The sequence below is a fragment of the Schistocerca piceifrons genome, chromosome 2 (assembly GCF_021461385.2).
Source record: "Schistocerca piceifrons isolate TAMUIC-IGC-003096 chromosome 2, iqSchPice1.1, whole genome shotgun sequence".
Lineage (NCBI taxonomy): Eukaryota > Metazoa > Arthropoda > Insecta > Orthoptera > Acrididae > Schistocerca > Schistocerca piceifrons.
Genome location: NC_060139.1, coordinates 29,075,890 through 29,147,978, shown reverse-complemented (window position 1 = coordinate 29,147,978; position 72,089 = coordinate 29,075,890). Strand labels below are relative to the sequence as shown.

Here is a 72,089-nt window from a genome sequence, read left to right as displayed (position 1 = left end):
TTCTAGAAATAACGGCTAAATTCACGTATGCCACAGACAGAGAAGCTACAAACTACAAGACAGACTTAGAGCACAAGTCTTACCGTACTTCAGTACATCAAAATAACCAGGAATAATATTAGTTAGAACTCTAATTTACAAGCAGCATCTTTCAAATGTAGCTGATAAAGTCAAAACGAGGAACAACATTCTTGAAAAACTTGGTAGTACCTAATGAGGAGCTAATGCTCATGTTTTAAGATCCACAGACTTAGCCCTACCATACTCTCTTGCTGGATTAATAGTGCTCATACGAGGAGGATTGACATGCAACTCAGTCAGGTAATGCTAATATGGCTCTGAGCACTATGGAACTTAACATCTAAGGTCATCAGTCCCCTAGAACTCAGAACAATTTAAACCTAACTAACCTAAGGACATCACACACATCCATGCCAGAGGCAGGATTCGAACCTGCGACCATAGCGGTCGCGCGGTTCCAAACTGAAGCGCCTAGAACCGCTCGGCCACACCGGCCGGCTAATGCTAATAACTACCGGATGTATTCTGAGCACAAATACCTTATGGCGTCCTGTTCACAACAGTATCCCGTCTCCATCACTTAGATCAGCTCTCCTAAAAATCTGGACCAACATTCGGAAGAATCCTCAGCTACCCATTCATCGAGATATTGCACAAGCAGAATACCAATGCATGCAATCAAGAAAACTTTCGTGGTAAAATCCAATGGAAGTAGTCATCAGTAGTCAATAAACGTCCAATTGAGAATCCGATCAGTAGTGACCAAACATCTACTTGAGAACTCTACGATGCTGGTACAAGGACTCGATCTAGATGTGGTTATCTGCGGCAGAAGTGGGGATGTGTTGGGCTGGTTCTGCAAATTGTGGTTGTGGTGCCTCTTTACAGCCAATCGACCATGTTCTTACTAGCTGTCCTCTTCGAGCGTACAAAGGAACGATAATAGAGATTGAACACGCATGGGCTGAAGCGATCGAATGGGTCAGGGAACTAGATCTAGGGGTCTAAGATGGTACGAAGGTGGTTTAAGGTACCAAATTCGTGATAATGGCATGGTGAGAGATAAGGATTACTGGGATAAGTAAAATCCTGTTGCAGCAGAATCAGGTACAGACTCGAAAACGTAACATTTAGGACGAGGTCTAATTTTTCAACCTCAAATGGAAACCACAATGAAAATCAAAAACAGTTAGCTACACCATCCAGCTACTTCTCCACATAGTCGCCGCTCCGACGTAGACTTTTGAAGCCATAACTTGGCACAACCTTTCCAATACGCCCGTTATAGAAGACATCCACCTGTGGCTTCCACCTATTCCCTACGGTGGTCTGCAGCTCCTTGTCTGTACCAAGTGCCGTCGTCGTAGCCAGCGTGTGAACGAAGAGATGAAAACCAGATGCAGTCAAATCTGGCCTGTACGGTGGGCGATCAAACACATTCCATCTAAAACGATGCAGCAGCGCCTTTGTCGCACCTGCAGTGCATTGCAGTCCCGAATTGTCGTAAAGAAGGAAACACATGACAGTTGTGTTATGTGGGCTGCATGCAGTCAGGCGAAGCGTCTCAGCAGGACTTGGCACTTGACGGGAGACACTATTAAGTGCTCACTGTGCGCTCAGAATTGAGAAATACTACGTGAAGCGATAGAAAGTCATACTAGGTACACTGCGCGAAACATCTGCACAAAATTTCACCCAATTGTCATTGTGGTTTTAATTTCGCGACTGATCGGAGGCTGGGAAAAACTTGCACTCTTTCATACGTTTATATTGTCATGTACCCATCTTTCAAAGATAACTGCCGAAGAAGATGGTAGTTTGATACCTAAAAGAGTCTCAGAACGATTTTGGTTAAGGGAGTTGCTTGTTTAGGGGCGAAAACTCAGGATAAGATTTCAAAAGATGGAGGATGACATCAGACAATGCAAACACTAAAGACTTAAAACGTCTGATTCTATAGGTGTTATAATTTCGTAATGTAAGGAAACAAGAAATGAAAAGCTTGTATGGCAGTACTAGTGGAAGGCCTCTTCGTCCTTGGTTGTTCGGCCACGTTGTACCAGTCTTTCTACTGGTCACCACTTTGACTGCTAGTGAGTCTTTTTTTTGGTGAAAATGAGATGAAATGATGAAGACTACACAAACACCCACTCTCCAAAAGAAAAAATCTCCGACCCAGGCGGTTATGGAACCCAAGACCATGCGATCTGCCGGCCGGACTGGCCGAGCGGTTCTAGGCGCTTCAGTCTGGACCCACGTGACCGATACGGTCGCAGGTTCGAATCCTTCCTAGGGCATGAATGTGTGTGATGTCCTTAGGTTAGTTAGGTTTAAGTAGTTCTAAGTTCTAGGGGACTGATGACCTCAGTTGTTAAGTCCCATAGTGCTCAGAGCCATTTTTGAACCATGCGATCTAGAGGCAGCAACACTAAGCATTTTACCACGACTCGCGGACGAGGGAGAATCAGAGATAATACTGGGCTACAGAAAATGCCTTGAAGGAATAAGTTCAAGAACTTTAATGATTTGAAAGAAAAAAAGAGACTGTCCCAGTTTCGGAAGATATAGTCCAGTAATTCAAAACAATAATCAGAATAACACCGAGAAATCACTTTGTTCGTTGCGGTCAGGTACGGACAGAGTCGCGAAACAGGCAGAAATGATCTCCAGTAGTCATTATTGCTAGACATGCAATAATTTAAAGGGGAAAATTGCAGTTATGACAACTGAAAGAAAACAGAGTTCAATTTATTCGTTACACGAGTAGTTAATGATTTAATATATTTAACTTCTTGGAATGAACACAGAAACCGAAGTACAGTGTTTAATTACATCACGTACTACCTAAGGGCAGCGGCAAACGAAATGTAAATTCAAACAATGTAGAATATCTCTCGTCTGAAAACTCTGTATCTCTTAAAATTTTGAGCCTTATCATAGCCCGTCGACCACGAAAGTCTTAAACCACTCATAAGGGAGTCGGTAAGTTTCTTGCCTCCACGGTGGCACGTAGCGAAACAATGCATTGTTCTGCTATGACGCAAGCATGTGCCATTAATATGCAAAGCTTGGCCGGAAACAAGTTTCGGAAGGACATTGGCCGTGCGGAATGCACGGCCCGACGGACACACGGCAGCTATTGCAGATTCTTCACGCAGGGGCATTATTTGGATGCCTCAAGCTGCTTATTAAAGCGAAAGGAACGATCGAACAGCCATTCACCAGAAAGGAAGTTTCTATACGTCTGCAGCATAGCGAAGTGTTCCAGCTCCCATGCTGCACAATAGGCTTTCGCAATCGTTCACAGAACATGGTAGGCGTTGACGGATATCACCGGCAACCGGTGGTATGCAGCTATTTCCGCGGAAGGGCATAACAGTCATTGAGTTGACTGTCACTTTAAACTTCGGATTTTTCGTTGATATTGTAGTAGGTCCAGAATGGTATAATAGTAACTCATTAGCATTTTTCTCGAATACTTGCCCCAGAATTTGAGTTCTGAAAAGCACAGTCGACGCCGTATGTTACAGTGACTGGTACAATACTCTGTCACTGCTGCACTTTTCCGCAATATACATCTCACATAACGCAACTACCTGATTTCGGGAAACACCCACCATATTTGGTGTATTATGTGCTGGCTACATTTTTTTCGGCGTTTCTGGTCGTAGTACGAATCCGCCGCCCTCTCTTTGTATTGACACTTGCCTTGAAGAACTAATTTTCGTTTTCTTGTGCACACAGTAGTATGGCTAAAATTTAAATTTTGTACAAAATAGGTTCCTAAAAATACACTAAAAACGTTAGTGAATCACAAAGTCGTTCCACTTGCTCCAGTGTTTAGAGGGATTGTCTCCTTTATACACGCAGTGTATAACGACAGACTCATAGCACTTATGACGTAGCCGGCCGGAGTGGCCGTGCGGTTCTAGTCGCTACAGTCTGGAACCGCGTGACTGCTACTGTCGCAGGTTCGAATCCTGCCTTGGGCATGGATGTGTGTGATGTCCTTAGGTTAGTTAGGTTTAAGTAGTTCTAAGTTCTAGGGGACTGATGACCACAGCAGTTAACTCCTATAGTGCTCAGAGCCATTTGAACTTATGAAGTGAATAGCATAAAGACGTACATCTACGCTTCTTAGTACCTTGCATTTATACGCCGATTAATGTGACTGACGAATCATGACTTCGCTCAGAGAAGACAAAATATCAAGAATAGTTTCCCTTCCAAAAGACTTAAATTTTTTTAGGGAGGACTGCTTTCAGGCAACAGTTTACGTCATTCGTATATTAAAATTGTCGTCTTTTATAAATTAAAACTGTCACCGAAACATTCCCCAGACATTCTTCCAGAAAGTCGGATTATCTTTTGAAGTGTAAGTGGAGTCCATAACGTAAGGGAAACAGGAGGGATTTCGGAATGGTAAAGGTCAGGCGTGCTCCCACATGAACGGCATTTACCTGGCTTTAAGAGGAGTGCAGACGCCATTAGCGCGGCGACAGTATTTGCTTCTGTACAGCAACGTAATTAGCGAGATGTAGGTAATCTGCTAGCGTGTATCATCGGGATGGGTTTACACTGCCGTTTTGCCCTGTTTCCCCTAAGGATTATTTCCAGAATTTGCAACGAAATACCCGAGGTACCAAAATACTGTCGGTTGCTGTCACAGAAGGGGAAAATATATCACGGTAAACATCACATTCGATGCGTTGCCATAAGAATTACGAACAATTGTTTACGGAATATTTGAATAACTGTAATAAATTGTCGACTTAGATCGAATGCGTAAGGTTGTACCCTGAAACAGATACACAGACATATCCCCAGGTGCAAATGATTACCGAATTTAAACTACAGTGAACTCAGTTGCCTTTAGTTAATAAGGAAATCAGCATATATTCAGAGACGAAACGTCTGTTTCATGATTGCTGCACAAAATTGATTATAGTCTATGCCATGGTCATCAGGTCATCACTCTTTTACACTATGTTACAGCGATCTTCATTTAACACATTTAAAGAAAATAATAAATATTTACATTCCCACTGCATACAGTGAGACGCCCTTCTAAACCCGCAGGACGGGACAGGTAGTTTAAATTGTGGAAAAGGGGCAAAAATAAGAGGCTGTCAGTTACACTCGGACATACAACTTTATTTATCTGACCAAACATTACAAGAGCCAAGAAAATTTAAAAAAATACAGCATTAATTTTTGGAACTTAATAACCGTCTGAATACGCCATATAATCTCATGCCTTAAGGGCAAGACCACTTTAATTTATAATCGGCACTTAAGACTCAAATCAAAATCAGAATTTTTAAAATGCAAAAGACCTGATCTTAAAAGAGTTCTATAACTGGGCTGAAGCCCCGAACAATCTGACACATTAAGAGCAAAACAACTTTAATTTAAAAATCAGCTGAAGGCCCTTCACTTAAGACTCAATAAAATTAAATTTTAAAAGATCAAAGGACTTACTTAAAACAGTTCTTTAAATTAGGCTGAAGGCTCAAACAATTTTACGCCTTAAGGGCAAAACAACCTTAATCTAAAAATCGGCTAGAAGCCGTACAAATGCAAACAACAAGAAGAAATAAGAAAAGTCAGTACACCCAACGGCGCTCAGAAGTTTCCGAGGGTCGGCCTGGAGTTCAAACACTAACGCTCGCTTAGGTGAGGCAGGCAGTCGGCCCAGCCATTGTCGATCCGACGACAGTCCAACCGACAGACAGTCAACGGACCCACCAGCAAGATAACTTCCGCTCCACCCGACCAGCACACAATAGGGAGTTGAATGGAACAACGTAGAAAGTATTGGCACCCACAACCAATTATACATTGAGCTGTCAAACTACACACCGTACTGGACAGCGACAACAGGATGAGAAAAATACACTGCCTGAAATTACATCAACGGCCAGGGCATGTAACCGGAACGTTAACGGCCACAAGGCAGAATATTCCGCTGGTGCACTACAATTCAAAATAACCAAGTTCACTTAAACCCCACAGGAGGGTGGCTAAAATTTGCCAACTTGAAAACACACATTGTTGCTCACGGGAATGTCCCAACAGCTGACAACGAAATCCAAAGGACACATTGTGAACAGTCGTGACTTGCTGGTAGATTAAGTCAAAACTTAACTTTCGTGCCCAGGATCGGTGAGCCACGGACCTCGTAGCAATGGGAACAGCACCACACACTCCGACCGCCCGTAGACGCCGCCAGCGGCCCCGGTCAAACTATGTGCCGCGGAGATTTCCTCGTTGCTCCACGCCAACCGACCAACTGATCGCACACAGCACAACCGGAAACTATAAGCGCCAGCCCAAAGATAGTACAAGGTGCGAATATCGATACACACCGCTGCTGCCACTCGCGGATAGAGAGGATAACAGTATAATCGCGATAACCGCGGGAGACTAAACACAGAATAGCAACCAAGGCTTAATCCAACGCATAACATGAGCTAGCTACGCCTCATACAGAAAAAAATGAATTCTTCATACGGTTCCTTCACATGGAAATTTTGAAATATTTTTGACACGCAAGTCATACACTGAAGGGAAAAAATCGCAGCCCCAAGAAGGAATTGTGCTATATAAACGCAATCTGGTAGGCATGATTGTACATCTGAAAGACGATGAATATTCAAATTTCGCGCCAGCCGCATAAGACTGGCACTGGTTGGCGTCACGATGGGGATGCAAATCGGGTTTGCTTTAAACACACGCTGTAAAGGTCGTTTGCGTTAGTTAGCTTTGAGACTGGCCGTGGTGAGCTGATGTTAATCAAGAATGCCTATAAGGCGACAAACACGGCATAATCGACACGTCACTGAATTTGAACGGGGTCCTGTACTGGGCTACGAGAAGCTGGATGTCCATTCTGTGTGCGACACTGCAGAAATGTTAGGCAGGAACGTAGCTGGCAGCGGTGGTGACGAGAATGTACCGTGGCAAGAAGACCGGGTTCCCGACCGTCACGATCCACCACCAAGAGGCGAGATCAAAGTATTCGGGCTATGGCTCTGCCGCATCGCATTGCTCCCGTAGCAATAATCTGAGCAGCAGTTGGCACCACAGTGACAAAATGGCTCTGAGCACTACGGGACTTAACTTCTGAGGTTATCAGTCCCCTAGAACGTAGAACCACTTAAAACTAACTAATCTAAGGACATCAGACACATCCATGCCCGAGGCAGGATCTGAACCTGCGACCGTACCGGTCGCGCGGTTCCAGACTGTAGCGCCTAGAACCGCTCGGCCACTCCGGCCGGCACCACAGTGACACAACAAACTGTCAGAAATCGGTTTACTTCAGGCACAGCTCCGTGCCACACACCCTGTAGCGCGCATTCCACTGACCCCGAACCACTACCATTTGCGACTTCAGTAGTCTTAAGCGGGAGCTCACTGGAGGACAGGGTGGGGGTTTGTTGTGTTTTCTGATGAAAACTGGTTCTGCCTCGGTGCCAGTGATGGTCGTGTGTTGGCCAGAATGAGGCTAGTTGAGAAACTACAGCCAGCCTGCCCGTCTGCTAGGCACACAGAACCTACATCTGGAGTTATGGTCTGGGGTGCGATTTTGTATGACGTCATGAGCACTCTTGTGGTTGTCCCATACACCTTGACTCCAAAATTGTACGCCAGTCAGGTGATTCGACCAATTTGGCTGCCATTCATTGACAGGATTCGAGGAGGTATTAAACAACAGGATAGTGCTCACCCTCTTACCGCTGTTGTAACCCAACATGCTCTACGATGTGTCGATATGTTGCCTTGACCACTGCAGTGTCACCAGTAGTATTTTGTACTAGCTCAATCACCTAAAATTTGTACAAGGTGAATCACCTAAAATTAGCACCGCAGATTTTGCAGAAATGGAAAGTGCTATGGATGCATGGTTTTCACAGAGTGGATTGATAGTCATGCTTTCGTATTGTTAGCCAATAAACAGCTAATGTGGGTCGTCTACGAGATATCGTACTGTGAATAGCTTCCACAGCAACACTTGTGTGTGGCATTCAACCAGCATAGTTGCTAGATACGATGTTGTTACGTTTGCTTACAGTGTACTTGTGTGTTCAGTGAGTGCACTGCGACTTGCTGGTAAGTCAGTGTGTGTTGGAGTCCAAGCAGTAGGTCGTGAGCGGACGATGGGATTTAGCAATACAGAAAAAGCCGACATGCTCATGATGAATGGTAAGTGTAGGAAGAACGCAGCCGGCCGCTGTGACCGAGCGTTTCTAGGCGCTTCAGTCCGCAACCGCGCGACTGCTACGGTAGCAGGTTCGAATCCTACCTAGGGCATGGATGTGTGTGATGTTGTGGATTGGCAGGAGCCAACCCACGGGGTTTGGAGGAAGCCGAAAGGCACGCGTTTAAGCTCACGCAGGCTGGAGTGAGGTCTGGAACAGGACAAGGTAATTAGAACTTAGAAAAAAGGAGGTAACTGGTAGAATACTTAACTTTAATCCATTAATGTTGAACGTCGCTCTTGTTTGTACATTCTTTACAATATCAATAGCAACTGATAATGGCGCCTTGCTAGGTCGTAGCAACTGACGTAGCTGAAGGCTATGCTAAACTATCGTCTCGGCAAATGAGACCGTATTTTGTCAGTGAACCATCGCTAGCAAAGTCGGCTGTACAACTGGGACGAGTGCTAGGAAGTCTCTCTAGACCTGCCGTGTGGCGGCGCTCGGTCTTCAATCATTGATAGTGGCGACCCGTGGGTCCGACGTATACTAATGGACCGCGGCCGATTTAAAGGCTACCACCTAGCAAGTGTGGTGTCTGGCGGTGATACCACATGTGACGTCCTTAGGTTAGTTAGGTTTAAGTATTTCTAAGTTCTAGGGGACTGATGACCTCAGATGCTAACTCCCATAGTGCTCAGAGTCATTTTTGAAGAACGCAGTTCCTTCCTCTGCGGTGTATGCGGCAAGATATCCCAATAGGCGTTAACCGTCTCGGCAGTTATTTTTCAACCTCTTCAACCAGTTACATGAAAGTGGTAGTGTAGCACATAGACAGCATAACAGAAGAAAACAAGTGACGACAGAATAGGGGGAAAGTGATGTTTTTGCTGCTGTTGCAGTTGGTCCGCACCTTAGCTCCCGCGCAATCGCTCAAGGAAGTCAAGTGTCAGGCAAGTGTCTCACGAATCCTCCATCGAATTGGGTCCATCCTTATAACACCTGTCTCCATCAAGATGTGCATGAAAACGATTATGAGAATCGTGTTAACTCCTGTGCATAGGCATTAAGACAGGGTACTCCAGATGTATCACGTATCTTGTTTAGTGATGAAGCCACATTTACCAATCATGGATAGGCAAACCGCAGAAGCGTGCCCTGTTGTTCTGTTAACAATTCCCGTTGGCTTTGTCAGGTTGGGCGCCCACGCCCGTGGAGTGTAAACGTGTGGTTTGGGGTGGTGAACCATCAGGTCATAGGCCCGTGTTTCAAAGGCGGAGCGCTGAAAGCGCACAGGTATCGGAGCCTCCTAACAAATAGCTTCCCACGAATGCTAGAGGACGTTCCTCTGCAGACAAGGATGGCCTGTGGTACCAACACGATGGCTGCTCAGCCCTTAGTGCTCGAAGTACTACGGCACGTCTTCACGAATTGTTTTCAACTCATTGGTGTTCGCGCAAGGGGACCTGCACTCTAGCCGGCCGGTTCAGCAGGTTTGACGCCTTTATACGTTTTTCTGTGGGGAAACATGCGATATGCCTACCGAAATGCTAGCACGAGCGGAGCAGTCGTTCCACACCAGATTGAACGCAACTGTAACAGTCCGTTGTCTCGTTACTGATCAGAATTCACGTGACTGGAGTGTTTGCACTTGCGTTGTTCTTCAGCGTGTGCTACAACACGATTGTTCAAGTATCGGAGTGCGAACTTCACGAAATACGGTACCTCGTAAACGAATCGCACTAGAATCCTGCAACAAACACTGATGACATTCTAAGTTACCCTTCTTTTGGTTTGTTGATATCAGTAGGCATTGTTACATTTAAAAAAAGTGTATGTATACACAAAAAGTACGCTTTCGAAGTTTATTACAATATGTTTATTGACTAGCAGTACGAGCCCCTGATTAAAAATAGAATTTTGTGAAAACCGCGCCTCAATAAAACTTTCCACTCCCACAATATTTGTGGTGTAAGTTGTAGGTTCAAAAAAAAAAAAATGGCTCTGAGCACTATGGGACTTAACATCTGAGACCATCAGTCCTCCAGAACTTAGAACTACTTTAACCTAACTAACCTAAGTACACCACACTCATCCATGCCCGAGGCAGGATTCGAACCTGCGACCAGAGCGGTCGCGCGGTTCCAGACTGAAGCGCCTAGAAACGCTCGGCCACACCGGCCGGCCAAGTTGTATCTGGTTGACACTGTTTGTACATAGACGCGTTCACACAGCAGAATCACAGTACTCCGACAAACGGTATTGAAGTGACAATGTGATTTTAAATTTTCTTTTAAATTCAGATGACTAGGTTATTGTTAGCTACTCAGAAAATAGCACGCAGTTAGCAGCATATAGGCGAAAAACGCCGATTAATAGTTTACTCTGAATATATTTGTAATCAAATGAGAGGTAATGAGCCGTCCGAAGTGGCCGAGCGGTTCTAGGCGCTTCAGTCTGGAACCGCGCGACCGCTACGGTCGAAGGTTCGAATCCTGCCTCGGGCATGGATGTGTATGATGTCCTTAGGTTAGTTACGTTTAAGTAGTTCTAAGTTCTAGGGGACTGATGACCTCAGATGTTAAGTCCCATAGTGCTCAGAGCCATTTGAACCATTTAAAGGTAATGCGCTTCCAATGGAATAAATTTTGTGGACAAAAATATTTGTAACCGAAAAAAAGAACAAATACGCAATTTCAACTGGGTGTGTGAGAACAGTGATCAACAATAAAATAAACGAACGTTATAAAGGTATGTGGCATCCAATCAACAGGAAATTAAAGTTTATAAACTGACCGCACTCCCAGAGTTAACATGCGTCAGGGAACTAGACAATAAAGATACTTGCGTTATTGCAGTGTCTGTGGTATTCTGATTTACGATGTAAAAATTCCTTATGACTTGGAACTAGACAATGAAGATGCTTGGGATACTGCAGTGAATGTGTTACTCTGATTTACGATGCAAAAGTTCCTTATGACTTGCATGTATGTTTGGCTTCCCAGACCCACAGACCTCAACCCCTATGATAATTGGTTGTGGGGTTGCGTGAAATCGCTAGTTCACCGTGATCGGCCGAACTCACTAAGGATACCAGTAAAAGACACATACGACGTCAGTTTCTCACCATACCTACCGATGTGTTGTACAGTACTATTAACAACATTGGCCTTCAACAACCGGTATTGTTGATGAATAATGACCGATATACTCATTTCCTGTTAACTGGACGCCACATACATTCATGAACGCTTTTATTTTAGTGTTGATCTCTCTTCTCCTACAAATAGCTGAAAGTGCGTATTTGATCTATGGATGCATGTCCAAAGGAATAGGCACTGCGGCGACTACAGCCATAGAATAAAATGACGACAACGAAAATTTGTGCCGTACCGGGACTCCAACACGAATTACCCGCGTATCACGAGCGGTCGCCTTACCATTTGGCTCACGGCCGGAGTCAAATTTCCATATGGCGTCAACCATGTCGTCTACAACCTGTACTCGTACATCCATTACGTACACTCACGCTCGTAACTTAAGGATAATGCTGATACATGGTGAAACAATGCTTTGGTGGGCGGTTTGCGGGTTTAAATCACCTTGGGGTATGATCATGCGGTGCATTTGACCTGTGGTCGTCGCACGGTGGCGCTGACAGCAGTCCACATACGCAGAGGTGTGTTGATATATGTCAGAGTACGGTGCAGCGAGTAAGTGTGCAGACGTTTTCAGACGTGCTTATGGTAACTGTGTGTTGAAAATGGCTCAAAGAACACATATTGATGACGTTATGAGGGGTGGAATACTAGGGCGACTGGAGGCTGGTCAAACACTGCAGGTCGTAGAAAGTGTGATATCAAGATTATGGCAACGATTCCAGCAGACAGAAAACGTGTCCAGGCGCTACACTACGTGACGTCCACAGTAAAACACCACAAGAAGACCGATATCTCACCGTCAGTGCCCACAGATGGCCACGGAGTACTGCAGGTAGCCTTACTCAGGACCTTACCGCAGCCACTGGAACAGTTGTCTCCAGACACACAGTCTACAGACGACTGAACAGACACGGTATATTCGCCCCGAGACCTGCAAAGTGCATTCCACTGACCCTGGTCAAAGGAGAGCCCGTAAAGCCTGGTGTCAAGAACACAGTACATGGTCACTGGAACAGTGGTCCCAGGTTATGTTCACGGATGAGTCCAGGTATAGTCTGAACAGTGATTCTCGCCGGGTTTTCATCTGGCGTGAACCAAGAACTAGATACCAACCCCTTAATGTCCTTGAAAGGGACCTGTATGGAGGTCGTGGTCTGATGCTGTGATGGTGTGGGGTGGGGTTATCATTGGTGCACGTACACCCTTGCATGTCTCTGACAGAGGAACTGTAACACGTCACGTGTATCGGGACGTCATTTTCCACCAGTATTTCAGCCTTTTCAGGGGTGCAGCAAGTCCCAACTTCCTCCTGATGGATGATAGCGCAAGACCCCACCGAGCTGCCGTCGCGGAGGAGTACCTTGAAACAGAAATATCAGGCGAATGGAGTGGCCTGCCTGTTCTTCACACCTAAACTCCATCCAGCACTTATGGGATACTCTCGGTCAACATATCGCTGCGCGTCTTCAAGCTCCTAGGACACTAGCACTTATGAGATACTCTCGGTCAACATATCGCAGCGCGTCTTCAAGCTCCTAGGACACTTCAGGAGCTCCGACAGGCACTGGTGCATGAATGGGAGGCTATACCCTAACAACTGCTCGACCACCTTTTCGAGAGTATGGCAACCCGTTGGGCGGCCTGTGTACGTGTGCATGGTGATAATATCGCTTATTGATGTCGGGGTGCATGCACAGGAAAGAGTGTCGTTTTGTAGCACATGTGTTTCGGGACGGATTTCTCAACTTATCGCCAATACCGTGGAGTTACAGATCTGTCTTGTGTGTGTTCCCTATGTGCCTATGCTATTAGCGCCAGTTTTCTGTAGTACCACGTTGTGTAGCACCACATTCTGCAATTATCCTTAATTTATGAGCATGAATGTGTATTCCGATACAGGTGAGACATTTTGCTTGAAAGCCGCTTGCCCTGTGTCGGCGGATAAATACGATACTGTGGAGCCTGTGTTATTACTAATTTCGAAACTGTTCCTCCGGACATGCATGGATCTGGCTGTCTAATCAAAACATAATAATTAGTATTATTAGGCTACACAGTAATTAGAAATATCGATTTGGCACAAGCTGACAAAACGCTTCATTGGTAGACGTCTTTCATTACATCAAAATTTCCCGTCCCTCTCAGAATCTCTCAGAAAGACATTGGAGAAAGAACCCAGACCACAAGAGTAGCAGCAAAAATTCTGCCGTCTCTGTCTCGGTGGCATCTGCTGCGTGCGGCTGACTCCGGGTGTGTCGTTGCCGGCGGCCATCAGGAGCCGTGCGGGGGCGGATGGTGTAGGGGTGGGGGTGGGGGTGGGGGTGGCAGCAAACGGCGCGCGACGGCCGGCCCGGCTCGGGCCTTGCCCCGGCGGCCGTGGCATTGACCTTGCGTGCCGCGGGCTGCCACCCCGCCGTCTCGGACCGGCCACTGCCACTGTGCTGCTCCTCGAAGTATCATCTCCGGCCCAGATCATTAACTCGATACCGCCGGCAAGTGACGTTGCTACATCAGCTTCAATGCCTTTACTCTCAAATGACGTGGCGGCGTTCCTCGCCTAGTCCACCATCTGACAGAATACTAGAATACCACTAACGAACAATTTCTGTGGCTAGGCGAGGCGCAACTTGGAACGCAGGGAAGAACAGTGCAGTGGACCGCAGGAAAAGCTACGCGACATGCTGTGACTTCCTTACAGGGTGACACAAAAATCCGTGTCTCTTGCGCTTCTCGTTGGTGAGAATCGTGTTCTACGCCTCCACGTCCGTTATGCTTGGCCTCCCAGGTCCACAGACCTCAATCCGCATGACGATTGGTTGTGGGGTAACCCGAGACCACAAGTCTACAACGCTCGTCCGACCTCATTAACGATACTAAAAGACACATACGGCGGCAATTTCTCACTGTACCTACTGATATGTTGTACAGTGCTGTTCACAACATTGGCTCCCGACAACCGGTGTTGTTGACGAGTAACGACCGACATCATGAGCATTTGTTATAAGGGACATCGTCTTTGCTAAAAACCAGTTGTTACGCTAATTATTCCTTTTGCATCATATGAAGAGCCACCTGTTCGTCATTTGGTGCACCTACTTTGGTTCCAATAAAACACCATGTCATATGAAGCATGTGTGACAATATTTACCTATCTACCTACATTATTTCGCAAGAATTGAATTTTCAAATGTTAACTGACTTTTACGCATTATTTCTTGTGAAGTGGCTGAGTTCATTGGACTGACGATGGGAAGGCCTTAGAAAACGACCGAACGATTCAACTCGTATTCGGCAGGTCACTTGTGTACAAGGTAAAATGAATTAATATAAAATATTTAGGCTCAACAGCGCTCTGGTTTTGAGAATTTCATCCATAAATGACGCGCTGTCGACTCAAAATTGACAGGATCGATAGGTAACTGAAAATTGAGCATTTTTCGTTATCATATATCGTGTGCTCAAAAGCATATTTTCCTAGAAATCTAGGAAAGAAACTGTTACGACTGCCCCTTACGTACCATTAAGGTGCGCGCTGTTAAACGAAAGAGTAACTGGTGTGGAGACCTGGGCGTTTAGCCGGTGCACAGACAACTCTTTTTCGATTCCAAAACGATTTCTGCAGTTCTTATTTATCTTTATTTCTTTCGCATATCGAAAATTGGAAGAAAAGGAGGGTTAACGGGTGAAGTAAATGAATAAGAACACACAAGGTAGGGAAATAAATGTCTCAAGCGACTACGATCAGTAAAGAATTAAAATTTTAAGTCTAATTGCATTATTCGATAATAGTTTCGAATAAGCCTGCTGCGAATTAACCGGAAGGGCCACAGAAAGCCATCCGCGCAATGCTTGTTTGCAGGCATCAAAATGGCAATGTTTCTCTCGAAACCCAGTAGGAATTGCCCAAACGCGAGGATGCGCCGGTACCGATGTTCCAAGCGCTGTTACCGCATTTATGGTACGCAGCAAAATTAATTCACGAAAAACAAATATTTTAAATATAAAATTTCGCCGAATCTTCAGGAGGAACAATACACAGAGGTGACAAAAGTTCTAGGATACCTCCCAATATCGTGATGGATCTCCTATCGCTCGGCGGAGTGCAGCAGACGTGGCATGGACTCAACAAGTTGTTGGAATCACCTGGAAAAATATTCAGCCTTGTTGCCTGAACAGCCGTTCATAATTGCGAAAATGTTGGCAGTGCAGGATTTTGTCCAAGAACTGACCACTCGATTATGTCTCATAAGTGTTCGATGGAAATCATGTCGAGCGATCTGGATGGCCAAATAATTCGCTCGATCTGTCCAGAATCATCTTCAAATCAACAGCGCATTCTCATCGATAAAACTTCTATCCTTGTTCGGCTGCAAATGGTCTGCAAGTAAACGAGCATAACTATTTCCAATCAATGATCGATTCAGTTGGACCAGAGGATCCATTCCATACCACGTAAACACAGCACACACCATTATGGAGCCAGTGCCCTGTTGACAACTTGGGCCTATGGCTTCTTGAGGTCTACGCCACACTCGAACCCTACCATCAGCAGTTGCTAACTGGAATCTGGACTCATCTGACCAAGCCGTTGTCATCCAGTCGCCTAGGGTCCAACCGGTATGGTCACGAGCCCGGCAAAGGCGATGCAGGCCATTTCGCGCTGTTGGCAAAGGTACTCGCGTCGGTCGTCTGCTGCCACAGCCCATTAACGCCAAATTTCTCTGAACTTTCCAAACGGATACATTCGTCGTACGTCCCACACTGGTTTCGGCGATCAGTTCAACCAGTGTTACTTGTTTGTTAGCACTGACAACTCTACGTAAACGACGCTGCTCTCGATTGTTAAATGAAGGCCGTCGGCCACCGTTCTTCGTGGTGAGAGGTACTGCCTGAAATTTGTCCTCGGCACACTCTTGACACTGTGGATCTCGGAATACTGAATTCTCTAACAATTTACGAAATGGTATGTCCCATGTGTCTATCTCCAACTGCCATTCTGCGTTCAGAGTCTGTTAATTTCTGTCGTGCTGTGGATGGCGGGTGGAATTATGTTTGCTGTTATATAATTGTTTGGTTGTTGAAACACTGCATTTCCCGGCCGATGCACCATATGTGGGGCGGCGGGTGGAATATTTACTGTTCTATAAATGTGTTCCTATTATTTATGCTGTTGTTTTGCCGTTCTCAACACTGGCTCTCTAACTACAATATTGGCAACCAGAAAGTGATTAGCAAAACGTGAAGCCTGTAATTAGAATTCCTAGTGCCCACTTCATCTGAGAAACACACTTATAGCTGCAGCTTATAGCTGTGAGAAATTAGGAGATTGTCTGGGATTCATAATCAAAAACGATTTTCTAAAAATTCTCTGTATTCTGAAAGTCACAGATGAAAAGGAAAAGAAAAATCCACACAATCAGAGTCTAATGCGCTGATGCAACTATAACTGTCCGAATTAAATGTTTAAATGAATGCTCGCCATAATTTGATGATTAGGTTCATCAAACGCCACGCTAAATAATGGTAGAATGTCAGTCACGCGGCGGCACGTGAAAATACGACATACGCAAACTGAAGATAGATAATTAAAGTCCTCCCAGAATTAACACTTCACTCGAAAATGATTTAATGGTACGCGTATCCCGAGTAACTTAATACGGCATCCGAAGCTGTTTGTAGCAATGATACCGACGCGACGCGACTCCCGACACAGATGGCGTGCTATTAAGCGTCTGGAGAGAACTGGGGCCTTTCTTCCTCGCGCAGCGTTCTTATATATAAAGCCGCGGTGCGGACGACTAAGGGAACGCCTGATCAAATCGGCTCTCCCGACTAGCCGCTGGGCTAGTAATGCACCACATTAAGTTATTGAATAAATCATAGCTTCTTTTGCTGATGGCCGATGAAGCTCTCAATTTAAATGTGCATTCAACACACAGGTAAGTAATCATAATAAAAGTTTGACGTGGCTAAGTTAAATATTTTGGGCGAGAGAATTAATTTAATTACACTGCACGCAGCAGACGAGCTCTGAACTGGCCCTTTGGAGATACGCTATCGCTATAGTTTTATAGTTATTCAAATGAAACTTCTCACATCTTTATGGTTATAGCGGATCTCCATTCTACTTAAATATAAACATCCTAGCCTTATTTATTAGCCTACTTAATCTATCTTGCTTCCTTAATTTTTAATACAAAAACCAGAAAATCATGAATTTCAACTAAAATCTTAATTTGTGAGATCCAGAAGACTGTTTCTATTAAATATTTATGAAAATGGAATCTAAATATAAATTTTGAAGTCTCTAGCTCTTTTCTGTTGCGCCAATGATTTTTACAGAAAAACGTCCAAATTTCGAAAATGGCTAAAGTTATCGAACTGATATTCAACAAACATTAATTTAGTATTACTCCTGACATGCTAGAAATGTTTTAGGTTATTTACTTGATTTTTAAAGTATTGCACAACATTTATGACGTCAGAGCTAGTTACATCGGACTGGCTGGCACACAATGGAAAGACTGATGTGAATTTACTATGGCGTGAGTAGGCTGGTTCCCTACAGTGCGGCCACAATCACGTCGGGAATCTTTTCACATGAGTACACCCGAGCACAAGCAGCAGTTCCGTCAGTGCACTGCCCTTTTACACCTTCTGTGCACTATATTACCGGCGCCTGTAAAAGTGCATGTCGCTACCTTATAACTTCTGTCAACTCAGTGAATTCGTTATTGTTTTACTTACCTTATTACTCCTCCTAATTCCTACCAAATTTGGAGCAGAAACAAAAAACAGCAGAATTTATTCGGGAAGCGAACACTGGCTTCCGCTTTGGTCGTTATGCCAGCGGCGCTTTCGTTCACGAGCGTGTACCTCTATGGGCCAACTACACCACTTTCTTTCCTCGATTCTTAGGGAAATTTATGGTTACAGACCCCAGATATCAGGATGAATAATTTTCAGTTTTGAGTCGATTGTAAGTTCTGAAATTTAAGAGCGGTTTTCTCAAAAACCGAAGCGTGTTAAGCCTAAAATACTTCAAAGTCTTTAATTTTAGGTTGCAACCTACGAAATTAGAAACGAATTGTTTGGCCTTCCTCTTTTTAGTTCAGGGTATTATTCTGATGGAAAAATGGACATGCTGCTGCATTTATAAGAGAGATTAAAACTAAGGAAATTATAACGTAAAAGCGGACACATGAAAAAGAGATGAACTCACAACGAACTCGGTTTGACATTAGACGATTCTGATAAACGGTTCAATAAATACTTCGTTTTATTACATTGCTTCAGTCAAGTAGACTTTTAGCGGGTCTGTGAACACATTTGACTTAATAATACACGCGTTTCGATTTAAGAGCTTCATATCAAAATTTTGGTACAGAGAACTACAATTTCGTGACGCACAAGTTGATCACATACGTTACGGATACATAGTATCTAGTCAGAGTTTAATACATCTTAGTCAACTTCAAAAGTCGAACTTTCTCTCGCCCTACAGTGGAAGGCCACCAGGTGGCTGTAGTGGACAGTGCATAGCAAAAATAATTTGCCATATTATTTGTTTTAAGGTGAAACAGCTATCCTCCTCCTTATGCTTTCTAATTGCAGCACATAATTTTTAAATCATTTTGTATTTGACGTTACTCTACGTCGAAAGATGTGCTACTTGAATCACATGACGCTGCAATTACTATACAAACTTTTTATAAAAATCGCAAGGGTGCAAATTATTACATGACTGCAATATTGACAAACAGCTATAGCTAGCGTTGTTACGTGTATAGAGGAATACGTACAGAGAACTTTATTTTGTCTTTCGTCTCTCGGTCTCAAAATAAAGTCCCCTATACATGTTCCTCTATATATGCTACACCACAAGCTACAGTTGTTTATTAATACTACAGTCTTATGTTTTTTCTGCATCTGTAAAAATTACAGTCTTACATTTTTTCTGTACCTGTAACAATTACAGTCTTCTACATCTACATCTACATTTATACTCCGCAAGCCACCCAACGGTGTGTGGCGGAGGGCACTTTATGCGCCACTGTCATTACCTCCCTTTCCTGTTCCAGTCGCGTATGGTTCGCGGGAAGAACGACTGTCTGAAAGCCTCCGTGCGCGCTCTAATCTCTCTAATTTTACATTCGTGATCTCCTCGGGAGGTATAAGTAGGGGGAAGCAATATATTCGATACCTCATCCAGAAACGCACCCTCTCGAAACCTGGCGAGCAAGCTACACCGCGATGCAGAGCGCCTCTCTTGCAGAGTCTGCCACTTGAGTTTGCTAAACATCTCCGTAACGCTATCACGGTTACTAAATAACCCTGTGACGAAACGCGCCGCTCTTCTTTGGATCTTCTCTATCTCCTCCGTCAAACCGATCTGGTACGGATCCCACACTGATGAGCAATACTCAAGTATAGGTCGAACGAGTGTTTTGTAAGCCACCTCCTTTGTTGATGGACTACATTCTCTAAGCACTGTCCCAATGAATTTCAACCTGGTACCCGCCTTACCAACAATTAATTTTATATGATCATTCCACTTCAAATCGTTCCGCACGCATACTCCCAGATATTTTACAGAAGTAACTGCTACCAGTGTTTGTTCCGCTATCATATAATCATACAATAAAGGATCCTTCTTACTATGTATTCGTAACACATTACATTTGTCTATATTAAGGCTCAGTTGCCACTCCCTGCACCAACTGCCTATCCGCTGCAGATCTTCCTGCATTTCGCTATAATTTTCTAATGCTGCAACTTCTCTGTATACTACAGCATCATCCGCGAAAAGCCGCATGGAACTTCCGACACTATCTACTAGGTCATTTATATATATTGTGAAAAGCAATGGTCCCATAACACTCCCCTGTGGCACGCCAGAGGATACTTTAACGTCTGTAGACGTCTCTCCATTGATAACGACATGCTGTGTTCTGTTTGCTAAAAACTCTTCAATCCAGCCACACAGCTGGTCTGATATTCCGTAGGCTCTTACTTTGTTTATCAGGCGACAGTGCGGAACTGTATCGAACGCCTTCCGGAAGTCAAGAAAAATAGCATCTACCTGGGAGCCTGTATCTAATATTTTCTGGGTCTCATGAACAAATAAAGCGAGTTGGGTCTCACACGATCGCTGTTTCCGGAATCCATGTTGATTCCTACATAGTAGATTCTGGGTTTCCAAAAACGACATGATACTCGAGCAAAAAACATATTCTAAAATTCTACAACAGATCGACGTCAGAGATATAGGTCTATAGTTTTGCGCATCTGCTCGACGACCCTTCTTGATGACTGGGACTACCTGTACTCTTTTCCAATCATTTGGAACCCTCCGTTCCTCTAGAGACTTGCGGTACACGGCTGCTAGAAGGGGGGCAAGTTCTTTCGTGTACTCTGTGTAGAATCGAATTGGTATCCCGTCAGGTCCAGTGGACTTTCCTCTATTGAGTGATTCCAGTTGCTTTTCTATTCCTTGGACACTTATTTCGATGTCAGCCATTTTTTCGTTTGTGCGAGGATTTAGAGAAGGAACTGCAGTGCGGTCTTCCTCTGTGAAACAGCTTTGGAAAAAGGTGTTTAGTATTTCAGCTTTACGCGTGTCATCCTCTGTTTCAATGCCATCATAATCCTGGAGTGTCTGGATATGCTGTTTCGAGCCACTTACTGATTTAACGTAAGACCAGAACTTCCTAGAATTTTCTGTCAAGTCGGTACATAGAATTTTACTTTCGAATTCACTGAACGCTTCACGCATAGCCCTCCTTACGCTAACTTTGACATCGTTTAGCTTCTGTTTGTCTGAGAGGTTTTGGCTGCGTTTAAACTTGGAGTGAAGCTCTCTTTGCCATCGCAGTAGTTTCCTAACTTTGTTGTTGTACCACGGTGGGTTTTTCCCGTCCCTCACAGTTTTACTCGGCACGTACCTGTCTAAAACGCATTTTACGATTGCCTGAAACTTTTTCCATAAACACTCAACATTGTCAGTGTCGGAACAGAAATTTTCGTTTTGATCTGTTAGGTAGTCTGAAATCTGCCTTCTATTACTCTTGCTAAACAGATAAACCTTCCTCCCTTTTTTTATATTCCTATTAACTTCCATATTCAGGGATGCTGCAACGGCCTTATGATCACTGATTCCCTGTTCTGCACTTAAAGAGTCGAAAAGTTCGGGTCTGTTTGTTATCAGTAGGTCCAAGATGTTATCTCCACGAGTCGGTTCTCTGTTTAATTGCTCGAGGTAATTTTCGGATAGTGCACTCAGTATAATGTCACTCGATGCTCTGTCCCTACCACCCGTCCTAAACATCTGAGTGTCCCAGTCTATATCTGGTAAATTGAAATCTCCACCTAAGACTATAACATCCTGAGAAAATTTATGTGAAATATATTCCAAATTTTCTCTCAGTTGTTCCGCCGCTAATGCTGCTGAGTCGGGAGGTCGGTAAAAGGAGCCAATTATTAACCTAGCTCGGTTGTTGAGTGTAACCTCCACCCATAATAATTCACAGGAACTATCCACTTCTACTTCACTACAGGATAAACTACTACTAACAGCGACGAACACTCCACCACCGGTTGCATGCAATCTATCCTTTCTAAACACCGTCTGTACCTTTGTAAAAATTTCGGCAGAATTTATCTCTGGCTTAAGCCAGCTTTCTGTACCTATAACGATTTCAGCTTCGGTGCTTTCTATCAGCGCTTGAAGTTCTGGTACTTTACCAACGCAGCTTCGACAGTTGACAATTACAATACCGATTGCTGCTTGGTCCCCGCGTGTCCTGACTTTGCCCCGCACCCGTTGAAGCTGTTGCCCTTTCTGTACTTGCCCAAGGCCATCTAACCTAAAAAACCGCCCAGCCCACGCCACACAACCTCTGCTACCCGTGTAGCCGCTTGTTGCGTGTAGTGGACTCCTGACCTATCCAGCGGAACCCGAAACCCCACCACCCTATGGCGCAAGTCGAGGAATCTGCAGCCCACACGGTCGCAGAACCGTCTCAGCCTCTGATTCAGACCCTCCACTCGGCTCTGTACCAAAGGTCCGCAGTCAGTCCTGTCGACGATGCTGCAGATGGTGAGCACTGCTTTCGTCCCGCTAGCGAGACTGGCAGTCTTCACCAAATCAGATAGCCGCCGGATGCCAGAGAGGATTTCCTCCGATCCATAGCGACACACATCATTGGTGCCGACATGAGCGACCACCTGCAGATGGGTGCACCCTGTACCCTTCATGGCATCCGGAAGGACCCTTTCCACATCTGGAATGACTCCTCCCGGTATGCGCACGGAGTGCACATTGGTTTTCTTCCCCTCTCTTGCTGCCATTTCCCTAATGGGCCCCATTACTCGCCTGACGTTGGAGCTCCCAACTACCAGTAAGCCCACCCTCTGCGACCGCCCGGATGTTGCAGACTGAGGGGCAACCTCTGGAATAGGACAAGCAGCCATGTCAGGCCAAAGATCAGTATCAGCTTGAGACAGAGCCTGAAACCGGTTCGTCAGACAAACTGGAGAGGCCTTCCGTTCAGCCCTCCGGAATGTCTTTCTCCCCCTGCCACATCTTGAGACGACCTCCCACTCTACCACAGGTGAGGGATCAGCCTCAATGCGGGCAGTATCCCGGGCAACCACAGTCGTAGTCCTATCGGGGGATGCGTGGGACGAGCTGGCCGTCCCCGACAAACCCCCATCCGGACCCCCACAGTGATGCCCATTGGCAACAGCCTCAAGCTGTGTGACCGAAGCCAACACTGCCTGAAGCTGGGAGCGAAGGGATGCCAACTCAGCCTGCATCCGAACACAGCAGTTGCAGTCCCTATCCATGCTAAAAACTGTTTTGCAAAGAACGTCTGAACTAATCTACAGAGAGCGCAAACAAATTGACAAAATATAAATGGTTATTAAAATACAAGATTGCCTAGTAAATGCAGTAATGCTGCTACTTGCGCACTGCTGACACTGCTCGTCGGCGGAAGGAGACTACGCGAATTTACCCTATTCAGGTACTAAAACGCGATGCTACAACTCTCAAATACTATAATACGCCCGAAATTTATGAATTAAACAATGCAAGTACCAAAAACACGCAAAGAAATTAAGGATTAAACTATGTAACAAATGAGTGAGCTAGGAGTATACGACTTGCTGCTGCAGCTGCTTGTCCAACGGCGGCAGGGAGCATTTAATATATGAAAAATTTATATTGTAAGTGCAATGCCATGTCATTCAAGTCGCACATCTTTCGACGCCCAATAATGTCCCAATGATTTTAAAATGTTTTGCTGTGATTACAATGTTTCGGAGGGGAATAACTTATCCACACCAAAAATGTGGAAAATCATACGTGCTATAGCGTACGCATTTCACTACAGCAGCCTGGTGGTAGAACACGTTTACTTTGTAATGCATCGCACGGTGGTTTGACTAGATACTATGTATCTATAAGAAATGTAATGTACTTATGGGTCGCCACAATTATTCGGAACATCGTCGACATAAAAGTTCGTTCCATCCTTTTATTGTTAGCTCTCTGTACGACAGATTTTGGTCTGATAACGCTATTAAAGCGAAACACTTTGTCAGGAGCAATAACGAAGAAAAAAGAGAAAATACAGCGACCAAAAGAAGAGTGTACTCTTCTACTTCGATTTAGGTGGAATCAGTGCCACGAGGCTCCCGATCTTTTACGAAGCCGGCCTAGTGGCCGTGCGGTTCTAGGCACTACAGTCTGGAGCCGAGCGACCGCTACGGTCGCAGGTTCGAATCCTGCCTCGGGCATGGATGTGTGTGATGTCCTTAGGTTAGTTAGGTTCAATTAGTTCTAAGTTCTAGGCGACTGATGACCTCAGAAGTTAAGTCGCGTAGTGCTCAGAGCCATTTTTCTTTTACGAAAATCCCCATTTCCTTAAGGTTGTAATGCTGAAACAACAATTGGAAGTGTGTCGTTCACCCTTGTTTTTCAGTGCTTCTCTGCGAAACCGACTTTTTTAGGTCAACTACATAGGCCGCGGTAATCTAACAGGCAGAGCGTTACATTTCCTTGAGGTCCCGGGTTCAGTTTCAGAGAGTTTCTTTCTATATCTTTTGTTATTTCATTTCACCTGCTCTAGACCTTCTAGAACGGCCCTATGTTCACTTAGTCTGCTATTAAACGATACCACGGTTCTTTTCTGTTGGTAAATGGCGGTCGGGGCAATGGACCCCACACCCTCCCCTTTCTAGCGCTGCGGCGAATAAAGGCTGTACTGCAACCCCAGCCTCGTCCATAGTGCGTTAATGGGATCACGGCACCGACTCTACCCTTTTCTTACGTAGCTTACTAGCGGCGTGATAGCAGGACCATGACTGACGTCAAACACTCATCTCCAGTGCTCGGTGCTGAATAACACAGTCATTCGTTTAAAATTATCGTTATACCTCATGCTTCTTGTGCGCTCCGCCACCTGTACGATATTTTCATTTGTGGCTACACAGATCAGAGAAATTCAATTTTGTAAATGGCAAGTGTTAATGAGTCTTTAAAACTACGTTTTGTGTGCCATACATCATTACTACATGTCAACTTTCGTGCTAACAAAATAAACATTTGGACAACCAGTCGTTAACCTCAGGCATGTAAGTGTAGAGTCATCTCCTCTTCTCAGTTATCGGATGGTAACTGCGCGTTGCTGACATTACCGTGACACGGTACAACAGCTTTGATTCAATTAACCAGCGATCGAGACGTCAGTAGCCTCCGGGAGTGGCAATGAAAGTGAATGGTGGCACCGATTAACTTCATATGTCGTTATTGTGGGTCTATCCTATGCGACATTGACGTAGAAGTTAGAATGAGCTGCAAGCATGGCTGTCCTTGTGTACACTAAAACAAGAGTAAATAAAGGACGATACATCCGCTGTAACTAGTCGTACATTCCACAAATTGAACGCATAAATGAAACTTCATGTTTGCTGGATACGTATTATCTAGGTGTGGATTGTGTACCACAGTGAGACATTCCACTCGTATCAAATATATGTGCCAGACATGTGGTGCTAGATTGTGCATGAGTGACAGAAACATCTGCTTTGCAGGGTGCCACACAAATCGAACAGTCCCAGGTTTACCAGTAGTATCGCTGGGAATTGACTGTACGTAAGAAAATACTAATTCTAGCAAGGAATTTACAGCTGGTTAACTAAAGTTTAAAGTACTTTTGATAAAAAAACAACCTAATTATAATTTTAGTTATTCTTATATCTAAGAATCTAGGAAGAAAACTAGTATTATATGTTGTGGGGCAAATAAAAGTGGCCCAGAGAACATAGTTCCAGGGTGTAAAGAAACACAGCAGAGGAAAGGAAATACAGAACTAACATGACGTAAGCACGACGAAGAATGAACTAACATGAAGGAAGAATTGTAGCAGTGAAATATTGAGGTGTTTCGGACCGTTGAGTCAGAGCAAACTCAACTCCCAGAGGAAATGCTTCGCTCTTTAGAACTACGAAATGAGCGTGTCTCGATCACTGCGTGGTTCAGGTAGAAGCAGGTGCACTACAGTGATGTCCTAGCCTGCGCCTTAACGCTCGTACCCTGGGCCACCTACATCTCACTGCTCAACGAAGTATGATGTGCGAAAAACGTTACCCAGTTTCCTTAGTCCACGGAGTAATAAAAAATAACACTCACTTAGTAGCGAAATACACAATGTGATTTTTTCAAAGTGTACTGACAATCGTGACATATACACTTGTTGCTAAAAGTTATAAAGTGTTATGCATCATTTATCACGCAAGTCAAATTACCGTTACATTTCCGAAGCTCACAAGTGTATGTAGTTACCTAATACTGCGATGGTACACAGCTTTTGAATTTAGGGTTTAAAATGCTATTGTTTTCAGTGTGTTTCCGCGTGCGGTTTCCGTTATCAAACCAGCGGACAGAGACTTGCCTTCTACTGTTCAACTACAAGTGGCATCCGCGCTTTCTTCCCCTCCCTCCCGCTCCTTCCATCGCTACGGTGTCTTATCACGCAACGGATTCATCAAAAGCTCTGGATGCAACGTGTGCAACACTTAGTAAACAAAGATATGCCAGGAGAGGATTTCCTTTTTTTACTTTCTACAAAATTCGTATCGCGCTTAAATATTGTCTGATTACCTTTGCTCCAGTTTTCTCATTCTAGTTGCTGCGAGCCGTTTAAGAAAAGGATCTGTCGTGTATTACCTCCAATGTAGCATGGAATCCTCGCAATGATTTGTTCAGACAAATCTGTGTACAACATCTCCGAAATTATCCATGTTCTTCAACAACAAAACCTAGTAAGGAATTCCATGGATGAATAGCACTTTGAGAATGGCCTCACATGTGTTTCACACGTATTCCCACCTGTAAGCAAGCAGCTCTCTCTGGCAGTCCCCACTGAAAGGGCCACAATATAACATTTGCCTTCACCCACACAGCAACGAAGCGTCGCTCATGCACCGATGTGTCTTGGAGGGCGGAGAAGGAGGGGTGGGGTGGGAGAAGAACTCACCACGTCCGTGTGTGTCCTTCGCAAATGGTGACTGGCTGGATACGGGTTTGGCTGGGGACTGGTAAGCGCCGCCAGTCCTCTGTAACCATTAGCTGCGGGCATGCTTCAGTGTACCCGGTTCAGCACGGTAGTTAAACCAGCCTGTTAAACTAATGTTCTCGTACGTATTCTCAACGCCAAAGTGGTGCGGCTGCCATGGGAGTGGTAGATATTTGTTGAGGGGTCCTTTTCTTTCTTTACTCAATAACTCACAGTGGTTGCTTGCCCTTGGTTTAACTTGCAGTGGAACCCTCCTTATGCACAGATCATGTCATATTTGCTCGGTTCTATTAAAATCCGACCAATGTTCAAATGTTCAAATATGTGTGAAATTTTATGGGACGTAACTGCTAAGGTCATCAGTCCCTAAGCTTACACACTACTTATCCTAAATTATCCTAAGTACAAACACACACAACCTTGCCCGAGGGAGGACTCGAATCTCCGCCGGGACCAGCAGCACCGTCCATGAGTGCAGCGCCCTAGACCGCTCGGCTAATCCCACGCGGCTCCGACCAGTGTAAAAGTTAAGAAAGATATGGTATCATTTTAATGCCGATCGACGCAAACTTGGATATTCTGCCCGAATGAATGAAGTAATTATTATCTAAAAATTTGAAGGTCGCTGCTCGGAATAATAAGTGCATCAGTTAATGTACGTGATCTCAGTCACTTCATAAATGCTATTAATAATCGTTACTTTCAGTACAAGCGTAGTGTGACTTAAAAATGTTTTATTGCGTATGATGCGGTCGCACTTCCCCAAGAATTTCATCGAAACACGCTCATGAACTGTGTATAGTCATAGCACTGGACACCTTAATTATAGGTCCCTCGAAAATTCGTGGACGTAGCAGTTAATCAAACAACACAAATATGCCCTCTAGCGACGTCAACACAGCAGCACAGCACTCGTAGAGGTGGTGGAGCTCAAAGATTAAAGACCATGAAATACGTCACTGATAATTAAGAAATCGAAATTCAGAGATGTGACAATGAGGTCAGTGTTTTAATAGTTTTTGATGACTCCTTATAACCTGTGTTGGACAGGACTACAAAGGTGTCTGCTAAGTACTCTTGAGTTGCAGCTAGTAATGTCAGTACCTTGATATTCTATCAACTCTGCTGTTGATTTCCCTTACATTCTTTTTATTCTAACCAACAGGACTGTTGAGAAATTGACAGAATTAGTGACTCATTTCACAGTGAGAAACCCGTATTTAAACGATACTTCCCTGCACTATTTGCTTAACTATTTTAAACTGAGATAAAATCTTTGTGTTCATGCATCATTCATTAATTCATTCATTCAATCATTCATTCATTGACAACGACCCCGCGCTGCCTCTCCCGCCGGAGTTCGAGTCCTCCTTCGGGCGTGGGTGTGTGTGTTGTTCTTAGCATAAGGCAGTTTAAGTAGTGCGTAAGTTTAGGGACCGATGACCTCATTAGTTTGGTCCCTTAGGAATTCACACATATTTGAACATTTTACAACGACCCACCTAATACCTGGAAAGAAATCCTATGAGAACTTCCATGTACATATACTTCGTTAACAGTTGTATTAATTGAAAAATCAAATATCTTTCGAAGGTGTATCACTTACTGCGTCTGTGTGGTAGACCACGTGGTAAGAAGGCTACCTTACTACTCCACGGCATTCACGAACTCTTAGCGCTCTGAAAACATTATTGTATTTTAAGTGCCTGCTGTTACCCTCACGGAAAAAAAATATCAACGAGCGTGGGAAATTTTGTTATTTAATACATCTTTTCATTAGTGAGCATGTACTGTTTTTGAATCTAATGTGGATACTAGTCCGTCTTCCATTTTGTTTGCATATGAGATAGGCTTCTATCGTCAAAAAATACAAAATTTCCGTTGTGTGTCTGTATGCTTATGAACAATGAGTATGGATTGCTTGTGATAAACAGGGCATGCTTCTACGAAAGCAAAAAGGAAAGAAAATCGAACGAAGTAATTAATAAATTCAGCCAGACAACGGAAAAAAAAGTTTGCCTCTTTTGTATAACGTACGTATCCACAACAGACTCGTAACTCTAGAAATGGCGCTCCTATTTTCACTCCATCAAGTATATCAAAAGCTTGCACAAGTGGAGAAGTTTTGCGGACACACCAGGACAACACGCACGGAATTTGTAACTGCTGTGGACAGGCACCTATTGAAGGTTGGACGTCACAACACACAGATAAAGGAAAAGGGCCCGCGAGCGCAACAAAAGGCCAAATTAAACCGTCGCATCTGGCTGATACCCACTTCTTTTTGGACAAAGGCGTATAGAGGCGAGTTATAAATTTTCCTCTCTTTATATCTTCAGGACAATTTAATAAAATGGAGAGTAGGTATTTTTAGTTACATCGTGAAACAACAAAGCGTTTAAAGCTTAACAGCAACGTCGAGATTGAGTGTAACACTCAGAAAATATATTGGCTATATCAAAACAATTTTACATTACTGTACATGGAAAAAAGGTATGCACTTAAAAAATTCAGGTTGGGATTCGAATACGCTGTCAGGTCTGATAAGCAGAGGTAGGAGCATTTCAAGGTTTCATTGTGTAGCAAAAAATGTTTCGTCAAAATCCTTTCTAACACAATTAAATTTCCCTCAAGTCTATCCTGTCTTACAATTTGAGAAACAATATCTTTACAAGCTTCTAATGCAGAGAAAGTTCCTATTCTTCTTGTACCAAACAAAGGAGAACTTATTTTTCGTATAGGTATTTCTTGATTATGAAATACAGCACGACACATTAAAAAGACGTTGCGAAAGCCTTGCAGAGTTGTGTTAAGGATAGTGCTGATCGAGATCTATACGTATCTTTGGAATCATATGTTTCCATTATAAAGTTTTTAATGTCGGTGGCTTTTAGCATGGTGGATCGGAGTTCGATTCAAGATGACCAAATCAGACTATTCTTCTGTTGAGATATCTGGATAAGGATCTACTTCCCTTCATGTCTTCATGAGAACAGCTGAAAAGCAGTTTGAATAAAATAAGGAGCAGTTTTGATGCGCCAGCTGCCGAAGTAGATTCAAAATGAATTACCCGAACCAGGCCGTTAGCTATGACACTTTTTAAACTGTACCTCCACACAGCTTTGAATAATCATCTCACCTTCCTTTGTCTTCGTAAGGAGGTTAGAACCATCCGTTTCAACGCCGAACAGCTATATGTCATTGTGATCACTGATTTTTAGTAATACCTGTCGCCCATTGGAAACACACCAGTATTTTGTGAAACTATCGCTAAATTTATCATATTTATTTATCGTGCCTTGCCACCACAGTTGTAAATAAAATAAACTCCTCTGACTGAAATAGATTTATGAGACGAATTGCTAATTATTTATTTCGTGTGCTCAACTGTCGTTGTGCCAATGGAATATTCCCGTTCTTTTACGATATTCTACGTTTCCACATGGCACAAACACTGGAAACGTATACATGTTCCGTATTTCGCTTCTCCACTGCCGACGTCATTAGAAATCTGCTCAAGGATCTTACCCAAACAGGATTTTAGAGAATTCATACGGCTCCAGTATGCCGATCGAGAACAGTAGCCGCTGCTGCAAGGAAGAAAAGGTAGGGAAATTTGAAGGAACTGAAGTAGATGTGGGCGATAGGAGTATCGTGCGCCTAGGACGTAACTTCTCGCGTAATGACCTCGCTGTTAAGGAGATACGAAGCTACGTTGTCAGAAAGAATGGAACAAGGGCTAAGGTCTATAAGCAAAGAAGTGGAAGAGGATTACAAACACAGAGAGGAAAACGCAACAGATAATATTGTTATACTACCCTTTTTTTCACAGCACGTAGATAATGAAGGAAAATTGTATTTATTTTGTTACTTAGAAAATGTGACCACAGCGATTGTGACTTTGCTTGCATGCTAGTAAAATTGGCCAAAATGAAAATGAACCGGTAAGTATTGTCAATAACACAACCTTGATGGAAAGGGATCAATATAAAACTAATCGAAACGAGGACGAACATTCAAAAACACTGCTCGAGTGACTATGGAAAAGTGCTACAAAATCGTAACGCCGGGTCACTGCACTCGTGGGAATTATAATATCGCCATCTCTTAACATTATCAATAGGCCGATACGTCTTAATCCTTTTGTTCTTTATTTAATGACTTAATATCAACCCGCTCTTATATCGATGGCGGAATATTTTGTTTCTCATTTTGTCATTTCTTCAAATGATACCTGTCTGCGTACGTCAACTCAAAGACCACGTACCACTACCCACAAACAAATTCTTATCTGCACACCGGAGAGCCGTAAGATAATTTTCAGATTCATGTTTGGAGCACAGTTTTTAAATCATCTTTATTGTGTTCACTTCATATATGAATTAGCGTAATTAAACTTGTACAAAAGACCTACAGATCACAAAAACACGCTATATTGGTTCAAATGGCTCTGAGCACTATGGGACTTAACATCTGAGGTCATCAGTCCGCTTGAACGTAGAACTACTTAGACCTAACTAACCTAAGTACATCGCACATAGCCATGCTGGAGGCAGGATTCGAACCTGCGACCGTAGCGGTAGCTCGGTTCTAGACTGAAGCGTTTAGAACCGCTCAGCCACACCGGCCGGCACACGCTATATTTTTGAGACAGTAAAATTCGTGTATGTTATTGGTCGGTAGTCTGGTGAACGAGCGAATACAAATGTAAGATTCCGGTTTTGGCTCTCAGTTGCTCCAAGGACTGTAACTCTGGCAGTTCTCGAGACTTCTGCTTTTATCAATAGTTGAGCTAAAAAAATTACCGTAAGTAATATCGCGATTTGGATTTCATGTTAGCGTCAAGTCTGCCTGTAGCCGGAGTATGAGTCGTTCTCCCTTGGTTCAGATTTCACTCCGATTTACATATTCCACTTTACCAAACTCGCATCATCATGCAGCTTATGTTTGATGCTGCCAATTTCCAGTTTTACTTTCTGGGTCACCAGATTTCTGAGTGGTTTAAGATGTCGTTCTTCGTCTCTTTCTTCTTAATGTTAATCCTCTCTTACATATTCTATTACGCCTAACTCCAAGGAAAAACTGTTTAGCTTGTGTTAATCTTCATGCAACACACGATTTTCAAACGCACCGCTCCTTCTAGGGCCAGGTTCACTAACCGTTACAGTTTTCCACAGCACATGTCTTAGTGAAGTATCTGCTTTTCTGGTACAGGATTAAAACGGGATTCTTCACCCTCATTTCTTTTTAATACGTCTTTATGGTCTCTCAGCCGTCCACTTAATATTCAACGTGCTACTAAAACACCACATTTAAACATTCTACAAGCTTCTACTTCCCTACTCTCTTCACAGGTCATATGCCATAGATTTATCGTTTCAGGAACATCTTGCATAGTTCCGCGTCAGCATTTGATTTGAATAGAAAGATTTAGCTGAAGAAAGCATTTTCTGGCCTTCGTCAATCTACTTATTACATATTTCTTGTTTGCACCTTACTACCCATTCGTGCACGACAGTGTACGGTACGAAAATTTTGATAAGCTGCGCGCGAAAATGCAGTTTTTTCAGAGGATCTTATCTGTTATTATTTTGATCACAAACATAAGAGGCTAAGGGGTTTTGAAAGCCTACGGCCTGGCGCCCATTAGTATCCCTATCGGAAGAACGGGCATAGCGTAGCTATTCTGCAATACAAGGTCAACATGTAAACAGTACAGACTTACTCCAGCCAAGTCAAACTGAGCAAATCGGTTCGTTCTTTTGCGTTACGTGGGATCTTGGCTGGAATTTAGGCGGCTTATAAGACAATGATTTGTTCATATGCGCTTCCTGAGAAAACTCCAAAAAATCACGCTTTTTAGGCACGAGAAGTATCAACTGTGGGGATAGCTAATTCTGTAATTTCTGTTCATAGTAAATCGTTGAAAATTTTTGTCATGCGTTTTTAAGACGACATTATCGGGGAACCGAGATACTTTTTTTCGATTTCATTATCTGTTGTGTAGATTCACAGGTTCGAAGTTGCCTATTTACGCGCGTCAGTTCCGTAGTAGTTTTAACTGACGTAATGAACAAACGGCAAGGGTTCTAGGGTTATCGCAAGGTTCTCGGGGAACCTTGACACTTTTTTCGATTCCATTATCCGTTATTTAGATTCATAGGTTCGAAGTTACAGTATTTACGCGCGTTATATCCGTTGTAGTTTTAACCGATTTTATGAACAAACGGCAAGGATTGTAGGGTTATTGCAAGGGTCAACAACAGAATCTCATGACATGCTATCTCTGTAGAATGCACACTTCACGCCTATGACCAAAGTGTCACGGCAGTGACAAAAAGAAAGAGCTAAAAAGGATCTTGAAATAGATGAAAAGACTTTAAAATAACTGCCAAAATTATGTAAAACTGGAAAGACTGCAAATTCAGTAAAATATTTCTAATAACATTTTTAATTTTTCAGGATACAATTCACAAGCCAGTCGTTCTCGAAGAATTGCGATCATTGAGCAAAGTATTCAGAACAAATTTAAAGCAAATGATTTTGTGTTAATCTTATTTTATGCATAATCACTTGACATTCATATGTGTCATAGTATATAAATATTTCAAGTCTATAAACAAACTGTCAAAATTTTACTGACCTACAGGATTCGTTTTATATGAGTAGCAGAGATGCTGTATCAGGAAGATCTGTAAAGGGTGATCTTGGTTTGCTTAAGGCGGGTGTCTACCGTATTCCTTGCATGTTTGCCATGTCGTATGTTGGTTAGACTATCAGGACTGTGGAGGATGGGTGCACTGAGCATAAGCGTAACATACGCTTACAACTGCCGAGCAAATCCTCCATAGCAGAACACTGTCTTGGTGGCGGTCATCCTAAGGAATATAACAACACGGGAATTCTGGCATGCACTTCCGTCTGCTAGGATAGTGTTATTAAGGAAGCAGTTGAAATTTAATTAGCAAGTAACCTCAAAAGTAGAGATGGTGCTTTATTTTTTTTAAAATTATGCACGGAATCCTGTTCTCTCCCTTGTCATAAAACAGAGCGATTGAGTTTATGCTGCCTCAATCGTTGATTACTAACTTCGCTATCGATAAGTTCTGACTTCGCTCATCTTTGGTTCAGGGTTGTATTTCTGTTTACATTGTGTGTGTGTGTGTGTGTGTGTGTGTGTGTGTGTGTGTGTGTGTGTGTGTGTGTGTGTGCGTTATCCTTCGTCGAAATTCTCTGCAAACCGAGGTTTTGAATTCACTAGCAGAGCGATTACTTTCTGCAGTTATGGTTTGAAAATGGCAGGGTGCGCTCATGTCGAAATATCGGCGGTTGACGATTACGTCACCTGGCTGCATTCCCGTAAGTTATTCGAGGATTTCCATAATTTTTCTGCGTTCTAATCCAGTACTGTTTTGCACAACTATCAGTAACTCGTTTACTCACGCCATTTCTCTCTGCTTTAAAGAATTTCCAATTCGTATAATTAGACTCAGCAGAGTGTTTCTGGAGCCACTCTGTAGCATTTCCGGACGTGAGGAGTGTCGCATTGTCTTGCTGGAATTGCTCAAGTGCGTCGGAACGCATAATGGACATGAATGGATGCAGGTAATGAGACAGGATGCTTACGCATGTGTCAACTGTCAGAATCGTATCAAGACGTATCAGGGGTTCCATAACACTCCATCTGCACACGCACCACACCATTACAGAGCCTCCACCAGCTTGAACAGTCGCTTGCTGAAATGTAGGGTCCATGGTTTCATGAGGTTGTCTGCATACCCGCACACGTACATCCGCTCGATACAATCTGAAACGAGACTCGTCCGACCAGGCAACATGTTTCCTGTCATTCACAGTCCAATATCGCTATAGTGACGTAATCAAGGGTACACGAGTTTCGTTGAATGGTTCGCACGCTGACACTTGTTGATGGCCCAGCATTGAAATCTGCAGAAATTTGCGTGAGGGTTGCAGTTCTGCCACGTTGAACGATTCTCTCCGGTCGTCGTTGGTCCCGTACTTGCAGGATCTTTTTCCGGTCTCAGTGATGTCGGAGATTTAATGTTTTCCCGAGTTCCTTATATTCACGGCACACTCGTGAAATAGTCGTACGAGAAAATCCTCACTTCATTATTACCTCGGAGATGCTGTGTCCCATCACTCGTGCTTCACTGTAACACCACGTTCAAATACATTTAAATATTGATAACCTGCCATTGTAGCAGCAGTAACCGATCTAACAAATGCGCCAGACACTTGTTGTCTTATAAAGGCGTTGCCCCCCCATGGCTGTATTCTGCCTACATCTTTGTATTTGAATAAGCATGCCTAATCAGTTTTTTTGGCGCCTCAGTATATAAGACATATTTCATGAACAAAATGGACTTATTCTTCCCAACTAATCACCATCAACTATGAAGAGGAACAAACATAATTTTATCATTACTCCATTGGTGTCAAATGTCTGGAAACAATAATTACCGAAATATACTGAGGAGTAACGTCCCGGAGTGATGTGAAGTTAAATGGCCATATAAAACACATGGTAGGAAGCAGATCCCAGCCTGATATTTTCTGGAAATGTAATTCATACACAGAATAAGTGGCTTACAAAACGATTATGCGATAAACAGTAGAGATGGGGAAGTTACAACGAAGTTCCAAAGAGATCGTTCAGTCGGCGTGACGACGTTACGGAGACATTCAAAGAAGGCCAGCGGCACACACCATAAAAGAGACGGCGTGCGTCACAGAAAGGTTTGCTATAGAAATTCCGAGAGAGTACGCTCCGAGAAAGGTCGAGAAACACATTACTTCCTCCCACACAAGTCTCCCGAAATGACCACACTGAGAAAATCCGAGAAATTAGTGCTAATACAGAAGTCTATCGATAGTCATATTTTCAACGGGCCACTCAAGAGTGGAACTGAGAAGAGGGATCAGTTAGTGGTACCAGATATGCCCTCTGCCACACACCGTCAGGTGGCTTGCAGAGTATTGATGAAGACGGATTTGAAGCAGTCAAGGAACAGAGCATGCATGTCTGATGACACTACAGCGACTTCACTATAGACAAAATAAATAAATAAATAAATAAATAAAATAAAATAAATAAAAAAATAAAAAAAATAAAAGAAAAGAAAAGAAAATTGGACTTCACAGTCGGTGATGCAGACAAATCAGTGCAACTTAATTAGTTATATGAAAATATGGGATCGTATCTTCAGTAGACTCTTACGCTATTCCAGATACTAACTCGGTTATTAGAGCAAGAAGATGAACTCGTACCTGCGGTGCAGCCTAAAGGTAGTGAATCATCTTAATATAGGCGTGGAGACGGGGAGTGGGCTGCATCTTGATTTGTGACAGTCGTTACTCATGCGTAATTGGGAGGGGGCGGGGGGTAGCCGGTGCGCTGGAATGTAAAGGGTTCCGGGGGGCGGGGGGCGGCGGTCCGCTTCATTAGTGGCGCGTCGCTGCGTCCACCGCCGCTTCCAGCACAGGAGCTGACGCCAATGGCGCCGAGTCCCCTGCCCTACCGGAATGTGAATCACCCGTGTGCTGCCCCCTGTTCATGTTTTCCATCCAGACGTACACACCACTGCACCATAGTGTATGTCGATAGACAACTGAAGGACAGGTCATGTCACAGTTATTTAACATGGGACGAAAAACAAGTTCGTTAATTTAATTCTTTTTGTGAAAGCTTAATTATGGTGCCTGATACCAACGAGAAACTTGAGAGGTGCTTATGCTAACTGAACAACACACCCAGAAGACCGACACAACTTCTCCCCACTAATATGGAATTGTGGGCCCTCCTTCAAGAAAAAACTATTTTATTAATTAATTACTTTCCGAAACTAGTTTCAACGACAATATCGCCAACATCAGTGGGTATTTCTGCACTGAAAACATTCAAAATTAGCGTCGTTGTTAACATGACAATATATTATTACAAATACTGTATTCTGTGAACAGTTTTATAATATCGGACTTACTTTAAGTCACTGCATGGTTTCTACGTTTGTTGCTGCAATTCCCGTCACATTTCTCGTCTTTTTGCTACAGTTTCTTCGACACACAGTACTTCATCCGCATCTGCATCAGCGGCTGGTATTAACAAATAGGAACAAGTGAAAAAAATATACGTCGGATTTACACTATTGGCAATTGCGGTAGCGTAAAGACTACAGGTTTCATGTGCAGTAAGTTGCTGCGTAACGTGTCATGTACTCACTTTCGTTAGGCACCGTGCAATTGCTTTTAAATATAGAAAAAACGTAACATTTACACCTTGGTCATGATTCAGAAGATTTACAGAAACTTGCTGTTCACGTGCATCGCGAGAATGTATCACATAATTGCGAGAAGGTTTTGAAAATTGTAGCTAGGGTTCTGACGACTTCTGTTCTATATTTATGTCTTTGTGTGTGATGCGAGAGCGATTATATATGTGTACATGTGTGTTGTTCGTGTTGTCATGTGTCAGTTCTCTTAAAGCCGTAAAGAGTGAGATGTTGCCAAGAGCTGTGTTTTCATTTATTATGATTTTCCCTCCCACTATAGCCTCTTGTATGTAATAAGTTTTTCCTGTTGCTAGTTTTCTGTATAAACCGGTGCTGTGCTTAAGGATGTGCAGATTAGCTTCGATATTAATGAGGTGGTGGATGTTATTAATTAGTTATTCTGCGAAAGTGGGATGTGTGCTGTCAGTCTTCAAAGATCTCCTGTGCTCTACGCACCTTGTTCAGAAGTTGCTGTTTGCTTGTTCTGTTGTTTTTTGTATTGAGCTTGACAGCTGTTACATGTGAATCACTGAATTTGTCTGAAATACTTTTTTGTAGTCTTAGCCTTTGTTCAACTGTGTCGTTTGTTCTTAACGTTATTCGGATGCCTTGCTTTTTCTGTATGTTTTCAGTTGTAGAAGTGCTGTTTTATTAATCTACATTTGTGTGTACCATCTGTTTCTGTTTCTTGATGTGACGATGATGAATGTGTTACTTTTTGACATTTTGACTTTTGGTTCTTTTGGCATATTTTAAGTTGGGTCATTGGTTAGCGTGGTTTTTTTTTTTTTTTTCATCGAAGAATTTTTGCTTTCTCGTTGTATTCTGCATTTGTTATTAACCAGAGAGTTCCCATTGTCCACCCTCCTGATGAGTGCATTATGTTTTTATTGTTTCGAGGGAACACACATCCACACACAAAACCAGGCAAAAATAATGAAACAAAAGAATCGTAAAGTTCCACCTTTACGGCAAAACTTGAACCTTTTGACATTACATCCATATACATACATATATCCGCAAAAGAAACTAGAACAACATCTGAACAGCAAAAAATTCCAAGACATAAAAATAAATGAAATTTCCTCCGTCTTTTGGCTAAACACAAAATGAATTTATTTTACTTTCAACAACAACTTCTACTTGCAACAAGAGGAACTACCCATGGTTCCTCCATCAGTGAAAATTTAGCCAACGTTTTTGGATTATATAGTAACATATTGAAACACAGTGTGAAACAAGAAGTGTACAAAATAAAATGCTGGTAAAGATATGTGAATGACATAATCTGCCTCAGAGATGAAACACAAAAAAGGCAGAAGATCTACACAGTAACATCAGCAGAGAACACACACAAATACACTTCACAATGGAAACAGAAGTAAATAAAAACCGAAATTTCCTGTATCTTACAGTTCTCAGAAACAATAACCAACAAGAAATCCAAAACTACAGAAAACCCACATCCACAAGCACTTTTATCCATAGCTCACCGAAACGCTCGTCAGCTCAAAATAAACGCCTCATACACATGCTGCAAAGGATAAAGAGAACATCTCTTAAACAAGAAAACTACACACGTGAGCTAAATATAATCAGACAAGTTGCTGTTGAAAATAAATGGAAAACAGACACATAAATAAGCTAAAAATCAAGACAGAAATGAAAGATAATGACAGTGACCACCTACTCAAGAGCATATGAAAAGGAGCTAACACACAGAGGCAGAATACACAGACAATACAGCAGACCACTCCACTTCAGGAAAAAGAAACAGATGGTACAGACTAACATACAATAGTAAGATACAGAAAAAGCAGGTGATCCCAGTAATATTTACGACGGACAACACTGTTCAACAAAGGCTAAGCTCACGAAAAATAATTTCCGACAAATTCAACAATGCAAGAATATACCAACTTACATGTCAAGCAGACACTTTAGAACAAGGTACACAAAGTACATTAAATCTCTGAAGAGTGAGAATACGCATCCCACTTTCGAAGCACACAGCACACACCCAATTTTCGCAGAACATCTAATGAATAAAAACCACCTCTCCATTAATATCGAAACTAATCTATATATGGTGACACACAGCAACAGTTTGCACCGAAAACTAACAATAGACGAAAATTATTAAATACAAAAGGCTATAGTGAAAGAGAAAATCATGATAAATGAAAACATAACCTCTTTACAACAACTCACTCTTTACGGCCTTAAGAGAACTGACTCATGACAGAACAGGAACAACACACATGTAGACACACGTAATTGCTCTCGCATCACACACAGAGACTAAATAAAGAACAGAAGTAGTCAGAACTCCAGCTAAAATTTTCAAAACCTTCTCACAATACGTAGTACATTCTCGCGACGCACGTGAACAGCAAGATGCCATAATTCTTTCGAAACATGACCAAGATCTAAAAGTTATTTTTTATACAACTAAAAGCAACTGCAAACCAACCAACGAACGTGAGTATAAGACACATTACATACCAGCTTAGTGCACACCATACCTGTACCCTTTAGACCACCGCAATTCCCAATAACGTAACACTGACGTATATTTTTTCACATTTTTATATTTGTTAGTAACAGCCTCTGGTGCAGATACAGATGACGTACTGTATTCCGAGTAAATGGTAACAAAAATAAAGGAAATGCGTTGGAAATAGCGGTAACAAACGTACAAATCATGCAGAGACTTAAAGTAAGTAATGTGTTATATAACTATTCACAGAACACAATATTAGGAACCAAATAGTACACATGTAATAATGTTTTGTAATGATTACAACGAGGCTAATTCAGAATGTTTTTGAATGAGGAAAATCCCACTGATGTTGGCGATGTTGGCGCTGAAATTAGTTCCGGAAAGTTAATAAATAAAACAAGAGTGTTTTGCATATGCACGAAGCCACAATCCCACGTTGTTATTTTTATGTACACACGGACCACTGGAAGACTTTCAAGATAAAATTCCACTGTTTGACATTACTTTTCTCTGTCGGATTCTCATTACTCTGATGTATACGTTTACGAATTTGCTGTGTCTACAGCGCTACTGGCTAGTACTAGTTTTAGCTGAACAAGGCGACTGCTAATAAAGGCGAGTCTACGCTGGTAAGATTCGTCGATGAGGTGATACGGCTGTTGGAACGCATTCTATGTTCTTTGTACAAACCGTTATCTGACATTTCGTAGAGGGTATATATACTGGAGTCTCCATCCATCCGAAGATGTGCGAAGGTTCTGTTGGCGATCCTTCTTCCACAGAATGGCAGGAGAGATGTATCAGTATCCTAAATTACCACACGTATCAACTAGATGAGACGGTGTTTGAAACCTGAACCAACACAAATTTTCAACTTGTTAGTAATGTACAAGTACTTTTAGTCCGATGGAGAAGAAAAAGACCAAACTACGTATATGATAACATGTACTGTTGTCACACATATTCTGTAGTGACTCTAATACACATGTCACACATTCAACCATTTTCGATTGAGACACCATTAAGGTGGACAGTGGGGAATTGTGAGGCTCCACTATCTTTCTGTTCGGCAGTAGAAGAGGGTACATCAAAACTCCCACAGAAAACCATATAGAAAACGCACATTTTGGAATGTTTTGTCTTTTTTCTTTCTTTTTTTTCGTGTTAGGTTTTTCTGTAGTATTAGAATTTGCAAGTAACAGGTATAGGTAATTGTTATATACGTTTGTTTTTATCTCAGTGTTGACCAGTTGGTATTACCTAACAACTTCAGCTCCTATTCTTTTTCTGTTGTTTCCTATTTTTACAGTACGCTTCTATATTTTTCCCCATATTGTCTTTTCTATTATTAAGCCAATATCATCCTCAATTTCTTATTCTGCCCCGAAATTCTCCTAAATCCGCTATTTTATCCTTAGAAATGTTTCTTTTCGGAGTTCCGATTCATTGATACTTTTTGCAGACATACAGAAATATTTGTTTTGATAGCCTGTATTAATTCATGCGGTGGATTTGGTCAAAGAAGGATAAGCTTTACTTAGCTATTAATTCTGATTTACTTCCGATTATACTAGTAGATCTCGTCATTATTTTCCTTACTCCAACCATCGGTAGTTTGTATTGAACCCATTATGTTTATAAAAACTCAACTTTGCTGTACCTTATAGTTCATCGTTAAGCATACAGATTACTGTGGTGTAATGTTTTAGATTTATTTTTCTAGATACGCATTTTTTTTTGTCTGCTCATACGCTCGTTTCAGTTTATGTGCTCTCATATCTAGTGCAAATTTTTATAGTCCATTCTGCTGCATATTTTCCCTGTGATATCTGGATTTAATAACTCGCGCTATTTCACTTACTGGTGTACATTTACATTTTTCACTTTCATAACAATATATGCTGTTAAAACGTTTCTCTTTCTTTTTAAGAAGCCTTTCATCGACTGCATCAAATTGTATATTACGTTTCACTTGGTTCGCTTATGTTGTGTCTGTCGTACTTTAATGTTTAACAAGTCCTTTTATCCACCACAACTTCTAATTCCATCCTTACTTTGTGTATCACTTACAATAATTCTATGTTATTTCGATCACCTTCACAGATTCCTATGTATATTCGTGGAACTGAACTAGTGAATGCGTAATAATACCAGAGCTACCATATCGGAATGCTCTTGAGAAGAAAATAAGTGACTTTTCGAATTATGTGCCTAACAATAAATTTATTTTTTCTTATTACAGAGAAACTATGATCCATAGGCTTCATTGTGCATCAGGGTTGAGAGAAGCTTAGGAATTTTTTTACACTCAGTGGGTTAAAGTGGATTCAAAATAAGAACCCATTCTTACAGCTTGGTGAATTCATATGGAATTCTACAAGAATGCAACAAAAACGAAAGGTACAAGCACCAGAACCCTGTCATTAACTTGTTAATATGTTAGATCTAAGATTCAGAGGGATAAGATAACAGCTGAACAATAAAGGAGTGCAACAGTCTGACAGAGATGCATCGAGAGTGGATTGCAAGCGTTACGTCTTTTAAGATTGCCAGTTCTGATTGTTTTACTGTCACTATGTTTCTGATGCAACTGTAACACGGTTCTACCCAAACAAATGGTGGAAGTTAATGAATCTGAAAACAGCAAAAAATTACCAATATTACCAACAGGATTTATTGCATTTGCGACGAGACTCGTTTCTTGTCCTTCCAGCACTGCATCCATTGAGAGAATGTTCTCCACCTAAGGAAGGGCGCCCAGATAATAGTTTTCTTGGGGGGGAGGGAGGGGAGCTGTATCTGATGGTACGCAGTATTTTTAATGTTTTGGAAGACGAATGGCGACTTTTAAGCAAGCATATAAAAGTTCCACTTCCGAATCTATTAAAAATCTCTGTAATACTGACTTTTAAATCATTTTCTTGGAAGGAAAACAACTGACAACTACTTCTTCATTTCCCTGAGAGCTCGCGAGTACTGCAGCCACCTCTCCTTGCCATCAGGTACGGATGTCCTGGCACCTAAGGGCCTGTTTGGACAAAATTAAGGAATAATTTAGGAGACAAGAGAGATGAGGAATTAGTGAAAGTCTATAAATTACTGCATGCTTTCAGAAAGAACTAAAATGTGCATTACAGTTATTACAATTTTAACTCAAGTTTTTTTTCTGGGAGTGTAAATTTTTTAAACTGCTTTCCTTATATTGCAAGAAAAATTAAACTATAATTTTAGTATAATAAATTCTTGTCGCAGTATATATTTGCTTTCAATGAATATGGTTGCGCTTCCTAATTTTAATGAGGCTAATTATATAACATTTCGTCTGTTTATTAAATTTTCCTGTTTAAATGTAGTTGTGTTTTGTTGTTTCTTTAGCAACCTTTTTAAGTTTTTTTAAATCACTTTTTGTCGGGGTGAATTATAACAACACTTATGTGCATAATACGCTGTCACAGTAACGTTCAATCTGGTAACTGCACAATACCATAACACAACAGAATAATATGAGCAGAACCACTCTATACAGAAATTTAGACGTTGGTCTCCTGTTGGAGCCTGGGGACCTAGACGTCGCATCGTATGTTATTAATTGTGAAACACCTCTCAAAAATGGCCCTTGCGGCTGAAGAAACGCGCGCTCGTCTCCTAACAAAGCAGCAGAGGAATTAATTGTCTGTTTGACGACTTTGATGAAACCAAGTTCTGTGTGGAAAGACTGGTTCATAGATCCTAAAAGTACACTGCAAGAGAATGAGGATAACTACATATATTTAGTAATTTCACGATAGCAGGAATCAAATACAGTTTTTAATTCCTATTAAACACTCGTCAAATGTGCATATTTTCTGTTTATCAGGATATTAATGCTCGATGTTGAATGGAACTTCCAAATTGTAGCTGGCTGTTTATAGTAACAAACCTTTCACAAAATTTAAAAACTGTGGCTTATATTAAGGTGTAAATCTGAATTTCTCCAATTCGTTGAAAGTATTCTGTCGAAACAACATGTCTCTCACGTAGACTCGAAGCAGACTTGCAACTGTAGGAGAAGCAAAAGGACGGAGGAACCTTTGAGTCGGCCCTTCGTCAGTCGGCTAGTTTCTCTTATTCATTGTTAGATGCCTAACGGAACATATTCTGTTTTGTTTTGTCTTTGGCAATAAACAATGAGAGAACTCCGAATATTCATATTCGGTAACATTAGAATAAATGTTCCAGGCCACTGGATAGTTTCTTCATTCTGATTTATGTAACACATTTACCTATAAAACCGTTTGTAGTTGGTAATAAAATGCCTTTAAAATCGGAATAAAAGGAATGTAAGAATTAATGTCATATGTCTTTAATTAGTAAACCTTACAGCTTGATAACAATTTCTCTTTGAAACTTCTGGCAGATTAAAACTGTGTGCCCAACCGAGACTCGAACTCGGGACCTTTGCCTTCCGCGGGCAAGTGCTCTACCAACTGAGCTACCGAACCACGACTCTCGTCCGGTACTCACAGCTTTACTTCCGCCAGTACCTCGTCTCCTTCCTTCCAAACTTTACAGAAGCTCTCCTGCAGAGTGCTCCGCTGCAGAGTGAAAATCTCATTCTGGAAACATCCCCTAGGCTGTGGCTAAGCCATGTCTCCGCAATATCCTTTCTTTCAGGAGTGCTAGTTCTGCATGTTCGCAGGAGAGCTTCTGCAAAGTTTGGAAGGTAGGAGACGAGGTACTGGCGGAAGTAAAGCTGTGAGTACCGGACGTGAATCGTGCTTCGGTAGCTCAGTTGGTAGAGCACTTGCCCGCGAAAGGCAAAGGTCCCGAGTTCGAGTCTCGGTCGGGCACACAGTTTTAATCTGCCAGGAAGTTTCATATCAGCGCACACTCCGCTGCAGAGTGAAAATCTCGTTCTGGAATTTCTCTTTGATTTCTAGGTAGCTTTTCAACATCTCTTTTCAAAAATTAATTTACATTTACAAAATAGTATAGGAATAACGGAAAACGTATGGCACAGTTGTACATTGTGAACGTGATGTGAAATAATGACCCATTCGATGGGCGATGAACCGCTGCGTATGAGTCACTTTGATGAAAGGTGGTGCGATAATTTTAGTCTCGATTATTTTTTCTAACATTTTTCTATGCAACTGTGAATTAGCGTCTACTTTCAGAGCACATCTCACTCTTGTGCTCTGCTAGTTAAACCTCACCTGCGTCCCCTCCTCCCCCCCCCCCCCAAACCCCCCTCCACAAATGCCCTCCTCCCCTCTTGTTTCAGCATGAACAAATACCGCATTACTCCGAAAAACTTTTCTGTATATGTGTGGGTCACTTATATCACTACATAGTATCCAGGGCAATGTCGGTGACCCCTTCTCTGAACGTAACCCCTGGTACGCCGTTTCACGGAACTATCGATTCACTGAAACTGGGTCACAAACATTTATGAAGGCAATCAAACTTTCAGTTGCTTGATGGAAATCTGTTTCCAAAGCACTCTTGTTTTCATACGGCCCCATAAAACTTGTTGCCGTGAAGCGACAGCTGTGTTATCCTGTGATGAAAACGTTCTCGCACTTAGAAAGAGGTTCATGTGGAGTGGAACAATACGTGAGAGAAAGTTATGCTGCATTCGTGACAGGCTCATTTCAAACTTCTGTGCTGCTGTCTTGTAAGATATTTGCGGGCGAGATTGTGTCCAGATTTAGTTTAGCAAGTATCTGATGTGGTAGGCAAACTTCAAGGAAGTGTCACCTGAGACAGAGGTTATTTTTCATTCGAATTGCGTGACATGGCCTGACGCTATTCGGCTTTCCAGTTTTGATAATGGACGATGAATGCTGCTTTTGATGTTCCTTGATCTTTAGTCATGAGCACATTAATACTGATCTGATAGTCCTCACTCCACCAATAAATGTGGTAGTGAACTTTGATGCGTGTTTCAGTGGCCGAAGACCGTCAGTACTAACAATTTAATTTAGGTCGTGAACGAGTTATCAGCAGTGCCTCGTGAAATTTGGAGGGTACGATGAATCAACTATGGCTACTCTTCATTGTATTAGATTTCCTTAGTTTCCAAATTTCCTTCATCCTTTTAGTGTGTTGTTCCCTTTCTTCTTGAGTCCACTTTGGTCTAGTTGTTTCCTTTCTCTCCTGAAATTCTGCCTTTTGAAGTACCTTTCTGAAATGTGTTCTGTTTTCTATTGTGTCTATTGTACTTCCAGAGTTTTCATGTCCGTTTCAGTCTCTACGAACCATGCGGGCTTGAATTTGTAGCTATTGAGTAGTGTGAATATCCGCTTGGTTAGTCTCTTGTTATCCATTCTGAATATATGTCCAAAAAACTGTAGTCTCCTCTTTTTAGATCAGTTAGTTTGGTCTTAACCTGCATTCAGAATTATCGTTTTTTTAGCTGTCAGTATTTTCCTTAAGATGCTTCTTTCGACCTTCTCTAGTTTCTCAAGATCTCCATTTCTTGTTAGTTTAAGTGTTTCTGCCGCATACAGAGCTTCAGGTCGGGCCACTATTTGGTAGTGCCTTAATTTCGTGTTCCAGGACAAGAATTTTTTGTTATATTGAGGGATTTCTTGCTGTAACCGAAACACATTGCAAGGCGCCACTGGGGTAAGGATCTGGTCAATCTGTTTTGCCACTGACATCCACTGCGTATCTCTTCTCACCTTCCGAGTCCTTTCCCCTCATCTCCCCCCCCCCCCCCTCTCCCTTGGTCGTGGTGTAAAAGGAATTGCGCGCACGGAAACGGCAGGAAAGAGTTGGCCCTAACAAGTGGTTTGTTGTTTTTTGCCCTGATTGAACATTCATAATTACTAAGCAGTGATGAGAATTATCAGCTACCGTAATGAGACAAGGGTTACAGTTTACGGAAATTTTTGTTATGACTTCAACGACTGCTGAGAACAAACAAGGGGAGCATGAGTGCGTGTGACAATTTCAGGTCTTCAGAGGGACAGGACTGGAGAAGTTCTCATAAAATAGACCGAACGAACAAGAAATCGTGTCAACTGCCTGTTAATCGCGAGACTGAGGTGTTGGTGATGATTGCATCGGAAGGTTACTGAGTAAAGAGCAATAGAACCCAAAAAAGTAAAATCATGGCCGAAAGCGACAGACTGATCAATATGAACCAACGCGCCTATCATCCCACACGAATTTCGTATGCCGTGGCTCCCACACTTACATCATCTGCCGTAGTCGAGACATTTTGAGATGGCAGACAGGGTCGGGCGTTAGCATGGCGCAGCCCATCTGCTCCTAAAGTGCCTTCTCCTCTCGTGGTTAGCAGTGAACGAGACAGTTCTCTGCTCCTCTCGACGATTGTCTACTGTGGCTGCCGGAGAAGAAGTGCTTACCACGGCTCTCAGCGAGGAAATGACTGATACTTTACTCTACTGCTCTTTCTCAGTGTGACCCCGTCAAAACAGGTATTTCGACCAGTCTCAAACCTTGTACTTTATTTTGCGAATCCGAAAGCTCCTAAAATTTTTTTTCCCAACGCTGACCTATCTGAAGTCCTCTTTCCAGCAACTTTCCAGTGCCACCGTGTGGCACATTACCGTTCCCAAGGATTCTGAGTTCCGGCTATCAAACGGCGTCCCGCCGAAAACTTAACTTTCTCTTCTCAGTGTTGACGCTCAAGGCATCAGCGGTCCATCGGTACTAGACAAAGGACTCGTCTGTGGAGGTGTCTACATCTACATCTACATACATACTCCGCAATCCACCATGCGGTGCGTGGCGGAGAGTACCTCGTGCCACAACTAGCATCTTCTCTCCCTGTTCCACTCCCAAACAGAACGAGGGAAAAATGACTGCCTATATGCCTCTGTACGAGCCCTAATCTCTCTTATCTTTGTGGTGTTTCCGCGAAATGTAAGTTGGTGGCAGTAAAATTGTACTGCAGTCAGCCTCAAATGCTGGTTCTCTAAATTTGCTCAGTAGCGATTCACGAAAAGAACGCCTCCTTTGCTCTAGAGACTCCCACCAGAGTTCCTGAAGCATTTCCGTAACACTCGCGTGATGATCAAACCTACCAGTAATAAATCTAGCAGCTCGCCTCTGAATTGCTTCTATGTCCTCCCTCAATCCAACCTGATACGAATCCCAAACGCTCGAGCAGTAGTCAAGAATAGGTCGTATTAGTGTTTTATAAGCGGTCTCCTTTGCAGATGAACCACATCTTCCCAAAATTCTACCAATGAACCGAAGACGACTATCCGCCTTCCCCTGAACTGCCATTACATGCTTGTCCCACTTCATATCGCTCTGCAATGTTATGCCCAAATATTTAATCGACGTGACTGTGTGAAGCGCTACACTGCTAATGGAGTATTCAAACATTACGGGATTCTTTTTCCTATTCATCTGCATTAATTTATATTTATCTATATTTAAAGTTAGCTGCCATTCTTTCCGTGGTTAAGGCACAATCTTGTGATGTATTGGCACGGGACCCGCTACTTGTGTCGGTGGTCTGTCATTTAGAGGAACCTCAGTATTCATACGCGCTAACTGGCGAGTTCAGGGAAAGTTCGTTGAGAGCAGCGCACAAATACATTCGTTCCCAATCACGGCTAACTCTATAAAAGACGCACGCCGCCCTCTGCCGCGGTAAATGCGGGCTCACACGATTCAGGTGGCCGGCACTAGCACCCAGCGCGCGTCCTATCAGCCACCTCATCTGCTGAAGGCGGGCCAAGGCGAGCATAAATTGTGAGGGCCGTGGTTTCACTCTCCGATAACCACCAGAATGAAATAAACACGCACTTTAGAAGAGAAATTAATCATCACCCACTCTCATGGATAATGCCGCTCTTTTGCGTATACATCGGAATTTATTCACTAATTAGACCTATCTTATGAATGGGATCGAGAGTGCTGAGTATAAAAGGAGAACGAAACACTTGGCTGACGCTCTTTAATACGCTGTTTCAGTTGATGAAGATTGCTGACCGGGGCCGGTATGAAACTACACGTCTTCGGCATTGATCCCTGGCAATCTGTACGCGTGAATAACACTGTTCGACATGGGTTCTATTTCTTATATTAAAGTATGTGCGTCTAGACCATTTTACTGTGGGAAATTCAAATATGTAAACAAAATATCATTGTCAGGGATACTTTTTATGTAATATGTATATATATGTGTATTCACAATTCATGGCAAATACAGAGACGTTATAGAGAAATACGGGTATGTTGCCGCATCCAGTAGTGATAGAACGTGATAGTTTCTTGCGCAACAGCAGGTGGGAAGAATCAGACATCATTAAGACCACCTGAAACATCACATTAACTCGAACGGCGACAGCCAGTCGCTGCCTCAGCAGTAAAGCTTCATGCCTCCTAGGGGCAGGTGCATCGAATTTACAACAGTGGTGTTAGCCGCAATTTGTGTCAGTCTTAACGAGTGGGTATTTCCGAGCACTGTTGAATTTTTTAGTTCCTGTGTGTAAACTGATTGAGCCTGGTACTGAAGGTAAAACGACTGCTTGTTTTTACACATCAGCATTCCTCTAGTTCCCTACTATTAATTTAATACAGGTGTATTACCAAAGTGGTATTTTTAAATTTGCAGAAATGCCATGTCATCGTGGATGTCGATATAAGCTGGACAACTTCTGCTACATCTGTGGGAAGTTCACTTTTGCCAGAAATAGGAAGAAAATTTCTTCATCATAAAGAAAGCATACAAACATTACTTTGGAGTAGAGGTAGGAGACCAAGATAAAGAATGGGCACCACATTTCTGTTGTGCTGCATGTTACTTCAAACTAATCCAGTGGTGGAAAGGTAAAGAGAATGTGGCGTTGTTTACTGTTCCCATGGTTTGGAGAGAGCCTAAGGACCATGTTACTGATTGTTATTTCTGTCTAACAAAAATTCAGGGTTTTACAAATAAAAAGTCGAAGAGGCACATTGTTTACCCAGATCTGCCTTCAGCGAGAATGCCAGTGCAGCATTCTGACAACCTTCCAGTACCTTCAAGAGCTCAAGGTCAAATTCCGAGTGACAGTGAAATAAGTAGTACTGAAGAAACCACAGATGATGATTCTTTATATCACTGCACAAGTGAGTCATCGCTACATTTGTTAACACAGGCAGATTTAAATGATTTAGTACATGATCTAGGACTAAGTAAACAAAAGGCGCAGCTGCTAGGTTCAAGATTACAAGAGTATAATCTACTGCACCAAAGTACTAAAATCAGCGTGTTCAGGCACAGAGAACATGCCTTTATTTCTTATTTTTCAACTGACGAAGCACTGACATTTTGTAATGACGTTGCTGGCCTGATGAAAGTGCTGAACTTCACGTATATTTCACAGGACTGGAGACTTTTCATAGATGCATCGAAAACAAGTCTGAAGGGTGTTTTGTTCGATAATGGAAATAAAATACCCTCTGTTCCAGTAGCTTACGCTAGTTTGACAAAAGAGAATTATGAATTCGTACAAAGGATGCTAAATTCATTAAAGTACAATGAACACAAATGGAAAAAAATATGTGCAGATTTCAAGGTAATTGCTATGGTACTGGGAATGCAACAAGGCTACACAAAGAATGCCTGTTTTCTTTGCGAGTGGGATAGTCGAGACCAAAATTCTCACTATGTGAAAAAGAAATGGCCTAGGCGAAGATGGAAAGTTGGCGAAAAGAATGTACAACGTGAAAGTCTGGTAGCTCCTGAATATATACTACTTCCACCGCTTCACATCAAACTTGGCCTGATGAAACAATTCGTGAAGACCATGGATCCAACAGGCTGTGGGTTAGCATATCTAGCTACCAAATTCCCCCATCTTTCAGCTGCAAAAATAGAGGAAGGTGTATTTGTGGGCCCACAAATCAGGGAGCTGCAGAAAGATGCAAATTTTGAAGCATGTTTAACTGATAAAGAAAAAACCGCATGGGACTGTTTCATGATGGTCTCGGAAAACTTCCTCGAAAGAAGAAGAGCTACTAACTACAAAGCAATGATGAAGGATATGATCAAAGCATATCAGGATTTGGGGTGCAATATGTCTTTGAAGGTACATATGATGGACTCTCATGGACTACTTCACAGAGAGTTGTAGTGACGTATCGGATGAATATGGGGAAAGATTCCATAAAGACATTTCTACCATAGAAAGGTGCTATGAAGGGAAGTGGGTACCTTCTATGTTAGCAGATTATTGCTGGAATATCATTCGAGAGAAGAAAGATTCACAATACAAGAGAAAAAAGTGATGTGCATTACAAGGCAGTGGCTCATTGTTTGTCAATTTTCTGTAATTTCTCATGTCAAATAAATGCTTCAAACTGTATACACAAAGGTTCCTGTGTTATTGTTAGATCCCACCCTCCATTAATGTGGTGAACTTATAACATCATAAAGATGTGCATTTGTTTGTCGAATTTCACCTCACGTTTGCTGCACTATATCAGAAACTGAAAAGAGTAATAAAATTGCGATTATTCATAAACTATCCCTGACAGGAAAAAACCAAAAACAGTTTTCAATTCAGCACTCAAAATACAACTAGGATCACAATATTTTTTATCGGAAATAGAAAAAAAGGTTTTTTTTGTAGAACAGTGTAATTAGAGTACCGATAATGCCAGTGAAGAATCAGTTCACTGAAGGCGTTTGAGGTGCAAAATACATTGTAGGTTTCAGAATACGCTGGTGGAGTATGCCAGTTGGTACACTGATCAAGAAAGCTATGGCGAAAGGTGTTAACTCATGCCACATACTGCCAAGTATTCAAGCCTTCTGCCGGCACTTACCAAACTCTGTTATCTCCCAGCAACATGATGCCACGCATTTCTTCACCAGGTGGTCTACGGACAAAATGGCATCGATCTGATAGACAGAAAGAGAAGCGCAACTCATCTAACCAGGGGATCCGTAGTGGTACCGTACTTTGTCTGTAACCTCTGTCTGCCGGCCGGAGTGACCGTGCGGTTCTAGGCGCTACAGTCTGGAGCCGAGCGACCGCTACGGTCGCAGGTTCGAATCCTGCCTCGGGCATGGATGTGTGTGATGTCCTTAGGTTAGTTAGGTTTAATTAGTTCTAAGTTCTAGGCGACTGATGACCTCAGAATTTAAGTCGCATAGTGCTCAGAGCCATTTGAACCATTTTATTAACCTCTGCCCAGATTTCATGTGTTGTTATCCGTCAATTCTCCAGAACCATTCGAACAATCCTACGATATTCTTGTGGTGTAATCCTTGTAGGAGCTTCCATGCCTACTCTTTCGGCCACATTATTGTCCAAAGTCCATCTCGTCACCATCGTATGTTTAGTCATTTACAATACAGCCACGTGTCTGTGAGATGTGTTGGTACGATGCTCTCATAGCCCTCATGCCAATCATTTGACATTTCTCAGTCCGAAAGACGACCATTTATTGCACGTGCCTGTCCTCTTGGCATTTTGTGTCGCGACCTTTACTTAGAAAGAAATGACGCATACACGCATTAGTCATCACGTTAACACATCGAGAATGAAATTTTCACTCTGCAGCGGAGTGTGCGCTGATATGAAACTTCCTGGCAGATTAAAACCGTGTGCCGGACCGAGACTCGAACTCGGGAACTTTGCCCTTCGTGGGCAAGTGCTCTACCAGCTGAGCTACCCAAGCACTACTCACGCCCCGTCCTCACAATTTTAATTTCGCCAGTACCTCGTATCCTACCCTTCCAAACTTCACAGAAGCTCTCCTGCGAACCTTGCAGAACTAGCACTCCTGGAAGAAAAGGCAAAGATCCTGAGTTCGAGTCTCGGTCCGGCACCCAGTTTTAATCTGCCAGGAAGTTTCACGTTAACACATCATTCATCAACTGCAAGCATGGCTCTTTCCTGCACTGAATGTTTTAAAAATAAGGGCTTCTTAATAAAGTAAATAACATATCCCCTAGGCATATAAATACTTGACAATCAGTTTAGTAGTGTTCAGTCAGTTTGTACACAGTATGATACATGATACTTCTCTCAGCAATATTCATATTCAAACAGGAAACGAAACCGTAACACTGCAATAATAAAATTTGAATCATGTGCCATTTCGACGAAAAACTTATATACGAAAAATGCACATTGTTAATCCAGTCTAGATAGCGAAGGAGATGATACTGCCAGAACATGCAGCAATAATAGAGGGAAGTTGGCAAAATATGATTGGTGTTCTGCGGATGGGGCGTAGAAAACGTTATGTAACACCGTAATGATGTTTAGTTCTTCGATTGTTTGATATCGCTTCTTAATAAGTCGTAAAGAAGGACAGTGAACACGAAAGAATGCATTTTAAATGAAATGTTTCCAAAAAAAGTTTTAAACAAGTACACCCTTGTCATGCAGTTCCTACAATAACATTTATTCAGTCAGTTTTTCCAATTAGTGAATAAAACTCAGCAACTAATTAATTAATGCTACTTTCAGGTAGCACTGGTAGCTTCTTAACAAAACTGAATTTTTCAATGCAGCATCGCCACAAGCCATTCTGCCGTTTGATGATTCTTACAGTGTCTGTGAACTGTTTTTGAAGGGTACATTCGATAAACTACAGACGATACCAACGCATCTATAAATAAATTTTCACAAGAAGTTTCGTTCAGCTACAATTACTGCTACACATTTAAATCATAAATAATTTTGAAAACTTGATGAACATAATCTTATGGATCGCCTTCTGAGTATCACTACTTTTCATAGAATAGTCAGACTTTTATTGTTAGGTTTGGTCTACTGAGGGCCATATGAAATAACGTCTTCTTTCTTTTCTCCTATGCTCCTTCCAGTAGTTATCCTTTCTTCTTTCTTCTGTCCATTTTGCACCTGTCTTTTTTCTGTTTTCTTCTGGGAACCCTTTAAATTTTTACCTTTGCTCTCAACTTTTTTTCTTTCTTCTGAGTCTTCCTTAGTTATTTACATTTCCATCAGATATTTTACCCGTGCTGTTGACGTTTGTTTTACCATCCTTTTTCCATCTAGCCATTTTCGGTGTTCTTAGACAACAACTCTTTTCTTTCTGTGTCTGATACTCGTTTCATTCTTTTTTCAACAACTCTTTTCTTTCTCATTGTGTCTGATACTCGTTTCATTCTTTCACATACTTCGTTATAATTTTTTTATTTTCATATCCCAATATTATATTTTGGTCCCAGGATTTTCCTCATTTAAAAAAAGGCATTCTGAATCATAAAGGCCTACTGGTCTAAGGTAAGTATTTTAGCGCCAGAGTTTTCCATTTATGGGTGAAGATTTCTTGTAAAAAGGTTTTTTGGGAATTGAAAAGACACTTCCAGTTTCCTTGCCCTTGTTAATTTATCTTCTTTGTCAAAAGCATTTGGTTGCATTATCATCTAGATATTTAAATTTTGTAGCTCTTTCGATTCTTCTATAATCTATATTCATGAAAGAGTACTTTGGCGTCTCCTTCACATCTGTCACATACTCTGTTTTCCAAAAGATATGACATAATAATCTTTGGAATTAATGCTGATTAACCTATAACATTAATGGGAACAGGCTGGAAACTGCAACCGAAAATCATCTGTTTTATGACTTAAATAAGGAACTACGAGGAAACTGAAGAAAAAAATAACAAAACTTAACAACGAAGGCATAAAATCAATAGTTGCGTTTTTATATTTAGAAGTCTGAAAGGTGCGACTAGTTAACAACTTACAAAACACAGGAGAGAATTTTCTGGTTCCCTAGAGGGTTCAGCAGCCGGGACGATTACCCAACGGAGGACGCACAGGTGACAGCTGGCAAAGTGTAAGGCACGGATGTCTTAGGCAAGCATTTATTCAGCAGCAAATGTCAAACGGCAGTTTAGTGGATAAGGAATCTAGGGTTGCAAATCACGGATGAGGAAAACTTACGTACATAACGATGTTAGATGTTAATAGATACCTCTTATTCACAAACATTCATTTTGTTAGTATCCTCCTTATTTCTGCCATAGTCATTTTATTTTTGTTGCTTGAACAGCAAAACTCCACTACTGCTTTTGGTGTCTTGTTTACCACCTAATTCCCGCAGCATTGCCAGATTTACTTTTATTGACATTCAATTGATAACCTCTGTACTTGACACTGTCATTCTGTTCAACTACCCTTTGTAGCCCTGTGCAGTCTCTGACAGAAGTACAAAGTTGCGGCCAAGCTTTAAAGTTATTGTTACTTTTCTTTGGTTTCTTTTACTACTTAATGTACAGCCTAAATCCGGAGAGATGTTACAACCTTTCTTCATTTGTAGCTACTGCTTACCTTGCGAGTCCTTCGACTCCCTGTAACTGCAGCCTGGTTTGTGAAGAAGTTGAAGATAAGCTTTCGTCACTGTGTTTTATCTACCTTCAGCATTTGAAAGACTGTATTGTAGTCAACTATGTCAAAGGCCCATGTCAAAGGCTTTCTATGCATCTACAAATGCTACAAACGTAGAATTACCTTTCTTCAACAAATCTTCTTAGGCAGGTCGAAGGTTCAGCGTTGTCTCACGTGTACACTCAACCCAAATTTGTCCAGGACCGAAAGCGATCTTACCTGAAGTCGGCGTCTACCAGTTTTTCCTTTCATAGTATGAAGGCTTTCACGACCGGATGACATATCTTCTGGTAAACCTTGCGGGATGTAAGGTCGTGGTCCATGAAACTCTTCAGCTCCTAACGTTTCGTCCAGTGCTTCGCTGGACATCTTCAGAGGGGTGTTTCTCCTCCGGTGAGTCTTGCCGACTCACCGGAGGAGAAACACCCCTCTGAAGATGTCCAGCGAAGCACTGGACGAAACGTTAGGAGCTGAAGAGTTTCATGGACCACGACCTTACATCCCGCAAGATTTACCAGAAGTTTTTCCTTTGTTCCGTAAAGTTTTGATCTGTTTCTCATCGTTGTTTCGCGAGAGATGTGTGTGTGAGTGTGGGGGACCGGGGTAGGAGGGGGGAGGGGGGAAGGGGGAGGGGAGGAGCGTGGGGTAAGATACCTGCTGAAATTTATCGGCCGATTAAACTTTGTGTCGGACAATGATCGAACATGGGGTCTTTGCTTTTCGCGGGCAGGTGCACTAGTGAGTGAACTACCCAACCATAATTAACAGCGCTTACCTAGCTTGCATTTATCGCAAATCTCCTGCCCAGCGCAAAGTCCCTATGTAAGAAGAGTAAAAGAACGGACCCTAAAAATTACATGCCAATATCCCTAACTTCCTTGAAAAAATCCTCAGTTCGCATATAATAAACTTTCTTACGACTGAGTAGCTTATGTCAACGAATCAGCATGGTTTAAGAAGGCACTGCTCGTGCTAATCCGAGCTTGCCCATTTCTCACATCTCAAAGAACTATGCAGATTCCATAATTCTAGATTTCCGGAAAGTATTTCACACGGTGCCCCATTGCAGGTATGAGCATATGGAAGAAGTTGACAGGTACGTTAATGGCTCGGAGACTTCTTAAATAACAGAACCCAGTATGTTGTCCCCGACGGTGTGTATATATCAGACACAAGGGTATCGCCAGGAGCGCCCTAGGGAATCGTAATATAACCTCTGTTGTTCTCTACATATGTAAATGATTTGACGGACAGCGTGGGCAGCCGTCTGCAGTTGTTTGCTGATGTTGCTGTGGTGTACGGTAAGGTGTCGCAGTTGAGTGACTGTAGGGAGATACAACACGATTTAGACAACATTTTTCCGGCCCCTGTGGCCGAGAGGCTACAGGCGCTGCAGTCCGAAACTGCGCTGCTGCTACGGTCGCAGGTTCGAATCCTGCCTCGGGCATGGATGTATGTGATGTCCTTAGGTTAGTTAGGTTTAAGTAGTTCTAAGTCTAGGGGACTGATGAACTCATATGTTAAGTCCCATAGTGCTTAGAGCCATTTGCACCATTTTTAGACAACATTTTCAGTTGTTGTGGTGAATGGCACCTAGCCCTAATTGTGGAGAAATGTACAATGAATGAGGATGAACAGGAAGATCAAACCTGTAACGTTGGGATACATTGTTACTAGTGTGCTGCTTGACACAGTCTAGTCGTTTAAATATATGGGCGTAACGTTGCAAAGCGATATGAGATGTAACGCGCTTGTGATAAATGTGATAGGGCAGGTGAATGACCGACTTCGGCTCATTGGGAGAATTTTAGGGAAGAGTGGTTCGCCTGTAAAGGAGACCGCATATAGAACGCTGGTGCGGCCTATTCTTGAGTTCCGCTCGAGTGTTTGGGATCCGTACCAGGTCGGATTCAAGGAAGACATCGAAATAGTTGAGAGTCGGAGTGCTTAATTGGTTAACGGTAGGTCTGAACAACACTTAATTGTTACGGAGATGCTTTGGGAACTTAAATGGGAATCCCTGTAGCGAAGACGACGCTCTCTTCGAGAAACATTTCTTGGAAAATTTAAAGAACCGGCATCTGAAGCTGAGTGCCGAACGATTACGCTGATGCCAAAATAAATTGCGCATAAAGATTATGAAGATAAGGTACAAGAAATTAGGACTGTTACGGAGGCACACAAATGATCGATTTCCCCTCACTCGATTTCCGAAGTCGAACAAAAAAGGAAATGATTAGTTGTGTTACAGGTCGTCCTCCACCACACACAGCACGGTGGCTTGTGGAGTATCTATGTCGCAAAATCATAAACCTTAAATAAAGCTAAAAATAAAGGTAATCTAGCAATTAAAGTATAAAAAACTTAATAAACACCAGCCTGTAAACGCTCAGGCTGATAACCTCAACCTAAAATTAAAAGTAAAGTAGGAACCAATCTAGCCTCAAAAAATGTAAAAAGAAAGAAGACAATCTGGCAAATGAACAATAAAGCATAATTATTAAAATCAAAACCGCAAAAACAAAAAAAATTGAGTGATATCAATCTTGGCAGGATCGATAAAGACAGCACCTGTAATGAGCCGTTTCTCATATCCATCTTCGATATGTTGTGTTAAGTTTAACATCTGAGACGTGCAACTCTTCCCTTCTCTGAAACCTGCTTGCTGTGGTATCAGAAGAGGCTCCACCTTTCTGATCATTCTATGAAGAATGAGCCTCTCCAGTATTTTGTAGAGGTGACAAAGTAGCCTCTAGCAGTAATTATTATTGAACAAATCCAATAACTCAACAAAATCAAATTAAAAGATAAATCATCGATACCAAAATAATATCTAAATATATTTAAATTGGCATATGAATATACACAAATTATAAAAACAAAACTTGACAGGAACATTAAAGAATAAACGAATCATCAGCAATTATTTAATAAACAAAGAGGGATGAAAAAACAGTCATAAATAAATATTTTAACATAAAAACAAACAAAAGGAATTAAAAAATCATTATCATGAGATTGGAACCAAGACAGAAAGACCTAAAATTCGAAAATTCGAAAATATAGGTGGTGATGATTCCAAGCTCGGATGCAAAGAGGCCTAGGTGTTATTCTGCGAAACAGATTGTTTCATAAACCATTCTTGAACATTAAACTTTTGCAAGTTAGGACCATGGTGATGTAAAATAGTAATCAGCACTCCGCATTTAAGTTACACTTCTTTTTTATTACTTTTGTTGCAATATCACTTCACAATATAAAACATACTTGAAAATACCTTCCTCACTGTTAAAGTTCACATATCATAAACTGACTACAATTTGCTTCTTTTTAACATGACGACCAAAGCTTGACTCTCTAATAACCGCTTACGCGCACAAAAACCAGAGTTACAAGTACGTCAAAAATCACAGTGACAAAAGAAATAATACACATAAGAATAATATCATTGCAATATAAACATATCGCTGTATCAAAGTACCTCTACATTAATGAAATCAAATCTGAATGTTGTTAAAGAAATATGTTAACTATTTTACGGAAACACAGTAGAATAATGCTGTTATCGAGAGGTTCAGGTGACGTGCCGTAATGGTTACGTAATTCAAGCACCATTACAAGGGTATGGTCAAAAATATGGAAACACCAGTAGCACGACACATTACAATACCTAATACGATGCAGGAAACCCAACAGCACAAAAAATAGTTTCCAGTCGTCTCGGAATGGACATTGTATTGTTTTCAAGGGAATCTTATACAATTCTCCCTGCCAAAAAATGGCAACTTCACTTAACGGTGATGGAGGTGAATAGCTTTCACGTAGCCTTTTATTCAAAGTGGATCACAAAGTCTCAATAATACTGTGAATTGGTGACTGTGGTGACGACGGGGAGATGCGAAATTCGTCCTCGTGATCGCAAAGCAATTCCTGGACGGTACGAGTTCTGTGAAGTGGGGCCCTGCCATCTTGGGACACAGTATCAACACAGCTGAACAAACATGGATTGGACCTGATCAGCCGACATGGTCACATAATTCTTCGCAGTAATGTTACTTTGCAGAATAACCATTCGGCGCATGGAATACCAAGATATGGGTAGCCAAATCTTCACCGATCCCCGTCGTGTTTCACTCCTGGGCCAAAAGTTAGAAACAGTGTGGAACAAGACCTATCGCCGGCCGAAGTGGCCGTGCGGTTAAAGGCGCTGCAGTCTGGAACCGCAAGACCGCTACGGTCACAGGTTCGAATCCTGCCTCGGGCATGGATGTTTGTGATGTCCTTAGGTTAGTTAGGTTTAACTAGTTCTAAGTTCTAGGGGACTAATGACCTTAGCAGTTGAGTCCCATAGTGCTCAGAGCCATTTGAACCATTTTAACAAGACCTATCAGACCAAATGACATCCTTCCATTGTTCTATGGACCAAGCACTGCCGAACAAACACGGAATGGACCTGATCAGCCAAATTGGTCATATAATTCTTCGCAGTAATGTTACTTTGCAGAATAACCTTCGGCCCATGGAATACCAAGATATGGGTAGCCAAATCTTCACCGATCCCCGCCGTGTTTCACTCCTGGGCCAGAAGTTGGAAACATGTGGAACAAGACCTATCAGACCAAATGACATCCTTCCAATGTTCTATAGACCAAGTTTTACTGCTTCGGCACCACGTTCCCTAGTGATGAGCATTTGCATCACTGCTGGAATTCCAGCTCGCCTTGCAGTTTCCTGCTTCTGAAGCTCCCTTCGTGTTATTTTGGTGGTGAATGATACGTGAGTGTGACATTCAATTCTGCAGTGACTTTTGCAGCTCTCATCCTGATACTTTTTTTTTTTTTTTTTGGCTTTCATGATCACTTGACACACACTTTCGTCCACATGGTGACTTAGCATATAATGCTTTTCAGTTATCCCTGTATGGGGTATAAATCTTAGATACGGTGCCCCTTGAAACACTGAACAGTTCGGCTACCTTAGTTACTGGAGTTTAAGAACAACTGTATTCGAAAATGCTATACCCCTAAAGTATGGAGAAAAACATACTGAAACCAGGAAAGGATAGGAAAGATCCCAAAAATTATAGACCTGTCTCTTTACTCTTTCACCTCTACAAGATACTGGAGGGCTTATTACAGGTGCTTTCTTTGTCGATCTATCCGTGGCTTACGATACGATCAACCATCGGCTCCATCTGAATATAGTTTATGATACAACTAAAGACTTCACACTCATGTGCAATATTAGAAACCTTCTCCAAACCGCAGATGTTTTGTGGAATTTCAGGGTAAGAAAAGTAGATGGAGAACTTCCAAAGGTAGGACACGAGATACTGGCAGAAGTAAAGCTGTGAGTACCGGGTGTGAGTCGTGCTTCGGTAGCTCAGTTGGTAGAGCACTTGCCCGCGAAAGGCAAAGGTCCCGAGTTCGAGTCTCGGTCGGGCACACAGTTTTAATCTGCCAGAAAGTTTCATATCAGCGCACACTCCGCTGCAGAGTGAAAATCTCATTCTGGAAACATCCCCCAGGCTATGGCTAAGCCATGTCTCCGCAATATCCTTTCTTTCAGGAGTGCTAGTTCTGCATGGTTCGCAGGAGAGCTTCTGTAAAGTTTGGAAGGTAGGAGACGAGATGCTGGCAGAAGTAAAGCTGTGAGTACGGGGAGCGAGTCGTGCTTCGGTAGCTCAGATGGTAACACACTTGCCCGCGAAAGGCAAAGGTCCCGAGTTCGAATCTCGGTCGGGCACATAGTTTTAATCTGCCAGGAAGTTTCAAGTAAGAGTTTCTTGACAACTATTGAGGCTCTCATCGAGAATCCACATACGGCAAGGATCTCGCGATGGCGGGAGAAATGTCGGTATTTTGGAGAATGGATGGCTCCAAAGGAAGAACTTCCCTCTGGACATTCGGAGAAGTGGACAATATGGAGGTCTCTCAATAGGTTACGATCAAATACAACGAGATGCAAGAGCATTCTGCGGACTCTGTTCTTTGCGAGTGTGGCATTGAGCAGAACAAATTTATAATGTTATTATTACAGCCCACGCATGTGTAATAATTTTCTTTATAGTAATGGCTATTATAATTGGTGGATTTGGTAATTGACTAGTACCGCTAATAATTTGAGCACCATATCTAGAATTTCCACTAATAAATAACATAAGTTTTTCCTTGGGTGCCTGCCAAAATCAATTGTTATACAATCACTTACAGAAAACAAGCTAACAACCATTATAACAATTATAGTTGTACTAACCACTATTAACTTTATTACATACGAATTTGATTTTCAGCTCTAATTATGTCATATAAATAAATGGAGTGACCATATAAAGTTGATCGTCGGTAAAGTGGATGCCAGACTGAGATTCATTGGAATAATCCTAAGGAAATGCATTCCGAAAACAATCGAAGTAGGTTACAATACACTTGCCCGCCCACAGCTTGAACATTGTTCACCAGTGTGGGATCCGTACCAGACAGGGTTGATAGAAGAGATAGAGAAGATCCAACGGAGAGCAGCGCTCTTCGTTACAGGATCATTTAGTAATCGCGAAAGCGTTACGGAGATGATAGATAAACTCCAGTGGAAGACTCTGCAGGAGAGACGCTCAGTAGCTCGGTATGGGCCTTTGTTGAAGTTCCGAGAACATACCTTAACCGAGGAGTCAGGCAGTATATTGCTCCCTCCTACGTATATCTCGCGAAGAGACCATGAGGATAAAATCAGAGAGATTAGAGTCCACACAGAGGCATACCGACAATCTTTCTTTCCACGAACAATAAGAGACTGGAATAGAAGGGGGAACTGATAGAGGTACTCAAGGAACCCTCTGCCACACACCGTCAGGTGGCTTGCGGAGTATGGATGTAGATGTCGATATACAGAAAGTTCGTGATTAATGAAAATAAAGTCATAAACATGAAACATTATTCTTCGTATTTTGGCTCTGAGCACTATGGGACTTAACTTCTGTCGTCATCAGTCCCCTAGAACGTAGAACTACTTAAACCTAACTAACCTAAGGACATCACACACATCCATACCCGAGGCAGGATTCGAACCTGCGGTCGCGCAGTTCCAGACTGCAATGCCTAGAACCGCTCGGTCACCCGGGGCGGCTATTCTTCCTATTCTAATTCAGTTTAATGATAAGTTAAAGATGTTAGTATATGGATCAAATGTTGAGAATAAATTTGTTATCATTCTTAGGTTAGATTTTTTTATCTCAATTGTTCTTTTTTCTGCTCTTTAAATAAGATTGGGTTTAAAGGAAAAAGAGTTTATTCGATTGAATAGAATCACCAACGAAGTGCACCATGCAAGACCTTATGAGAGCTACACCAAGTGCATTTGAAGTGTCCAATTTTTGGTCTTCTTTTGTGTAAAATTATGTCAACAGTTATATATATATATATATATATATATATATATATATATATATATACTTTTCACACGATAAAGAACATCAATTTACCAACGTCCGTTGTCATTTAGCTCCGACATACTGAACTCACAACTACACAGAGCGCCACAGAACGCTGTTCTGGCCACGACTGATACGTGTAACCTATTGAAGACATAACACATCTGACGATCGCGGTCAAATACAACAGCGCAACGTGCAGGCTTGGCTGGCATCTCCATTCAGGTCTTTCAGCCATATGCAAAATTTCCGCACACCAGCTAGCTGTTGCATAGCGAGCCCTTGGAAAATAAATACATCCTCCTTCCTAAATTTCACAGACCGATGGAAAAATGGAGTGAGGTCAGTATTTCGTTTCTCACTGCTAAGGCAGGGCTTGAGCTAATCGGCGTTGTCAATGGCTGTCAAGGAATTTACAGAGATTTGACTCTGACGCCCGCTCCAAATTAAACTACGCAATAAAATTAAAGGATCGCTTTCTCAAAAGCTCGACGTTGCGTCCCTTTGCGACGATTATTTTGAAATTTGGCTCGAAGATACGTACAACCTTCCCTTGTGATGGTGCAAAAGCGTGGCGCGCTGCGACGTCGCCCCTGGCCTCAAGGACGCTTGAGACGGCGATCTGTCGACACAGGTCAGAAAAGGCGAGAGCTCGGAAGATCACACGAGGTGTAAGACGGATTAATCACTTCACAATGGCACGAAATTTCACCAAAATTCTGTCCAGTCCCACCGGCGACGTGTCACATCATGAAACCCCTCTTGTGCACATTTCATCCGTTCTTCGCAAACCTTTGACACATCCGCCGTTACTCGCACCACATACTACTTTACAATCTGTACATGCTCACTTTTAAAATTCTGAATGAATGTGGGAGGTCGCCACCGAGGGTTTTTCCGAACTTGGGGTGTTTTTTTACAGAGGAACTCTTCGCCGAAACATCCTCGCATACGTCAGTTCTGCACCCCTTCGTCTTCACCCCGCACAGAAGGACGCAAAACAGAAGTGCTTGAGAAGTATAAGCGCCCTTTGCTGCTTCAGATCACTTTCGAATTTTGTAGAATCGTTTGTAACGCTCACTAGTGGTTCATTTCCTGTAGACCTAAGCAAACGACGCGGTCGTAATCCACACAGAAGAGTTGCGATCACATTTAATGGATACGCAGACCCGCAATGTCCCTAGAGAAGGGTTGAAACATCCGAGGGTGTCGGCAGTGTGAAAGGTTCCTGTTGCTCATAGCATTGTGACCTGTTTTTTTCGACCGTCAAACGTATGGGAATCAACGTCCCAGGGAAAGGGGTGCTTTCATCGACGGGCCCCTGTGCCTTAAAACGTTTTCCTCGGAAACTCATAAAGAACCGCGTGATTTCAACGCTGAGCATCGCGGTCTCACTTCCTTCTCAGAGGTGTCATAAGAAGGAAGAAAACGTGCGTAAGAGGAGCTGTGACGACTTTGCCATCGAGTGATATCTCCGCTGTATCGTTGGGCAGAGTTGTGGCAAAATATCGTGCCAATGTCACATTATTAACGTGCCTTCCACGTCACAATAACTTCTGAGCTCTGACATATATATATTCCATGGCCTCCACGCTCTCCTGACCTCAACCCTCTTGACTTTCATTTATGAGGGCATTTGAAAGCTCTTGTCTACGCAACCCCGGTATCAAATGTAGAGACTCTTCGTGCTCGTATTGTGGACGGCTGTGATACAGTACGTCATTCTCCAGGGCCGTACCTTTTTGTAACACCCTGTATATATATGAAACATTCCTCACACACAAAGAAAGAAAATATGTTATGTGGACATGTGTCTGGAAACGCTTACTTTCCATGTTAGAGCTCACTTTATTACTTCTCTTCAAATCACATTAATCATGGAATGGAAACACACAGCAACAGAACGTACCAGCGTGACTTCAAACACTTTGTTACAGGAAATCAAAATGTCCTCCGTTAGCGAGGATACATGCAGCCACCCTCCGTCGCATGAAATCCCTCATGCGCTGATGCAGCCCTAGAGAATGGCGTATTGTATCAAGAGCGTTGAGGTCAGGAGAGCGTGGAGGCCATGGAATTGGTCCGCCTCTACCAATCCATCGGTCACCGAATCTGTTGTTGAGAAGTGTACGAACACTTGGACTGAAATGTGCAGGAGCTCCATCGTGCATGAACCACATGTTGTGTCGTACTTGTAAAGGCACATGTTCTAGCAGCACAGGTAGAGTATCCCGTACGAAATCATGATAACATGCTCCATTGAGCGTAGGTAGAAGTAACTAAAATGAGCTCTAACATGGAAATTAAGCGTTTCCGGACACATGTCCACATAACATCTTTCTTTATTTGTGTGTGAGGAGTGTTTCCTTAAAGTTTGACCGTATCTTTCTGTAACACCCTGTATATAGGGTGAGTCACCTAACGTTACCGCTGGATATATTTCGTAAACCGCATCAAATACTGACGAATCGATTCCACAGACCGAACGTGAGGAGACGGGCTAGTGTAATTAGTTAATACAAACCATAAAAAAATGCACGGAAGTATGTTTTTTAACACAAACCTACGTTTTTTTTAAATGGAACCCCGTTATTTTTGTTAGCACATCTGAACATATAAACAAATATGTAATCAGTGCCGTTTGTTGCATTGTAAAATGTTAATTACATCCGGAGATATTGTAACCTAAAGTTGACGCTTGAGTACCACTCCTCCGCTGTTCGATCGTGTGTATCGGAGAGCACCGAATTACGTAGGGATCCAAAGGGAACGGTGATGGACCTTAGGTACAGAAGAGACTGGAACAGCACATTGCGTCCACATGCTAACACCTTTTCATTGGTCTTTTTCACTGACGCACATGTACATTACCATGAGGGGTGAGGTACACGTACACACGTGGTTTCCGTTTTCAATTACGGAGTGGAGTAGAGTGTGTCCCGACATGTCAGGCCAATAGGTGTTCAATGTGGTGGCCGTCATTTGCTGCACACAATTGCAATCTCTGGCGTAATGAATGTCGTACACGCCGCAGTACATCTGGTGTAATGTCGCCGCAGGCTGCCACAATATCCTGTTTCATATCCTCTGGGGTTGTAGGCACATCACGGTACACATTCTCCTTTAACGTACCCCACAGAAAGAAGTCCAGAGCTGTAAGATCAGGAGAACGGGCTGGCCAATTTATGCGTCCTCCATGTCCTACGAAACGCCCGTCGAACGTGTATCTCACCCCTCATGGTAATGTACATGTGCGTCAGTGAAAAAGACCAATAAAAAGGTGTTAGCATGTGGACGTAATGTGCTGTTCCAGTCTCTTCTGTACCTAAGGTCCATCACCGTTCCCCTTGGGTCCCTACGTAATTCGGTGCTCTCCGATACACACAATCGAACAGCGGAGGAGTGGTACTCAAGCGTCAACTTTAGGTTACAATATCTCCGGATGTAATTAACATTTTACAATGCAACAAACGGCACTGAATACGTATTTGTTTATATGTTCGGATGTGCTAACAAAACTAACGGGGTTCCTTTTTAAAAAACGTAGGTTTGTGTTAAAAAACATACTTCCGTGCATTTTTTTATGGTTTTTATTAACCAATTACACTAGCCCCTCTCCTCGCGTTCGGTCTGGGGAATCGATTCGTCAGTATTTGATGTGGTTTACGAAATATATCCAGCAGTAACGTTAGGTGACTCACTATATATATATATTAGTAGATGCATGTTTCACTCATTATCTCTGACGTGACCAATTTATTTGGCCGAGTCAGCTGAACTGTGGCGCGCTTACAAACCAAAATGTCTATAGGATGTCATTAAACATCTTGAATATCTTTATCAGCTGTTAGCATGAGTGACATAAAAGAAGGTATCTTAGGTGTTGCGAAACAACTCAAATCACTTAAGAAAGGCAAGTCTTCCCGGCCAGATGGTATACCAATCAGGTTCCTTTCAGAATATGCAGACACAGTGGCGCCTTTCTTAGCAATCATATACAATTGCTTACTTGACGAAAGGTCTGTTCCTAAAGACTGGAAAGTAGCACAGGTCACACCAATATTCAAGAGAGGAAATAGGAGTAACCCACTGAATTACAGACCCATATCACTGACCTCAATTTTCTGTAGGATTTTGGAGCATATGCTCTACTCGAACATTATGAATCACCTTGAAGAAAATGGCTTATTGATACATAACCAGCACGGATTCAGAAAACACAGCTAGCTTTTTATTCACATAAGTGCTGTCGACAAAGGATCTCAGATCGATTCCATAATCCTAGATTTCCACAAGGCTTTTGATACCGTTCCTCACAAGCGACTATTAATCAGATTGCGTGCATATGGAGTATCGTCTCAGTAGTGTAACTGGATTCGTGATTTCCTCTCAGAGAGGTCACAGTTCGTAGTGATAGACGGTAAATCACCGAGTAGAACTGAAGTGAGATCTGGCGTTCCGCAAGGTAGTGTCATAGGCCCTCTCCTGTTCCTGATTTACACAAATGATCTAGGTGATAATCTGAGCAGCCGCCTTAGAGTGTTTGTAGATGACGCTGTAATTTACCGTCTACTAAAGTCATCAGACGATCAATTCCAATTACAAAATGATCTAGAGAAAATTTGTGTACGGTGCGAAAAGTGGCAATTAGCACTAAACAAAGAAAAGTGCGAGGTAATTCACGTGGGTACTAAAAGAAATCCGATAAATTTTGGGTATACGAAAATTCGCACAAATCTAAGGGCTTTCGATTCGACTAAATACCTAGGAATTACAGTTACGAGCAACTTAAATTGGAAAGACAACATAGATAATACTGTGGGGAAGGCGAAACAAAGAGTGCGCTTTATTGGCAGTACATGTACAAGATGCGACGAACCCACTAAAGAGACAGCCTAAATTACACTTGTCTGTCTTCTGCTGGAATATTGTTGCGCGGTATGGGATCCTTACCAGGTAGGATTGACGGAGGACATCGTAAAAGTGCAAAGAAAGGCAGCTGGCTTCGTGTTGTCGCGCAATAGGGGTGACAGTGTCACTGACATGATACGCGAGTTGGAGAGGCAGTCACTGAAACAAAGGCGGTTTTCTTTGCGGCGAAATCTATTTACGAAATTTCAATCACCAACTTCTCTTCCGAATGCGAAAATATTTTGTTGAGCCCCACCTACGTAGGGAGAAATGATCATCATAATAAAATAAGAGAAATAGGAGCTCGAACGGAAATATTTAGGTGTTCCTTTTTCACACGCGCCGTTCGAGAGTGGAATGGTATGGTTCGATGAACCATGCAGATGTAGTTGTATATGTAGACGCTGCCAAGACATCCTTAGTCGACACACACCTAACACCTACTTACATTAGTGTGATACGTCTTACGTCAATCCGAAATCCTGCATTTAAAGTGAAACGACATAATACTACATAACTACCCTGAGATGAAATAGTGTTCTCACTAAGTAATCGACAGCGAACTTAAGAAATTAAATTTTTTTATAACCTTATGCTACAAAACGATAACTGTAGTACTGCGCTTCGTTCATCCGACTCGTTGGCGCAGTAATATGAATTTTTGGATGTTTCTTTTTTCCTTCTTTGCACGATTGATGTGCATCGGGCGATTAACTCTCGTAAATGAGTCTCTAGCGGCTATTGTCTCTGCAGTACAGCGAGGGGTGGGGTTAGCGAGGAGCCCATTACTTCCTCAATTAGTATTTTGATTGGGTACCTTCGATTAACGAAAGAAAATTGCTATTTCATACCCGCTGAAACTGCCGTATTACATTACACAGCAGAAACGATCTCGGCAAATGTCATGGACAAGCGTAACAAGACGTTAGGAGAGTCTTGGGGATTTTCCTTCTCCATTGTTAGTTTCCATCATATTTGTCTTCATGAATATCGTAATAATAAGGAAAGACATCTGAAAGGACGGAAATAAGTTCACAATTCGCCGATTTTAGCGAAAACGAACAGAGCAGTAAAACATTAAGTGCAAAAACTGAAGAATTTGCTGTGTTCCCCAGTTAGCGCAGGCTTTGAATGTAATTATGATTAATGATACCCCAAGTAATTCATTATTGTTTTAACTGTTATTATTATCTTTATTACTATTTTTTTTACTATTCGTCGTTTTATTTCCCCACCTAAAGGAAGCAACCGTACACATTATGTACAGCCTGTTTGATTTTTGTTGGAACTTACAAACTTATGGTAACATAAAAATTACAGTAATGAAAATGTATTAACTACGAGACTGTACGTCATGATCCTTTGTTCAGTCAAATGGGTCACCATAATGCTAATGAATCGTGATGCGCTCCCGGTAAATGTGGATTATGGATCGACAAATGGTTCAAATGGCTCTGAGCACTATGGGACTTAACATCTGAGATCATCAGTCCCCTAGAACTTAGAAATGCTTAATCCTAACTAACCTAAGGACATCACACACATCCATGCCCGAGGCAGGATTCGAGACTGCGACCGTAGCGGTCGCGCGGTACCAGACTGAAGCACCTGGAACCGCTCGGCCACAGTGGCCGGCATAGTTGGACAGTTACTGGGGATGGGAGCTGATGTATGAAGCTCATTGTAGGAATTTCGTAATGGGAATTGTTATAAGTGGGTTGCGAGGATGGATCTGAAGTAGTGAGGGAGCCCTACACTACAAGGTGAATATTAAGAAAACCGACGACCTAGAGGGACGGAAATGGAGGAAAAAAGGTCCTGTGAGCATGTACCTGGAAATGCATCGTTGCCTCAGAAGATGGAACTGACGAATGAAAGTTCCTCTGACCACGTGGCGAATGTTCCTTGTGTGTTGCAGCGTACAGTAAGGAGCAGAATGGTCCGGTATTCACGTCGGGAACAAGCAGTTATGGTGTTTGTACAGGGCCAAACAGATGGAAACAGTAGAGAGGCAGCACGGTTACACTAAAACAAGTGCCCTTACTGAAGCCAACCACATCACACATCATTCCAAGTTCTTTTTGGGCATAAGTGTGATCATGGATCTTTTCAGAAAGATGAACGTTCAGTAGGGCGGAGGACCGCGCATTCACGAGATTTGGAGGGCCGGACTTTACAGCATATTGAGACGAACACTAGTACAAGCTCCAGACAAGTGGACCGCCGCCAACATATTGTAAGCCAAAATACGATTATCTGTATCCTGCATGACAATCGCTCCTACCCCTATCACCTGCAACGATTGTAAGGATTACCAGCAGCGGAATTTCCTCTACGGAATGATTTTGTCGACGGGTTTTGCACCAGACCATAGTAGTGTTCTTTACCGGCGAAGCAACTTTTACCACAACTGGAACCATCAATCTACATAATCGTCATCTGTGAGCTACAGACAAACATTGGAGAATGGTAGAGGAGTCTCATCAGCATCGATTCAAAATCAGTGATTAGGCAGGGGCTCTATGCGACCACATACTTGCACCTCTTATTATTCCACAGGGCCTCGAAAGGAGGACTGTACCTAGACTTCCTGCGGAACACTCTACCTGAAGTGCTTGAGAATGTGCTTTGGCAATGCGACATGTTATGTGGTTTCTGCGTGATGGAGCACCACACCACATCTGCCTTACAGTTAGCTCAACAGCATTTTCCCATGACATTGGGTAGGATGCGGAGGCAATGTACCGTGGCCTGCTAGATCACCGGACTTAAAACCCCCGAATTTTTACCTCAGGGGGCATCTGAAAAGCGACGTGTGTGCTGAACCGCTTCCCGAAGTATACACCCTTCAACAGCATATTAACGACGCCAGTGACGCAATTCAGAGAGAAAACCGAATGTGCGAAGCAGAGCGGGAATCCACGATGCGAAGTGTGAACACGTGCATTGCACCCCTTGGAGGCCACTTTACACGTCTGTTGCGACGTGGATGCCATGCAGCTCTGTACTGTGTTACGGGGCGATGTTTTGTCGCTGCGCTCATACCGTCCATTTCCAGATAAATGTTCGTAGGACCTTGTTTTCTCCATTTCCAGTCAGGAATCCGTCCCTGTCGTTTGTCGATTTTATTAATGTTCATAACTGACAAGAAGAACAGATTGCTGCACAGATTTCTGGATCAGAAAACGTGTTGGTAAATAAGTTGTAGAGTCTGTGGACGTGAAGACATAGAGGTATGTGTTACTGATTGTGGAACCGAGACCGATATTATTTGAAGTAGGGTCACGACATAGGGTTTTCCTGCTCAGCGGAACAGAAATGTAAGGAGCTGATACAATGTAAGCATGGCCCATACACGTGGCTGAAAATGACTTACAGGTTCGTGAAAGCCTCCATCGGTAATGCTGAAATTCAGTATGGTGTTGGCCCAGCCTTAGCCTTGATGACAGCTTCCACTCTCGCGACCGCTACGGTCGCAGGTTCGAATCCTGCCTCGGGCATGGATGTGTGTGGTGTCCTTAGGTTAGATAGGTTTAAGTAGTTCTAAGTTCTCGCGGACTGCTGACCTCAGAAGTTAAGTCCCATAGTGCTCAGAGTCATTTTGAACCACTCTCGCGGGAGTACGTTCAACCAGGTGCTAAAAGGTTTCTTGGAAAATAGCAGCCCATTCTTCACGGAGTGCTGCACTGGCAAGAAGTCGGCGTTCCAAACCTTCCCAACGGTGTTCTATAGGGTTCAGGTCAGGACTTTGTGCAGGCCAGTCCGCTACAGTGATGTAATTGTCGTGTAACCATTCCGCCACAGACCGTGCATTATAAACAGGTGCTCGATCGTGTTGAAAGATGCAATCACCATCCCCGAATCGCTCTTCAACAGTGGGAAGCAAGAAGGTGCTTAAAACATCAATGTAGGCCTGTGCCGTATAGTGCCACGCCAAAAAAAAAAAAAGAAATCAGTCAAGTCCCCTCCATGAAAAACACCACCACACCATAACACCACCGCCTCCGAATTTTATTGTTGGCACTCAACACGCTGGCAGATGATGTTCACCGGACATTCGACATACCCACACCCTGTCATCGGATCGCCACATTGTGTATTGTGATTCATCACTCCACACAACGTTTTTCCACTGTTCAGACGTCCAATGTTTACGCTCCTTATAGCAAACGAGGCATTATTTGGCATTTACAGGCGTGATGTGTGGCTTATGAGTAGCCGCTCGACCATGAAATCCAAGTTTTCTCACCTCCCGCGCAACTCTCACAGTACTTGCGGTGGATCCTGACGCTGTTTGGAATTCCTGTGTGATGGTCTGGATATATGTCTGCTATTTCACATTACCACGCTCTTCAAATGTCGGCGGTCTCTGTCACTCAACAGACGAGGTCGGCATGTATGCTTTTGTGCTGTACGTGTCCCTTCACGTTTCCACTTCACTATCACATCGGAAACAGTGGACCTAGGGATCTTTAGGACTGTGGAAATCTCGCGTACAGACGTATAGCACAAGTGACACCCAATCGCTTGACCACGTTCGAAGACCGTGAGCTCCGCGGAGCGCCCCGTTCTGCTATCTCGCTATGTCGAATTACTAGTGGGGCAGCTGATATAGAGTACCTGGCAGTAGGTGGCAGCAGAATGCACCTACAATGAGAAACGTATAATTTT

At 42.5% G+C, this 72,089-nt stretch overlaps 1 non-coding gene across 1 annotated transcript; it reads right to left on the bottom strand.

Moving 5' to 3' along the window:
• Nucleotides 1–44,165: 44,165 nt before the first annotated feature.
• Trnap-cgg lies at nt 44,166–44,240 on the bottom strand. The gene has a single exon. It is a non-coding gene; the product is annotated as a tRNA-Pro (tRNA).
• Nucleotides 44,241–72,089: the final 27,849 nt, after the last annotated feature.